Here is a 72,089-nt window from a genome sequence, read left to right as displayed (position 1 = left end):
TCATTAAGTTTTGTTCAGGTGCGAGCTATGAGAATAGGTCCTACATAACAGAGTAGTAGCTTCAAAGTAATGGGCTAGATAATTAATTCTGAATTTCAGTGGAAATTCTACTAAAGTTCTATCACAGCCATATTAACACCAAACGAGTCTATCGTCAGAATTAATATTCCTGCAATAAATATAAAGGAATTAAGAATGATTAAGCCATTATTGTTAAATGTTACATGATTAAAAGGCCAAAAAAAAGCCTTAAAGAAGCTGTGAAGATTTGTCTGGTCCTTACATCACACCTGGTGACATCTCAAGGTTCGCCTGTATGCAATAGTCAGAGTGCAGCTGGTTAGAGGAAATGTGAATTTATAGCATACTTGATAATCTGCAGTAACTCACTACATGCACAGAGCATAGCTGAAGTTAAGGTTCCTTGTTCTATTTTTGAATTAGAATAAGTTACTTCACATGAAGGCACTCTCAGTGACATATCCTCTGGCAAATCAAAGAGAAACGTACTGCTCAGCGCGAGTAATATTTGCTGATGAAAACCTTTTCCTTCACAGGACTTTTCAAAGCGTAGACAGCACTCAGTATGGGTCACAAACCTACAAACTTACATTGTTATAATTCACTATAATACTGCTTTGAAATAATAATTAAACTACTTATCTTCCTCCCTCATAACTTCGAATGGGTACTGAGAACTTATTATGGAAATTCACATTTTAGTTTATGAAGACCACATCTCTAGAGTAAGGAGGGAGAGTAGATCAGGAAATCAAGCTGCTACATTCAAAGCGCCTCCTCCATTTTCATCTGGTTGAAAGGCTACAATAGGCTGTACTTGAGTTAGATTTTGAGTGACCCATAAATGAGTGCATAGGCAAATCCAAGGTACTGTAACTATTTAGATTCCTGCTGACAATGTAAATCTGAGGATCTACTTCTGCGCTGCCTTCTAGTTCATGGGGCACTGCATACACCATGATACATACACAAGATGTAGGCATTAAACACTACTCACAAAAATGAGTTGTGATCTTTTTCCCTACAAAGCAGCTTGAATGATAGCCATGGACATAATAGGCCAGCGAAGATTTGACCCAGTTTAATTCTCTCTCAGTAAGCACATATTTCCAGACTATCAGTCTTCTCAATTAGATTAATGTATCTCATCTCACCCTATACTTAAAAATTTTCATTTTTAAATATATTTCTACAGTTCTAACTAAATGTAATGAAAATAATTATTTCTCAAGATTTTCCTTGTGACTGTTTCTTATTTCCTATCCTTTTCCTGTTTCTCTTTCATCCAGACAAAAGAATAAATCATATTATAGTCAAACTATAAAGCTACTAGTCAGTACTGGGCTTTCTTTAATCAAACCTGAATGCATTATCTCCCTATTGAATCTTGTCTATTTTCTGTTGATAAATTGTCCCTATGACTATCTCAGAGATACATGAGAGAGTCAATTTTAGAAAATTCTGGCCCATTGATTGTATATCATCAATCATTCCAGCTACTGAGTTTGGAATAGATATTAAAAATGTTTGATATTTTATGCATTTTGGCAGTATTATTAGCAAAACAAGAGTCACCTGCAAGCTAGAAAAGTGAAAGCTTGGCATGATCTCTGTAATATTCAAGCAAGAGAAATACCTTTTCTACATGGTTAAATTATCTATATTTACCACTAATCTAAAGCTTTTCTGTATGGCATCAAAACTCCCCTGTATAAACACAAAATCTATGTAAACACCCATCTGCAAAAACACTTAGCTTGGCCAGAAGAAAAATCATAAACAAAGATCCCAGAAAGAGAAAGCTAGAAGACTGGGAAACCCGAAAGAAAGGAAAAGAAACAGAAATGGCTGGAATAAAAATAAATAGGGGGAATTCGTGAGGAACATAAGAATGTACATTGGGCTGGTCTCCTGAAGGCCACAGGCATCATGACAAACAAAGGACATTATTAAAACAGGCAGCAGAGGTTGACTTAAGAATCATCACAACAATATGGGGTTAAACAAAAAGAAAGATGGACCATCAGCAGTGAGAAGTCCTTCCCCTCCAAATAGAGTAAAGAAACATACCTGCAGAATATACTCAGCTTGCTTGCCGGAAGTTCATTTTAATTATCGAGATGCGTTATGATGATGGATGGTAGAATGACCTAATTCTTTTGTTTTCACTTTGCTGCCTGAATACTGTGTGCCATAAGTCTTATTAAAAAGCAGAATTAAGCAGTGATGAGAAAGGTCATCTGCCCATTTCATCCTGGCAGTTGTACTCCAGAGATCTTGCTGGAGGCAGGAACTCTACCTCACCTGAAAACTACCAAGTCTGTTTAAATGGGAGAAACTTCTGGAAAGCATGTGAAACACAGGACAACCAGGAAACACTGGTCAGGAAAATACTTTTTCTGAAGACCCCCAGGAGATTCTGTGGAGTTTCATGCCTGTAAACCACTGGATAAGAAGCGCACACGCACGCGCACACACACACACACAAAAAGAAAAAAAAAAAAGGAAGAGGGTGATCTGCTTTCAGAACCTATTTAACCTTTTTTTCACCCAAAAGATTTCTGTTATATCTATCTTCCTTGCATGTTTGTATCTAGGAAAAAAAAAAAAAAAAGAAAATAAAGGAGAAACAGTACTCCTAGCTTCTAGCCAAAAATCACAAAAAGTTGATTAAGAACAGCCAGCATGCATCTACCACAGTGAGACTTGTCATGGAGATCATAAAGTATATTCCTATTCCCTCATTAGATAACTTCATTTATGAAACTTTAGACCCAAATACTTACACTTTAAATTAAAAATTATTTGTACAATAGGCGTGTGTAAGTACCTCATTTTCTGTATGTTCTTTTCCACAAATTCATTAACAGAATATTTGTGGAAAGTAATCACAGAAGCAGTGTGTACACAAATTAAACTAATTCCTTTAAAATCAAAAGAATATTCATAGAAATATGCTTGCTGTATTCATCCAATTCTAATTATTACTTACTTTTGACATCTGTGGAAATCAGATAAAGTATTAAAATAGGGAGTCTGAAGGAGTAAAACACCATTCTTCCAGTAGTATGAGATTAACATATTATCAATTTATACCCTTTAAGAAACAATGTAAAAATTTAACTAGAAATATTCAATTCAATTATCTTGCAGGAAGCCATTGGCCATCTTATTAGTATGATAAAAGTATGGAAATTATTGCAGTTTAAGAACACATGGGGGGGGTACCAATATGTTAATTGCAATTAAAGCCTGATATCAGTTCCATGTAGGAAGTCCAAGTTTGAGGTGATTTGAATGAGAGCAAAAATGATAATTGATTAAAAGGCTTTTACTCCATATTACTAAGTCTTGCTGATGAATCTGGCAAGTAAGATGACTATTGCTGACAAAAAGACATCTAGCAAGCGTACCACTTCATGACAACAAGCCCAGAGATCCAGCAGTAATGTGATGACTGCCCAACCAGGTGGGTGCTTTTGTGCCCCAGCCACTCAGGCTACTTCTTAAACCAGCATTGCCTTTCATTGCTTCCTCGTTGTGTCAATGAAGCACTGCTATATTAGGTAATTATGCAATTAGTGGCTTTTGGTACTTCCATCAGAGTCAAAAATAAAAATGTTTCACGATGAGAAGCGGTGAATATCGAGTAATGTTTGCTAACGTTACAGAAGTTGGTGTAGAATCACGCAGTTGCCTCCTCCCTACTCAAATAGACAAATCATGGAGAAAGGACGTTGTCCCTGGACCTTCATGCTCACCAGAATGTCCTCCCAGAAGCTGGTACTCTCCTGTTTTGAGCTGAGTCCTTACAAAATATGCATGAACTGCATTAGCTCTTTTTTATTATATATCCTTCATTCAAGTAGCTTGTACCTTACAATATAAATTATTAAACTTCTCCACATCAAACTGCCTGAAATTATATCACACTCAGCCTAAATATTGGTCAGCATGATTGATTATGCTTTATGCAAGCTGAAAACCATAACTACATGTTACAAGCAACAATAAAGAGAATATTGCAGGCAGCAGCTGCATCTGCCCAAAGCAAACACTTCATCCTTGCTGTGACAGCATCTGATGGAAAACTCTTTCCATTTTTTTCCTCATGTGGAACCAATATAATAAAGGGTTTTTTCCCCTCTTTCTCCCATTTGTTTGTATCTCTAATATAAAAGACATTAAAATACAGAAGAGACACATGCTAGAATTAAAACGCTTACGGTAAAGCACCATTCAAAAGATGCAGTAGCAAACAAAGTAATATAGAGAGATATTACTAGTGTATCCTTATTCTCCTTTGTATTCCTACAAGCTGGCTTTTAGCAATGAGCCATTAATGTGCTTTGAATATAGTTAGAAATGAACTTGAATATTCAGCGCTCTGGCATCTGCATAGAGGAGCTGGCAACCTTGGGTGAAAGTGGTGCTGTGCCTTCTCCTCCCTTTCAGCTGTCACCCTCCTCTCCACGGACAAACCAAGCTGCCACGTAGGTCACTGTCAGATGACCTGTGCCATACAACAACCAGATGGTTAATAATGCATTTTGTATCTGAGCTACCAACCAAGCTTTTGCAAATAGAGGTTCCCTCCTTTAAAAATGGTGTAGTCAGAAAGTCTCCTTTAGGGCTGGGGGGAAGGAGGAATGAGTCAGATATTAATTCTGTCTTCCTACTGTTTTATATGGCAAACCTCTCTTTCAGTTGTGCATGCTGATGTGTATGTGTGCTGCAAGTTCCAAACCTGCAAAAATAAAAGTGAATACTTTTTGTCATCTGCTTTACTTACAATGTTAGCAACTTTTCTTCCCGGGTCTTTCATTTTCCTCTTTAAAAGACACTCAAACATATATCAATAGATTTCTTTGTGACTCTAACTAACCGAGTTATATATTTTTTTTCAGCAGTAGTAGGTGTTGAAGAATTTGAATTGAAATTTGAAGGTTCCTGGCTCCCAAGCCAGCAGGAGATGAGGTTTAATTGCTTGGAAATACATTTTCACAGCTGATACTGGGTAACAGAAAAAGTCTGTATGTCAAGAGCCTCTAAACTAATCATTTAGCCATAACATGCACCACCCCATACCTGGGGACAATGTAACTCTTAACAGCTTGAAGCTGTTGAAAAAATACACCAATGAGAAGGTTTCCTCTATTTTTCTAATGCTATTCTTCACCCTGAACAAACTAATAGAAAAGAAATGTCTTATTTTCGGTTCCGTCAGTTCAAAGGAAAACAATTGTGTGTTCACCTAGTTTTAGCATTGGAATTTATTAGATCTGAGACTGTTCATTAAGGTAACAGTTTTGAAGTTGCTCAGTTGGTAATACACTGCCTGTATAAACTCAGGGGCTGCCTGTTATATCTGGTTACACTCTGGAGACTGAGATTTGGTTTCCAGCACAACAGATCAGGTCAAGAATTGCAATAACAATTAGCCATTAGTCACTAGATCTCAATTTACCATAATAGAAGGTCATTTCTTCTGACCGTTTTCTCCCTGGAAAGGAAGAAGAAACATAGGAAACTGTCAAGCTTTTGAAAACTGGGGTGTGGAAAAGCTGAGTATGGCTTCTAAGAAGATAACAGGGTTAAAGCTTTATATTTCTTTTTGAGCCTCCTGTTTTACCATGGGGCAGGATCTGCATATATTGACAGTGCCTAGTATAATAACAGTTAGTCTTTTTTTTTTTTCAAATCACAGTGAAATGGAAACTCTACCTATTCTCACACAGAATCAAACAGATTGTTCCTCACTTGATACAGACGTGTGAGAGAGACACTGAGAAATTTCCCCGGTGCAACATCCTACTTCTTGCTGCTATAATTATTCCTTTCCTATTACTTACATGAAGGACAGAGCAGAGGCACGGGTCCTGCCTTTTTCAGCGTACTTCGCTAACTAACCTTTTGCACCTACCGGCGAAGGAGCCAGCAGCCTCCCTCCCTCATTAACACTCCAGAGGAGCAGCAAAGCGCCTCTGTAAGCACAGGAGCTGCTGTGAGCCGGGGAGCCTGGCTTCCACGCCGCTGCTGGTTCGGGCTCTGAAGCAGACAAGGGAGTGAATGACGCTCAGGTAGAGGTGTGCTCTCCTGCCACACAGGAAACCCCATAACAACTCCCTGACACCAAAAGGGTGTCGGGACTCTGCAACCCCAGCTGGGCTTGAGCTTTGCTGCCCTGTGAAAGGAGCAAAGAGTGAGGTGTTTGGGTGCAAGAGTGTGCTTCCTGCTGTCTAGAAGAAATATTTCATTTTAGACTTGTAAGTGTCTATAAAACACATAAGCATGAAACATGACTGAGCTGTTGCTCGTTCATTTTCTAACTCAGGTGGTTCGAAGAGCAAGGAGGGTATAGATGAACATATAACCCACCGCCAGTTCCCACTTGAGAGTATCAACTTGGCAATGTTCCCTTAAAATAAAATTAAGAGAAATAAAAATATGCAATTGCTGTTGCATTTCATAAGGATTTAGCTATTTCCCTGTGAACTGATCAAATGCACAGGAAGAAAAAGGGTGGAGAAACTCAGTTTTGTTAAGGAAGTTCATGAATGATACAGAAAGTGGAAAGACACAGCTGGTGAAAGAATAGATAACATTTCAGATCAGATCCTTATTTTTAATGGACAGTAGCAGCTGAAAAAGGGATTATAAGGGAAGCTTCAGAATTTAGAGGGTGTATGCTGTGAACTGGTCGTACCTAAAACCAGTATTTGTAATTAATATAAACAGAGAAGGGATCTCCTGCCCATTGGTAGCCTGGCTAACAATCAGTTGACAGATAGTTAACTATAGAAAGGTCAAAGGTCAGGGCTTTTAATCTATAGGTTGATGATCCCTTGGGGACTGGGCGGTGTGAAAAAGAATTTGGTATGCTTGATGCTATTATAGGCATGATCAGTCTGTCAAAATCCATTAGCTCTCACTTTTCCTTCAAATAAGCATTAAGCTAGCTTTTGGTATGATTTTTTCAAAGCAGATTTCTTATCATTCTTAGTAATCCTTTATAAGCATGAAACGTTTCATTCCTTATATGATAAAAAGTGATTTTTCAGGAACTGGTAAAATGCATGCTATATTCTTCAATTAGGTCTCGTTACCGTATTGAGTACTTTTCTGATAGGTTTAAAGTTAAATTGAAGACTTTACAGAGGAAAAATAATTGTATTGAAAGTTCATCTTAATGTGTGGGGCACAGTGTTATCTTTTGTTTCTTGTTTATAGCATGACAAAGACCAAAACAAATCTGAATACCCTATTTAAAAGAAATTAAGAAATAATTTTAGTCCTACTTTATTGCTTTTAGACTCAAAACGTTTTAACTTGACATTTTCTCTGAATATTTTACGAGATGTTCTTTGACTTGGTGGATAGCTGTAAGGGAGAGAAACTTCTTTTTTAAGGTTTGTTCATTGCAGTTTCAAAAACTCTTCTTATAATGACCTTGAAAGTAAAGAAACTTGTAGAGTTCTTTTGCTATATGAAAATCATTAGTAAGTAGCGCATAAAGAACGGTAATACTATGTAGCTGACATATACGTAGAACTGTATTTTTTCATTATCTTAAAAAACAAGATGTGTAATTAAACGACAAAAAGGTGCAGCGCATGTACCTAGAATATTCTGAAAGCTTGTGTTAGAGTTAAGGTCAGTTAGGAAAATGGAATAAAAGTAAGTGAAAACAAATTTCTCAACAGATAATAACATATTTATAGCAGTTACATAATGCTGAGTTTAAGTATGATTTAAATCTCCTAAGTAAAAAAGCTATTACATGCAGCTTTGAATCTGACTTCTGTCAGCTTCAGAACATGCATCCTACCATACATTTCCATCCCATATGTCAACCTTTAAAAATAGGTTTGGAAAACAGAATGAAATCTTTTGATGTTCCCTGTCATAGCTTTGGCTGTTTATAAAAAAATCAAATCAATGCCTCCAAATACGTAATAAATCTTGACTTTACCTCCCCATAGATTACATCTGTATCTCCAGAAAGGCTCAGTCAGTCTGGTTCATTTGATGGGCAGATGCATGTCATGCCATACTTGATGAGAAACTTGTGAGCATATTTTGGCCATGTCTACTTTGAGCTGTCAGATGGATTTCTCTTGGGTATCTTTCCTTTTGCTGTGCATCAGAGCAAAATAATATTTTATTGTTGGTCATAATTAATAATTCATTGAAATGCACCAAATGAACACACAAAAAAATAATGTGGATATAAATCTTATTAGGTCCCTGGATAAAGTCACAGTATGCTTTTGCATTTTGAATTTCCAGGCATATATTATATCATCCAATATTGGAACGAGCTGAGAAATGTAATATAAAAATTTGATAAATTGCTTTCTGCCTGTAAATGAGAAAACAGACTTGTAAAATGTGAAATGAACCATTCTGGCAAAGTAGAATTTGAGCTTAGAGTGTAAACACTTGAGTTAATGGCTAGGGTATCTCTGAGTCTCAGAAGCTGTGGTACACAGGGAGGGTGAAAGTGAGGTTATGGAAGCTCTTCAATATTTTACTTTGAACATCCTTACAGGCCTTAATTAGACAGATTACCTGTTATGCATGGTGCAGTGTGCTGAACAGTTTTAAACTGGCTTGTCCTCGGGGCAAATGGAAGGCAAAGTCAAAAAGAATTACACTCTACACAAATAACAATGAATGTGCTATTAACGGTTATGCTAAAAAAATGAAACCTTCCCAGCCTATACAGTATTTAATTTTTAACTTTACCTAGTACAAAAGAGTTTGTTAAATATTTACTGACCATTTGAATTTATGTACCTAACCTGTCCACCTCTTCAGTGCCTCAATCTGTGCGAAACCATAATGACATTTAATATTGTAATTACTTGAATTTTTCTGATTTATGTTGCATTATATCTAAGAAAATGTGACAATATAATGGAAACTTTTCTGACACGAAATTAATAAATGCTTTCTTTATTTATAAGTGGATTTTTTTAAAATCTTAGTTCAGTTCCATACCTAGAGTTTAAAGCATAGAGGAACAGTAAGTATGTTTACTAATGGTTCCAGGATACAAGTGTTAACTTGCTGTATACATGCTAAATTCCTGGATCTATTTAATCGGTTTATTCAGCCAGCCACCTACAGGGAAGGTCACCATGTCAAGCAATCCTGAATGGTATTTTGTGTGAATTGGGAACAGAACTTTTTAAAGGCCAGAGGTTTAGGAACATAAACCAGATGTGCTCATTTGAAATAGTCTACTTATTAAAAAAAGGTCAAACACTTAGATCTTTTTTAAATCTTACTGTCAGACACACTCCATAGAACTAAGAATTTTACTGTTTTGAATGGTATGAATTTCACCGATTTCTTAGATAAAATGTCTTCTGATCATTGCCATATCACTTCCCTATTTATAGTCTAATATTGCATCTAAGAATTTTACTAATTCAATTAGATGAATATTTTTCAAGGTACTCATTTTTAAAATGCCTTTTCATATTTTTATTTTTATAGTTCAGAAATACTGCAAGCAATTAATTCATACATTGGTTTACAAAACTGTTTTTCCAGGCAATAGTTTGCATAGAATAAACTTGGATAATGATGTGGTTAGCGTGAAGAGGTTTGTTGTTTTGATGGGGGATTTTCTCTCCAGATATACATGTCTAAAGATTGATCTCTTGTCCATAAGAGTCAAATGAAATGTCATTTAGGAATTAATGCAATTTAACTCCATTGGTCTGCCTTCTAAACTGTCTTCCTAAACTGCCCGTTGACTAGCAGGATCTCCTTTATTGCTATGCTTAAATCTGTGAAATTTTAAAGACCTTTCAAGAAGAAAAATACCAAAGTGTGAATCAACCAACTTGCAAGATGTATGGGTGGAAGGAGTCAAAACTTTTTCCAACTTCCACCCAGGACACTGAATATTAAACTGAGCTCTATCCGTTCTGCTTGAACAATGAGTCAGCTGAACACTCAGAAGTAGCTCAGGTCAGTGGAGGCTGAAAGCTTCCCGTCTCCTCCCATTCTCAGCCCCACCCTTCTTGCCAGAGCCCCTCACAGGAACAAAGCAGAAAAAAGAAAAACAGATACCTGATATAGCAATCAAAAGTTAAAGCAGAACAGAGAAAATGAAACACCTGGCTTTGATAACATACAGCAAAGGATGTATTGATTGTAGCTCTGCTTTCACTGCTATGGATTATATAGCTGTGCACAATTTTCTTATTTCAACTGCTTCGTGTTGTTGAAGGTTGTAGGAGGCCTGGAGTTGTAATGAACAAAAAGCAAATCCACTGGTTGGAGATGATGTTTTGCCTTCTGCTTGAGCTACCTTAGTCTCTGTCCCTCACCAGTACTGAGTAACTACACACAACAAGAACAACCACAACAAGATAATGGGCTGCTACAAAAACAAACAAACAAAAATACAACCCCCCCCCCACCTTCCCCTCTCCCCCCCAGAAAAGAGTCAACCATAATTGAGAATAATTTTGCTTAGGTTATATTCAGGTGGTTTGTTCTGTTGTGCATTTGAATAACATTTTTTGCAGTGTTCTTTATTCATAGTGAACTGCAGATGACTTTCCATTTCTAGGTCAGAAACATTATTCACCCTTCAATGTACATCTCCATGTTTTAAATACTTCTATGAAATTCTGGGCTCTACCTATTTAAATTTCCACAGAAGAAAACCCTAAGCACTGGTACATATTCAATAAATGTTTTCCTGCAAAGGATTGTTGTTTTTTTTCTCCTAAGGGCACTGTAATTTGGTTTTGTACCTTTTGAAAGGTTCAGCAAGTGTTTTGGAAATATTTTTTTCTTTCTGATATAAGGTATGAGTAGAATATACCTAGCATAAGCCATTTCCCAAAAGAGTCTTCCTTGGATTCCTGGTGTTATTTCTGACAATAAGAATCACACAATTTGTCATATTTAGAACTTAGAGCTTTCTTCTAAATTGTCGAAAAAGAAGGCAAACTTTGAACAAATTTATTTACTGATTCAATATTTTTACAGAGATTTCATAGACCATAAGTACAAAAATATTTGAGAAAAAAAATGAAAATTCTGTCTACTGGTATTAATATTTTTTATAGATACATGTATACTTCCAAGAGAAAAAAATCACAAATAAATGAGGCAGATAGATAGTCTAAGAACCTCTAGAACCTCTTCTAGCAGTATTCATCTTTATTATTAATGTTATTATTTTTTTTAAAAGCAGATAGTTTAACTGACCTAGTTTCTTCTTCGGATAATGTATTGATCTAGCATATTTAAGTGTTACACACTCTCAGTGGTAAAGTTTAGAAATTTTTGGTTTATTTTAATCAATTTTATTAATTGGAACTGTGCGTACCCGACACATGAGTTTCAGAGGTTGAGTGCATGGAATTTTCTTTCTTTTTAAGCATGTAAATTATTAATTGGTTCATTATTACAGTAGTATTAGTTCAGTCTTCTATTTAAGAATTAAATATAAGGGCTATTTAAGATTAAATATTCTACTGAATATTTAGGAGAGTTTATTTTTTTAAATTACATTCTTTGTACTTGATTTTTTTTTTGTATTTGTGGAGTTAATAGTAAATGAGAGGCATTACCTTTTGGGAAGGCCTGTTCAGAAACAGTTTACAGAAAAAGATACATGACGTATCAAAATTTCAGGGCTGTAGTACTATAGTAACTGCAAAGAACAAAGTATTTCTGTTCCTTTTTAAATGTCCGCTTCAGTGTTTCCTACTTTTCCCAAATGGACACTATATTTTAATTTTATTTCAACCTAATTAAAATAGCAATATCAAAATTCATTATGGTGTATGAGACTGTGAATGAGATTCAAGCAATTAATGGAAGGTCATGAGAAAATGTAAATAAATATATTAAATTAGAACATATATCTTTAGTTTATTAATCTGTCATTATTTGCTGCTTTCTCTTCAAAAGCCTCTTTTGGTTCTCAGTCAAGAGAAAAAAATAATTGGCTTGGTCTGCAGAAGAGAGGTCATACTAGCATGAAGCTTAAAAAGACATCTGATGGAACATTGCTATTATATGGATATCCAAGGACAAGGCTTAAACACCCAGAGTAGTTTGGTGATGAACTGTGACTAGATAATGTGAAAAGTCTCCAAGGAAAATTTAAAAGTACGTGAAGCAAAATGACATATTAGAGGATATGCTGGAAAGCTGTAAGAGAAGCTGGATTCAGCAGACCCGTCTCAGTTGTATCTGCCTTTCTGTGAGGACTGCCCTGCAAATGGAAAAGGAAACGTTGCTGTAGCTTGGATTTTCTGACAACCCCACCTTAGCAGTGAAGATATGAACTGCTGTTTCATAATCTCTGACCCGTGAAACCTAATTATCTCTTTTTCTTGGTTAAATTGATATCAAATCAAGCACCTTCATATTCTCCAGTATTACTTCTGCATCTGTGCTTCATTCTTGTTCTTGAATAGGAAAAGTTGACCTTACTGATACGAATTTGGAATGACCCCAGTGAAGGTCAGAAATACTTGGAATAACATCCGTTCTATTGTAATTTACTTGGTGTTGGTTGTTCAGAGTTTTCCACCAGTATAGCGCTGGCCTCACTGGATCAAGGTCTTGATCTGAGTCGTTGGCAAAATGCTCACTGACTTGCCCAGAACAGGGATTTTGCTATGTAGTCGGTGGGATGCCATGGTTTTTGAACGCATTACATGTATAAAGTATTTCCTTAAAAAAACAATTTAAAGCATTTTCTGTAATTGTGTTCTTCAAATTTTTAGTTATTTTTCAATAAGCTCTCTGACTTCAATCATGATAATGATTTGCGAGACAGTAGAGCATTGCAGTCCAGGATTTTATCATGTTAGGTACTGTGCAAATGGGAAAAAGGTGTGTCTTCACCCAAAATAATGTTATTCTTTTCCACTTTCTCTGACAAAATGTTTTAGACTGTTCACAGTTATCTGCCACCTGTGCAGTTTAGCACTGCTTCCAATTACGGCAAAGTAAATGTATGCTGTAAAAACCTCTGCTGCTTTATATTCTGTGCCTCACCTAACGATCCTCTGCCCTGTTTGCCTTTTATACTGCTGTTATGCTCTGGACTGATGGTTTCAATGATTTTCCTCTTCCTGATCATTGTGCTGGATGATTGTTCTATTAAACTCAGAGTCCCTAGATTGGTTCGTTGCTTCAAGCCTAATTATCTTATATTTATCTCATGCTTATACAAACTTACCTGAACCTCTCTGGCTTTAAAAAAAAAAATAATAGTGGGGTTCACAAATAAGGAAACTGAGAAGCTTTTTTGGTTAGTGATTTATGAGTCTCAACAGGGTCCCTTAGCAGTTTTAGATGATTTTGCTGATACCAAAGTCATTCCATCAGTCAGTTGGAACGTTGCTGGATTCAGACACACTTCCCATTCTCCATCTCCTAACCGTTTGAAAAACATTGGCTTTTGCAGGAAGACAATACATATTGTGGAGCTGCTGTGTTTTCAGTAGCATACTGGCAAAGGCAGTTTTATACAATTTTTAATTTTTTCCGATTGAGCACAGAAGTGTGAAATAAAACTCTTTCAGAGAATAGAGAAGAAAAGTGCTTCTACAAAAGCATAGTTTTAGAAGTTCTGGTTGTTAATTTACATGACTGTTTTCATGACCTTTTTGGATATATGAGAGACATTTAATATTACATTATTTCTAAAGTTATTATAGGCCATATAATCCGCTGGACTCCACAGGTTTTATTTGTTTTTAGCTGAATTGTTCCATCTATTTTTATTTCTTGAGAATATTACTAATATTACATTCTAAAAACCTGGAAAGTATGAATGTTACCAGCTCCTAGGACAGTGCATTTTCTTTGCATTGGACGCAGTTACTTGTCCAGCTGAATTCCCAAAAATCCATAGCACCAGAAAAGGTCTGAGAAAAAGTATATGCAAAATTGAATCCGCCATCCAAGAAAGGAAACTCTCAATCCCACTCCCCAAAGCATTACTCATGAAAAGAATATTTTTTTCCTTAAGTACTGTTTAACACAACTGTTAAATGCTTTGTGCTACATTTCCTTCCAGTAGTTAAACTTATTCCCTCTCTTTGTCAATTTACAAAATACATCATCCTTGAGTTGCCTTTTGAAGGAAGTTTACTGCTCCAATATATGTATTTCAATAATTAATGGAATAATAAAGTAAGCCTAGATTTGACTATGTGCCCACTGAAAACACAAGAAAGAAATTTAACAGCTGTTTTTATTTTAATAATACAATGGAAACAATTTTTAAAATATAAATTTAGCATTTTAATTTTTTAAATTATTATTTTCCTTTAAATTGAGGTTAGGTACTTTAATCACCATTGTAAGGTACTGAAAAACAGACTCTATAAAAATGTCCTTGTGCACTAATATAAATTGTGTTCAAACTAAGGTTTTGTAAACTGTGAATCACTAGTTTGGATCAACCAATGATTACTTATAAAAGTAATCATTAAAACTCTTTATTTAGCAGTGATTTAGTCTTTACTGATTTCACTCATAAATCAAGTTTTCTGTTGAGCGGAGCTTAGACAGCTCATGTCCTGAGAGGCAACAAGGGAAAAACGTGGAAAGACGATCCGAACAGACAACAGAGACACTTAGAATTAGGAGAATTAAAGAGGGACATAAACTGCAGTGAAGATGGATTGTTGTTTTCCTGGTTTGGCTTGATCTGTTTTTCTTTGTAGCAAGATGCTCCTTTGGAGCCCTGCTGTTGCCAATGTCCTCACTACCTTGCTCTGGAGATTTACGACTGTTGAAACACTCTCTTTATTTATTTGTGGTGAGAAATTATGTTCCATTATATTTAGGGTTTTAGGATTTGATTCTGCTCAGCACAGTGCAGAACATGCAAATGGTTCTTCTATTGACTTCATAGTAAAATTACACTTGGACTTGAGTGCTTTACTGGATAGGGGCTTCCTGTGGAAAAAATTCATAAATCCTACTTGAGAACTGGTGAAATCATTCCGACCAGTAAAACTTATCTTACTCATCAAAATGAGTTCAGTTCATAGTAGTCCTTAACCTTTTGCCCCCCATATTCCTTGCTAATATCTAATTTGCTTGATTTTGTTTAACCCCTTGCAGGAGAAAAAATATAGCAGGTATACTTGCATTGCTCTTCAGAACATCTAGCATGATACATTTTGTATCCTAGCAAAATTGCAATTATAATGCTGTTAAGCATACCTAACATGCCCTGACATTCCATTTAGAAGAATGAACATGGCATTGAAGACTGTTTTCCCCCAAAATTTGTTCCTGCAGTATGCATAGGAAAAATAATTCAGCAATTCAATTTGTTTTTGAAAACAAACTTCAAAGTGTTTTAAGAATGTTTGTTACAGAAATAGAACATGCATTTAACAAAATAGAGATGCAGTTAGAATTTGCTAAACACTTTTTCCCTTACAGTGTTCAAAGAAATCTTTTGGAAAAAAAAAAAAGAATAACAAGTAAATGCTAATCAGAAATTTAAACTCTCCTTCATATACCAATAACCTATCTCACTCTAAATGCAGATATTTTGGAAGGTCAGTAACTTACGTGAACAAAAATATGTTAACACGAATATTTATCAAAACCAAGTAAGAATCACAATTACGACTAAATCTGAAGATGCATTTGAGTATACGTTTCTGCAGTCTTTCTATTTCTGCATGGCTGAATGAGACAAGAAGATTTAGTAGGGTAACCAATGACCGATGGCACAAAAGAGTAGAGTTTAACTCCAATCCCAGGCTTAGTCTTCCTTCAGGACACTTGACAAAATCCTAACTAAGCACCCGAAACCTTCTAGAGTTCAGTCATTTGTCTGTGACTTAGTTCCTGTTTGCAAAACAAATTTAATTGCACTTCCTTACTCTACAGGATTGTTGTGACAATATGTACATTAAAGATTGAGGACAATGGGGACCGTACGAGCACAGTCAACACCCAGCGGGCTGGCCATGCTGCATACTGATTAGGCTGTAAGCTTGTAGCTTGAAGCCTGCTAGCTCTGCCCTTCAGCCTGGAAAACTCCGTTGAACTCCAACGTAAGGAGGTACCACACATGCTTTCTTTCCCCTTCCTCAGCATGTTTGGCACTATCTGAGCATGCATATTTAGCATTTCTGCTTAGGACTCTTAACATGTCTTGACACTTGCAAGAAAGTCAAGAATAGTGCAGACTCTCATTCATGACATCTGGCCCTCGGTGTCACTCTTGCTCTACTATAGCTAAGGAGAAAATTTCTTAGAAAGCACCACAACTCCCCTCTAGGCCAGTTCTTTGACAGGTTGTGATATATTAATAAGAAGTACAAATGTAGATTACTTTGGTACAACCTCAAAGAAGTGATTAGAATGAAGATGTGTGGCTCACATTACTCAGGTTTGTTGAAGGGAGTCCTAACGTCAGCCCTAAACAGCAGCATAGATGTCGCCGACAACTATATTAGATATTGAAAATAGAACTCATCAGCTAGATGAGCAGACTGCCTCTCCGTTGTTCCTCCAGCATTGGTGAGTCAGCCTTGGAAGAGTATCTGAAAGCACGACCCAGCTTTCAGAGGTACAGAGAGGCTTCTGTATAGCAAGCAGCATCCTCAGTAGCACACAAATAGGTGTGTTTTTTTCTTAGTGCATTTCTCTTCACTGTCTGCTAAGATTGCTTTTGACATTGTATCTTATCAGCCCCAGGTTGCCCCAAACCCAAAGCCCTTTGGGTGCTAAAAATCTGTTATTGTGGTATTTATTCTGGAGCTGCAGACTGGGTGAACAAAGGAATAGGGTAAAATTTACTCCGGTAGGCTGAGGATTTTAAAGAAACTATGTTTCACTGAATATATGGATTTTAAATGACTTTATTAGAACTTTCATTTAAGTGTTTCCTAAAATCTTATCATGATATTATTAACAAAGTACAAAATTTGGAAATTGAAAATGCAGAGATAAACAAATTATTTTTTACAAAAAGGCCTCACAACTCTCTGGAGAAATGGAATATTCTAATGTCTGTTTATACCAGCAGAAATAAATTGTATTTGGTAAACATAATGTTAATCATTTGCAGACATGAAAAAATGTGGGGTTTTTTTGTTTATTTCAAAGACTTTGCATTGCACATCGAATTTATTTGAGTTAAACTGAATTGTAGTATAGTGAGACTTTGGCTGTAGACAGAAATTCCCTTCTATGTACACACAGATTTTTCTTCCCTGCATTTCTCTTCTTCTCTTCCCTCCCTCCATCCCTCCCTTCCTCCTGTCCTTCCTCCCTTCCTCTCGTCCTTCCTTCCTTCCTTCTTCCCTTCCTTGCTCTTCCCCTCTTCCTCTCCTTCACTCTTCTCTTTCCCTTCTTCCTTGTTTTGACTTGCCTTTCTTCTCTTTCCCTCTCTTTTGTTTTTCTTTTCTGTTTTTTGCAGCTTCACATTCACAAGCCCTGGTCCTCATGGAATACTTCAACTACTCTGATATCTGTTGGAGGGACAGTACAACAGGGCATAAGCAATCCAGGAGGTTCCTGGAATGTGTTGAGGATGATTTCCTTCTCCAAGTGATAGAGGAGCCAATGAGGAGAGGTGTTATGACGGACCTTGTTCTCACAAGGAGGGAATGGTGTGGAAAGTGAAGCTCAAGGGCAGCCTTGGCTGCAATGACCATGAAATGGCAGAGTTCAAGATCCTTACGGCAGTGAGGAGGGTGCATAGCAAGCTCACTACCCTGGCCAGCAGGTCAAGGAAGGTGCTTCTCCCCCTCTACTCCACTCTTGCAAGACCCCACCTGGAATATTTCATCCAGCCATGGGGCTCCCAACATAAGAATGACATGGACCATAAACATGTTGTTACAGAGGCGCTACCACCATTGCTGATGGGCTCAGCCTTGGCCAGCGGTGGGTCCGTCTTGGAGCTGGCTGGCATTGGCCCTATTGGACATAGAGGAAGCTCCTAGCAGCTTCTCACAGAAGCCACCCCTTTAGCCACCCCACTACCAAAACCTTGCCATGCAAACTCAATATACATTTGAAAAACCATCACAAATATTAAGTGCTTTAGGCTGTGAGGTATTTGCTTGTGCAGCTGTCAACAAGTTATAACATGCACTACATGCTGTGGTGTCCATCAGTCCCACCCTGTGTGCCCATCAAATTAAATAACAATATAAATTAAAAAGTCTTGCCATTACTGCAGACAGATAAGTTCTACAAATTCTTTAGGAATAACAAAGAAGATGGCTTCAGGAGAAAGGGAACTAAGACAAAAGATAAGTTCATCATGTATCTAGTTTTAGATACTTGTCCTTATCCTGTTATCTGCCAGATTTCATGCTTCACTTTTTGGCTCCATTGGCCATTATCATTCAGATTATATTTATCAAACCTACATGTCTCAGGTAATAGTACTCCAATTATACATAACAGAAGAAAATATGTAAATAAGTAAAGTTGGTTTGAAGAGTTACTAAGCTGTCATCTTCCTAATAAACCACCATAAGAAGTAGGTCACACCTTGAAAATACTAATCAGAAAAACATTTAAATTACTTTTTTTAATTTTCTGTTTATTGTGAAACAAATTATCAAATCGATATTTTAAATAAAATAATATTTTTCAGAAATCACGATTTGGTGGCCCATTCAGATTGAATTAGATCTTTGCTTCTAAATATGGAAAAGTGCATTTTCCCACACTCTCCTCTTAAAAAAAATAAAAATGTCCAATTCTATCCACCTGATTAATACAGTGCAGTTGCTGTACCATAGTGCAGCCAAGGGAGAGATGGATTAATATGTCAGCTAAAATTGACAGTAGGATGACTAGTAACCTGCTTGATATAATTCCATGGGGTTTCAGGCCTTCTAGGTGAATGCTTATAGCCAGAAAACTTGGTTTTAAGTAAAGATATGCAATTGCTGAAGTAGCTTTTATTCTGACACAGAATACTAAAATAAGGAGTTTTGTTAAAAAAAAAAAAAGAAAAAAAAGTTAAATGAATTCTTCTCTTAAATAGTTATTTGAGCAGTTTTTTTCTGTCTTATTCCAGGGACAGAATGGTCCTATGTGCTTGCTTAGAAAAGACGGAATTTTTAGAATTAGAGGACTGGTGATATAAGAAGTATTGATCACAATGTTAATGCACATAACAAGGAATTTAATTTTTAATCCCAGCTGATATATAGAGAAAATAAGGAAATCAAACTGAAAACAGATATAAAATGCCTATAGGAGTGGGTGTTTGGTAGCATTTAGTAAACATTCAGGCAGGTGACATTATAAATGTAGATGCTATCAATGGTAGTTATGTGCCAAGTGAAGTTTATGAAATATCTACTTTTCTTTCCAAATACAGCTGAATTCTGGCCCCTAGTGTCCTGTCCAGCCAGGTGTTAAATGTCTTGGGAAGCGGCTGGGGTCCAGCCCCTCAGGAGGAAGAGCTGGGTGAGTACATACCACATGAGAATCAATTCCCAGAGCAGTTGCTTTGCCCATCTTTGCTTTGTACTCCAGACTTGGGTCAGCCAGCTGGCCGTCTAGGAAAGAAAGCGAAGTACGAGTGGGAGCTGGTTCAAAGCCACGCTTTGCCCTTCAAGGCACTATGAAAGCACTGGTAAGCAAAGCCGGTGTAGTAGACATTGCATCAGGCTTTCCCTGCTGTGGTTATTTCATTCTAGTGTTTTACATGAAAATCACTTCCTATGAATAGAGCCTCATATCAATATGGTTTGCACTATTTTTGTTTAAAAATGCTATGTATAGTAGCTCATATGGAATAAAGAAAATTTTTTGGGATAATTATGTAAAACACACAAGAAAGGATGAAGTGGCTCCACCTCTCTCACACAAAGGAGTCCAAATGCAGCCCAAACAAGTTGCAAACAAACAAACAAACAAAAAATATGCTGCAGAGTAAGCTTCATGGTGCTAATTGTGCTAGCAATCTAATATCCAGAATTTAAACTAAGTTTTTGCAAGTACACTGATCAAAGCCTCCTGTTTATTGTGAAACATTAACTCTTCTATCAGTCAGTGCTCTCATTTGCACTGTCTGAACAAGTATGTGTCACCCTTCATTCGGAGAATGACCTTTTGTAACTAAGAAGAAAATTAGCAGCAAGAACTTCTTTTAAATTGCGTGAGATAAAAATTCTGTTTAATCAGCAGTAACAATTGCTTTCTTTCTATGAGTTTATTTTCTGAAAGGTATAAATTTGTCACCTGTGTTGCTCTGAAAGACTTATCATACTGGGCCATAACAATGCAGCTCTTCTGCTTAGATAATTGTATAATGAGAGATAGATCTCCAGTGAATTTAGCATCCACCCTCACGGAGGTGCCTAGAGTGCATTGTCAGTGTTGCAGTTGCTGCAATGAGGAGCTGCAGCTTGGCCAGCCAGGGTAAGGCACAAGGTACTTTGACATCCTGCCTCTCATCTGGGAGATTTGGAGTTTCTAACAAGAGGGAAGGCAATGAAGGGGTGGCACAAATGGCCATTGAGGAGCTGGTGGGCTCCTAGACCTCAGGGCAGGTAGCACCTTCCTCTCTGCCAGAAACTGCCTGGGAACATTGAGGCCACGCAACTCTTCTTTTAAAGAGGAGAAACATCGTTTAAAGATTGTAATGCTTATGTCCGATAGAGAGACAAAATGTTGAACATCTGCAAGCACAGGAAGATTTTATGAAGCCAGACGCTGCCCATTAATTACACTTGGCCTCTTTTCATATGATGTCCCAAGGCTCCTCATGTAACTATGAAGGCCAGAGCCTTGGTATGTCTCCAGCAATGACTGTAAACGAAACACAATTTGATTTGCTTTAGGTCGGTTATCAGTGTGGAGGGTGGTGGCTTTGGCTACTGGGATCTAAGGTGTTGAACCTGGGGAAATTGTAAAAGAGTCAGCTGGAATTAATCATTTGACTGAACCTAAATATGTGTAACGTCATTTTTTTCTTGGTTAAAACAGAAATATCCTAGCACACAGTGGAACACTAGTAATTTGGAGTGTTTGAGCAAAGGGAAAGCATTGGACAGTGCAGAGCATATTAATACATAAGATGCCTTATTTTTCTCACTTGAGAGTTTCCCTGGAACTCCAGCAAAAAGCCTTATAGCCAGTGATGAATGAATCCAAAAGGTTCCATGGAAAAATATTAGGCTTCTATGGAATTTACACCTAACTTTTAGAATTTCAAGGGGCACTATGCTTTTTTCATATTTGTTAGGGCTGATACAATAATCTATAGCACTGTTGTGCGTTGTTCTGTACTTAAATCCTTTGGGTGGTTGAAAACCTGGCTGGAATAGATATTTTCTATTACATTTTGTAGGGCTTTCCCATAGAATCTGACGGCATCTGTAGAGAATGTTAAGATGCACTAATCAGGGCCAAGACTTCAACTTAAGAAAATTTTTCTTGATTTCCCTTACACAGAGAGATGGCCAAGCTGAGAATATAGTTCAGATGTAGCAAGCTCTCAGCTCTCTTCCTTAGCCATTGGATAGACAAATGCTCCTTTATTAACAATATGCTAAAACATATAATACATTAATATCAATTTTCTAGAAGATATAAACAAAATTGGCAGGCATACCTAAACAGGAAAATTATTTCCTGATGGGAGGCCAGTGGGTTAGTCCATTTACTGCAACAAAATTTTGATTGTTCCTTAAACTTTTGAACCTAAGGAGAACTGAATTTTCCTCCCTTGAATATGGAAAGAATAGACAAAATTCTCTCCCTAATAGTTACCTGAATCACTGTAGTAAAACACCCCAAAGGCCTATGCGCTGTATATTGCCTAGAAAGGGGTAATACAGATCTCGCTGAAGCTGGTTGTATAGGTTTTGAAAATTATTGCAAACATTCATAAAATCTACTAGTTACGGTTTATTCTTCACTGGATCCTTAACAAGGTAATGCAAGGTTGACACTATGTGTCCTTTGCCTGTGCTTTGACTGTCTCCCAATGAACCTAAACCTCCTGCCTTCCCCCTTCCACCAGCAGCAGAGACCCAACAGACAGCTAGATTATGATAAATTAGAAGTAGTGGTTTGATCTGATTTTACTGTCTAAACCTCACCTGTAGAAAGCCTTCCATAGCGTGCTCTCAAATCCTTTGTCTCTCCAGCTCATACGGCATTTTCATGAGGGCAGGGAGGGGGTGAGGAGCTACCAGCATGTCTCAATGGTTCTTCCAAGGCAGTTGCTTTCTAGATCAGTTTTGGCTCATCCTTTCAGCCTGGCGATCACATGCATGCCATGGTGACGCATCCAAAAGGACCAGTCTCTATACTGGATGTAAATGCAATGGTAGAAGACATTCAGCAAATGGCAGTGGGAAAGGCTACCATTGGAGGGGGAGGCTGGTTTACCAAAAGTTTGATTACTCAGGCTCTAACATGAATGTCATAAAGATGCCGCCTGCCTGAAATATCCTGTCCAGTATGAAATATATGTTCATTTTGCTGTTTTAATTTTCAAACACAGTTCCATGGTGGTCTATCTTGTCATGTAACCTTTAAGGCTGAATTTCAATTTGTTTTCCCTAGAGAAATAAAAAAGTGACATTGTCATGACGGCACTTCCTGACGCACGTTGGCACATGCTATGCTCTTGTCCCTGCCTGCGCCTGAGCATCTGAACATTTGGAGGCAGTGTTGATGGGAATGAGGTGTTGACAGGGTAAATGGGGAAACATTTAATGCAGAATGGTAGTTTTTCTAATATATACTTTACTGTATCATAGAAATTACAGATTGAAGAAATCTTGTGTATGGTTTTGTGCATTCCTCAAAATTGTTCCTATTCCCTCAACTACACTGATACATCGCCTAATTTCATATTAAAAGAGTAAAGTAATAGTTACCCACATTTTCCCTTTTTTCGTTACTACTTATAAACTCTGCACACCTGGGATTGCTACAAGCTTCCCCTTGCTCCACTGAGGTGTTTATGAATGACTATCTTTTCCTCCTTATTACTGTTTTGGGGAAGAAAATGTGTATCTGGGGCCAATATGGTGATTATTCATAGCACTCCTTAGTTAAACAGCTTCAGTGGTGCAGTTCCTCTGGGTAAAAGTTTACAAGAGTGCCTTTTAACTTTCTCTTGAATAGGGTTTCCTTTACTTTTTTTTTTTTTTTACAGATAATTGTTTCCATTTTTCAGTCTCATCCTCATGTACTAGTCTACCTTCATGAGTATAATTAATAGAAAGCATTTTATTTTCTGCTGCTGATACTGAAGTATATAGTGTATAAGCATTAATAAAAATGTTCATCAAAATAGAAATCTATTCCTTAAATATAAACTTTTTGTAGTTTAGAAAATATTGGTTAGGTTTAATGTTGCTTTATGAAATTATAGTGCTGAATACCATACACATTTTATACATAAAATATTTTTATTTATTCAACTGTACTAATTGTCCCAAAGCACTAATTGATGAAAATCATTTCCATTACACTCCACTAGCAATTCCTTAAAAACTGCACTATACCATGCTTTAAAGAAATATGTGTTTTTCATGGTTCAATTATTGTCATGGCAAATATCCAGACCAGTGAATAAAGACAATAAAATACCTTATAAGAAGTTAGAGGCCCCTGAACACTTTTATTATACTGTACACACTGGAATCAGTGAAAGAGTTTTTAGGTACTATAGTCTGGGAAACCATCTGGTTTGTTCTCTTTTGAACAAAGCGAGCCATTTTTATATTCGTACTTTCCCCCGTATTGGAGGGGAGCACTTATGCTGCTGTAGCGAAGATTGTGTCAGCACTTCCTTTATTAAATCCATTATAAGAACCGAAAGAGAGGCTGGAGAGTCGTCAAGTATCTACAGGTGGGCGAGAGGGAGGCGTGAGATCGGAGCAGTCAGGGACCTTCTTGCTGGCCCAGCTGCGCATGTTAGCCCAGCTGAACTTCACAGGCTCCAGTGACGTCATCAGAGCATCCGCAAGTGAATTTCACAAACATAATTTAAAAAGTCGGTTAGCGCTTGGTGCAGAGATCACCAAAGGAGCAGGAATCTACCTATTGGTGTCAACTAGTCATGTTTCAGCATCTAGCGCCTGTCCCTGGGTGAGATCACCTCCCATGGGGGTGATTATTCAGGCAGAGTTGCTGGGCTGGGTTTAGGGACAGATGTGGGAGGAAGGTAGGGAGGTGGTTGTCTGTACAACGTCTGCTTGCAGCCTTTCCTGAAACAACGTCTGAGCCGGCGTGCCTCCTCTTCCTGCACCACGGCCTGGCAGCTAGCGGGCAGCAGCAAGGCAGGTCTTCTTGCCTTGCAGTCTCCCTGGCCGTATGGTGGGCAGCAAGTGGTGTCATCCACGCTATGTCACCCTGCAGGCAGGGGCTGCCTGCCTGTAGTGAAGGTCTGTGCTGGAGCCTAACAATTACTGGTACTTGGTGGTAACAGTACAAAATAACAAAAGACAAGGAGAGTGCCCACGGCATTTCAAAACTGTGAGGAGAAACACGCCAACACTCATATACAGGAGAAAAAGTTGCAGAAAATGTTGAGATTTATTTTTTAGTTCCACTTCAGAATGAGATAGATTTGGAACTATTTCCTGTGGGAATTTCTATCCCCATGAAGCAGATAATCATGTTGATTAGTTCTAGCTTTTGTTTCTTTGGAGAATTTTTTAACTATACTTTATGTTCAACACATTTTACAGGCAGATAAAGTCAGTATTTAGTATTAAAAACATGATGGGAACCTTGGTAAAGTGTTGTAAAAAGGGAACAGCATTTTTTTAAAATGTCCTGAAATTCTCAGGCATCATTATTGAAGTATAAAGTAATAAACGTAACAAAGGACTTTTCTGTGTTGTACACAGCTTAGAGTATTTGAGAGAACTGATTAGTTTCTTGTTGATTGTCAGGTCTTGACAACACATGAATAGCGTAGAGAGCTCACCTCCTTGATGTATAAGTTTTAGAAATTACTCCTTCAGAAGGCGTTTCCTCCACCATAAAGAGCTTGTATTGGAGCTTCTACATAACTTCTGGGCCAAGTCAGCTAGATCAGCTTGAATCACTATCAAAAGTGATTTAAAGTAACTAAGAACTTTTGTGCTGAAAGTGGCTTTCAATTAAATTATCTGTCAGAATTGCAGCAGTTTCCTTAATAAATAAAAATCTGGTGTGCTTAAACTCTAGAAATGGTTTATTTTGATTAATCAAGTCAGTAAGGAGTCTTCTCCAGTTTAATTCATGTGTGCCATTTTTGAACTATCTTCTGTGCCTGCACAGAAAATTAGGCACTTAACTAACTATATTAAAATCTTTCTATGCTTGCAGGTGGAAAATCCATCGCTATGGCACAGCTCTGCACGGGAAACAGCTTTTGCACGACATATATTTTTATACTACAAAAAAAAAATATCTGTTTCTCTTCAGAGCATTTTCACGAGAATTGGGAGGAATCACTGGTCAGAATACCCTCACATACTAACTTTAATGAATGCACTCCAAACACATGATTATATGAGGCCAGGAACTTGAATTTGACATTCCTTTAAGAGCCATGGGAGTGCCCCTACTCTTAAGGTTTTCCTCTCAGTTTCAAAAGGTTGCATCTTGCAACTGAAAAATCTTTCCAATAAAAGTCTCAAGGAAATACATTTTTTGGTGCTGTGAAAAAAAGTTCTTGATCACATCTTGCATCTTACAATAAGACATCTTTATATTTGTGCTTCATTTTCTCCCCTGTTGGTTTTTTTTTTTTTTTCTGTATATGATTTTAATATTCCTTGGTTTGTTCAGGTATTTCAAGCAACAACAAAAAAAAGTTTTCCTCTGTAAAGAAGACTGGCAGTTTGTGGCACTCCAGTTCCACATTCAGACGTTTAGTGATCTCATTTCTGCATCCCTGAATCTGGCAATAGACTCCCGTGAGCTTCCCATACTGATTATTCCTACTTTTGGATATGCACAGGACTGGTATCAAACCTCGTACTGATCACAAACTGAGCACTGCTCTGTGTGAAATTTGGCACAGCAGATTTATATTGTCTTTGCCATACTTGAATGCCTTGAGATATCATCAGCTCTGTCAGGATTTGATTAAAATCTTAACTTCAAAGCTTCTAGAGAACAACAAGGGGTGGAGACAGGAGTTACTGATATGAAGGATAGTTGACAAAGCTTTCCTGGGTTGCTGAGATCGCTGCACCACATTCCAGAGGTGTTCACAATTCAAAGTTTTTTTCTGTTTGCTCAGGACCTGGGAATATCATGGCACAGCTTTGTCACAGAGTAAATGAGTGACAGAGCAGAATTCTGTTCAGTGGGAAATGACTTACACAAAACGCTCTAAATCCTGAGCTTCTTTCTACCCATCAGTGTTGTCGTGGAGAAATAAATAAATGGTGTGATTTTCATTTTTCATAAACTGGGTTTGGAGATATCTAGTACCATTTACTTCAGCTAAAGTCACTGTAATTTAAGGCATGCTTTTGCCTTGATGAATCACTCTGAAATGTTATGATCTGTTTATCTGGGGTTTGGGAGAGAAGTCATTCTGGTCTGATCTTGCCAGGTTAGGTACTGAATGGTGAAGTCACCCACGTTTATGAAATTGCTTGCAGATGGCTAGTGTGGAAGTTGAGCTTAAACTCCACATTTCTCTAGCTTTTACGAAAGCTATTTTCAGTCGTGGGGATATTTTATTTTATTGGATTTGCTCATCTTGATTTCTCCTGTGACCAAAGAATTCTTTCCCCAGCTGCTTTGTTCTTAATTGTAAGTGAGCAATTACTTCAGGATGTGTTACTTCTGTAGCATAAGCTATTCCCAGAACAAGCGAAACATTGAGAAAGACGGGGTGTGCCCAGGATGTTTCCAAAACTCTACTCTCGCTATTTTTATCTTTTTTTTTCATGCTGCAGTTTCTTTTATGGTATTAGTCTTAGCAGGGTGGTTGCTATGCGATTTTCACAAATGAGATTTTCCTTTCCCAATTATGTTGTACTCTATTTATGGTTGTTCCACTAAAATTTAACTTCTAATGTTGTTTTTGTAGGCTTGACAATTCCCTCGTCTTTCTGTTTCTCATGAAAAATGCAGAAATTCAGCTGCATCTCTTTATAGTGTCCATTAAATTCTTTAAGAGATTCTTGTGAAGTCTTAGAAAGATACTCACTAATGAGGTATGATTGCCATATCTTGGCTAAGTACTTCAAGAAGCACTGACCTGTTCATTATAAAATCTAATTTGGAAAGATGTGGTGTTTGTATCTTATTTAGAAAACTCATAATTCAACCAAAAAAAGATCTTATATAAACCTGACATAGCACTGGTAAATACTTTATGAATGAGGATTCCATAAAAGGAAGAGGTTGTTTATAAAAACTATAAAATTTGCTATGCCTTCTCGGATATTTTTGGTCTCACAAAATTTGTGCAAAGTCATGCCATTCAGGAAGCTTCAATTAAGCAATTTATTTATGCAAATGGTGAATGTAGTAAGTTAATTAGAACAGCAATGGGTGTTTGCTAGAGATTCCAAGTTTGGCAGGCTAATCACTCCACTCTGGCATGCTGCATGCCATTTGTCCCTTAGGCTTCCCATAAAAATCAGTCAAAACTCCTCATAAAAATGACAGATTGCTTCAAACTCAGGAGCTGTGTCCTGAATATGTTCTAAATAGGATTTGGTGTTTTGGGGGGGAATGGATTTGTAATCAGATGCCGAGACCCAAGAGAGAGAGGACTAAAGCAGACAGGAAGAGAAAATGAAATGAATATATATGAAGCATCCAAAGAATATTTTCAAGTAGGGTATGACTCAGGATTCAAATTTCCCTATGCATGCACACAAGATCCAAACTTGTGCTTTTCAGTATCATACTGACTCTATTGACACCCTCACAAAAAGAGCAAGGTAAATGTTTAACTGAAAAAAAAATCCAAACCACAAGAAAAACCACCAAAAAAAAAAGGAAAGGAAACCCTCTATGTGTTTACCTGGCATTTCATTGCTTTCTGCTTCAGAAAGGAGATGATCCTAGATAAGGCTGGTAAAGAAAGTAAATCTCTCTAGTACTCCAGCCACAGAACATCAATGGTAATCAGTGCTTAAATATTTTTGAGCTTTTGGCTTCAAAAACTGGCTACCAACCCACTGTGTATGGGACAGTTTTAGTCCTTTTTGTTGTGCAGCAATGAGGTAGACTCATTTACATGTACTTGCTGGCACTTTAATTCAGCATCGTTCATTTTATTGTTCCACAAACGGTCAGTTTGTCCTTCTGATTATTATCTATGCAGTGATTTACTCAAAGTATGGAGATGTTGACTGTCTAGATTTTTTATTCTATAGCTCTGTCACCTCAAATTTATTTTTTTTCTCTGATTCGGTAAATTTGCTGCTTCTGGTGCTGCATTTACTAACTAAATTTTTCAATTTTTATTGGCTTCTGTTACACTTCAAAGGATGAAAGAAATTCCATTTAATTGCTCAATTTTGGCATACACTGTTGTGGACTAAGAACATACACTTCATGCTGTCCTTCCGATAATTCTGGCAGCATTCACTGAAATAGCAAAATCATGGGTCAGAGATTTGGGAGTAAGCCACAATCCACATGGCACAGTAGCTGGAAATTCAGGTTGCCCATAATGCATGTGTGCATGTCTGTGTGGTCCATTTAAAAATCATTAATTGATCCTGATGACATGTGGCACAGGAGTGGGAAAGGCACAGAACAGCCAGTGTCATATCCACAAAGCTGTAAGGGTGTTACAGTGAATTTAATGTGTTTTCGTTGCATCATCCATAACGTTAATGAAAATGTTATGTGGGTTTTCCTGAAGTATATTTAATGTTTATAACTGCATGGAAAGAACTGCATAGATGCACGTGCATGGGGAAGTAGTGATGCCTTTTAATTTTATTTTTTTTCATTCTAGATATTTCTCTCTTTTTTTTTTTTATTTCAGAAGAGTTCTCACAATTAGATCTTTTGGCACAATGAAAACTGCCTTGCCATTCTGATAAGATAATGGTCAAATGTCTCACATCACTATGCAGATAAATGCTGATTATTTTTTTTAAGAGAATTATTACATTGCCTCCTTTTGCTGAAATGGGCCTATTTCTTCAGTGTTTTCAGCCTTTAGGGTGTGCAATGTTTTAGTCCTTCCTTTCTTTCTCCAGCTTTTCAGTTCCAATCCATCTTTTAAATAAGAACAACATCATCCATTGTTCTCCCTTCTCACATTTTTTCCCATTAACGCTGATTTGTTTTAATGTCAAGAGATACTGAAGATTTTCTGTTTATTACTGGTGAAACGGCTAGTCGTCAGTCCATCCCAGGGGAGGAATCACATATCCAAGTGGAAGGGAAATATCGCCTTTTAAAAGGACTTGATGATAGAAATTTTGATTAAATGTAGTAACGAAAGTGAGGATTACACCTACAATGACCTTCCCAAGAAATATTGAAACTCCATATAAATCTCCTAATCCCACCTACAGCTCCTCTTTTATAACTACTACATGTTCTTATGTCACCTTCTCCTGTAACTTTGTCTGTGCTCTTGAAAAGTCTGTGTGATAGCCGAAAAAGAAGAGTCATCTCTTGTTGATGTGCAGTCTTTTCTCTAGCTGATAGTGAGTACTAGCACAGAAAAACTCTTCCAGAAGCGTTCATGGCTGGGCAGTACCCCACTGGCAAGTGACAGCAGAGCTGCACTGCAGGTGATAGAAAAGCCACCTAACTTAAGGTTTGCTGATGAACAGAAGTCTAAGAGCTTTGGATCCGCAGAAGCGGCTGTGGCCAATTTCTCTTTTGTGATTTTCCTTTTTTCATTATTTTTGACATTTCAGAGATGGGGCTTTGTTATATACCACAAACCTACGGCAGTGGACCAGGGAGATAAGAATTCAGTGAGATATAGAACATACAGACTAAGAAAATGTGTGAAAAATTGAAATGACAAGGGTGGGTTGATAGCTTGTTGCTATTGAGCTATAGTACCTTGGCTGGAGAATTAGGTAGTTGGAGACAGAGTAAAATAAAATATGTGCTGACTATGCCTAGAGAGAAAAAGCTGAAATATTTAAACCTCCCAAATCAGGACTTATAATAGATAAATAGACCAATTCAGCTTTAACATAGGAGTGCTACAGATAAAGTATGATATATGGTTGATGAAGTATCGTTTTCAACATGTTATACGGAGCTTGTATACTTCAGTAAATAAAACGAAATGTCAAAAGGATGTCCAAACAACTACCAAATAAAATACAGCAATGTCTAATCAAATATGATCATATACAAGAAAACAATAGGAAGGAGAAAATAAACTTATTAAGAACTGGAAAAAAGTTTGTAAATAAGAAACTTTAATACTGATCTCACTTAATCTGATTTTTTTTCTTCTAGTGTTAAACAATCCCATGTGAATTACTTCCACTTACCCAAGCTACTCCCACTTTTACATTGATTCATCCTCTCATCAACTAAAAAATTAAAAGGGTCGTCTTGGCACTTCCTTGGCAGTTCGAAGAGGGTTTTTTTCCTTATGCGTTAAAAACTTGAGCAAAGAATCTATATTTAGACCAGTATAATTTTCCCCATCTCACATAATCAGACTCTTGTACAGCCTCTTTGGAAGAGGTGGTGGTAGGGCCATCATTCCTCCTGCTTTTCCACCCTTTCGATCAAACTCCAGATATTAATAAAATCCCAGCTGTGCTCCCAAGCATTTATTTTCTTCTACAAGCACAGGGCCTACAATTAGAAATGACCCTGGTAAAGAAGGTTTCATCTGATGAGTTGAAAAAAGGCAAATTACAAGTCGAGTTATATCAATTGATTCTTAGGTATAATGAAATAAATTCAATCTAACTTCCATCAAATTTCTCTAACAGCCTTGTTCTTCCCATCAGACTATCGGCAAGGAATATGTCACATCAAAATGCCATACTGTCTGAAACAACCATATTCTAGCCTGCCAAACTCTGCACTTCCATTCGCAAATTAATTTCATTGGACTTCAAGTTACTATATAATAATCTTACAGCATAAATGTCATCACAATGTGTTGCTAATAGATTGGGTTTCACTGGAACCTGTGATCCAAATGAAAATCTGATCTTTTTTTCTTAGATGCATAGTATTGCACGGTGCTGAAACTGGATAAATATTTAATTAAATAATCCTTTCAAACATAGGAAGAATTGCATTGATTTTCCTCTGGAAAAAATATCCAACACAATGTGACTAACTTTTAAATGGGTTTTATAAAAAACGTTCAAGTCTTCTATGTAAATGTTATTCCCAAAATTCAGGAAATTTACTGTTGTGAAATTTGTAGCTAAAAAATTTTATGAGATAAAGTAGTTAATTTATCTAAGCTTTTGATTAACCAGTATCTAAAACAGAGTAAGATTTGTTACAAGTCTCTACAATTTAATTCTAAAAATGTCTGTTCTTATTTTACAGCCATTATGTACTTAGCTTGTTAGTAATACAAATGCTGTCACATTTCCTTGTGCTGGTGACTTAACGAAAACAACTTCTCTGGGGTGTCGGATGAGCATAAGACTTACAAATACCAATTTAAAAACAAAATGACAAGGTTTTATATATTGGATTTCAGTCTGTTCATTTAAGAGAGCAATCTCCCAACTGAACCTGAGAAAAGGCCCTCTCTTACATAAAGCTGTGAATAAAACAACAGGCAACCAACCCCCCCAACAACTTCAAAATTTAATAAAAATCTGATGGAATTGACAAATTCAAATATATTTTCTGGGGCCTATATGCTCTAGTATTAGAGCACAGAGAAACAAACACGTGAAGTCTTTCAATAAGGACTTGGTTAGCATGGCATAAGATAGTGCTCTGGATAAACACAGCGTGCCTGGCTTCCTATTCTACATGAGTGGGTGCATTTACATACACAAATATTTCTTAGAAGGGTCCTCAACTTTTTATTTATTTACAGCTAATATTTGCTGCATATGCCCTTTTCAGAAGCAACTTTCTCTTCCAAAATCCTTTCCGAGTGTAAAAATACAGATTAATATTCTGCTATATTAGCACAGCTGTGACCATTGGTAAGCCAAATATATGATACAGGTCCTTTTTTTTCCCCTATTTTTTTTTTCCTCTACAATATACTTGGTGGAACTCTAGAGAAGCACTTTGACTCAAACAAAAGAAATTTTTAAATAACTGTTTCTATTGCCAAAGAGAGGGAGTCCTGTGAGAATAATGCTGAGCGCTAAAACTTGTTTCGCATGACAAATATCACAAACAGTACAGAGATCTCTTAATGATGCAGTCATATTGTTGGTGCTGTCCAGAGGAAAAAAAAAAAAAAGAAGACAGAGTAATATTATTCTGATCCTTTTGAAACCACGCAGATTGAATGCATTGATTAGTAAGTGTGAGCAGTAATTCCTGAAAATGAGCATTGGGCCTCTGGCTATCTGAATGTTTGCTGCTATCTGATGGAGAAAAAAGGAAAGCCCAACAATATTCTTTACAGGGGAAATTAATGTATTCAGCAAATAGAAGTGGTTACACCAGAAGATTTGCATCGCGGTGCCTGATGTGCCAACTTAGTTTGCCATTCTATGCCATTGCTTTGCCTCTGCAACAGTTCCTCTGTTTCAGAGCTTATCCTACAAACTGAACAAATTTGAGGAAATTCGTTGCTAGACCATCAGATTAGCCAATACGCACCTGCCATCACTCCGGTTTTGCATAGGACTGAAACCAGAGGGGGCTGAATTAAATAATGTCCACGTGTCAGAAGGTAACTGGCAACTGGCGTGACCGTAATTATCATAATATATTCTTATCACATTAGCATGTTAGTGTGTTAAATAGACCTACAGAGATTGATATGAAAATCTTAACAAACATTATATAGCTGCCACATTCCAGTGTAGTATAGTGTAAAGATTTATCTGCTCTTAGTAATACAAAGATATATTGTCCTTTTTTCTTACCATAGTAAGGCACATTGATTGGATTAGTTGGAGATGCTACACAGTTTCCAGTATTGGAAATTTTTAAGACTAGAAAAATTAATCAGCCCATCAATATTGACATATTTATAGTTGATATCGCCTGAAAGAGTAAAAGGAGACTTAGTGAGATCACTTCCAGTCCTTTTTTAGTTTTTTTTATGATTCTAGGGCATTTGTTAATTAGTTTCCTGATTATCTGAAATGCAACACTGAAAAATATTTTAAATATATGATATGAGACTGTATAAGCAAAAAGTCTAAGAGATTAAGGAGCACATAGCTCAGTTTCAAAAGTGTTTTCTCATATCCAGGGACTACAGATTTTGAGCAGGACATGAGAAACTGAAATTTCCCCTGTATTAAAATAAAAAAAGGCATAAAAACCTTGCAGGGTTTCTGCTGCCTGTGTAGGTAATGTAAGTGCAAGAGGGCAAAAAGACCTAATATCACAAAAGGCAAAAAGAGTCTTTACGCCTCCCCCATATAATCCACTCTCAATAGCTAAGCAGAACATAACCCAAAGTAAGTTTATTGTAAGTAAAATTACATGAGACTTGTTTTGTCTGTCAAAGGAAGAAAACCTTTCTCGAAATGGTAAATTCTTTCTCTAAAGTCTTCTTTTGTTAAATCTTATACCCTCAAAAGCAGTTGTCTCTTAATATAAATTGTTGTCTTGGTTTATAAACAATATTGCTCAATAGTGAAGTATTTTTAAAACGTGATTTAAGAAACAGTACAAACTACAGTGGCACATAATTAATCACAATTTTCCAAAGCAGTCGAGCAGTCCCCTATGGGGAGGGAATCTTCCTGCAATAGAATTTCTTCACTTTTTAAAAAGTATTTTTTCTATGTCTCTTTCCTCATTTCTATGCTGCAAGGCCTGGCAGCGGTCCCTGTTGCTGTCTCCTTAACTTTGGAGTTTTGCATGCTGCCACAGGGAAATTCCATACCAGGTGGTGCCCCTTTGTGCGTAGTCCATGTTACTTGATATGCAGAAACTACATACTTTGTTCCTGTAGTTTCATTGCTGAAATAAAATCCCCACAAGGTTCTGCCTGCAGTATGGGTTTTTTCCCATCATGAGTAGCACAGAACCAATGTATCATCTATAGCTAGTGACACAATTCAAGGTTTGGTCACCACTGTGCTGCAATCAGCATGTTGTATTACATTTTCATGTAGAACAAGAACAGTAATTTGCCTGGAATATTTAATACAACCTAACCGTGCATCTCTTCACAAAGACTGAGCTTGGTCTTCATTTCTCTTTTCATTTAATTTTTGAAAATCCACCTAATAATCTGTGATGGCTACCTAAAGTAAATTTGACATCTAAACCACTCTGAGAATGCTTAGCAAATCCATTTCTTAGCTTTTCTGACAACATAACATCGAAAAAAACAGAACGAGGAATTGTGTACAAATGTTTCGGTGTCTTGATATGCCTTAAATATATACGCAAATGTTTAGCCAAGTAAAGCATCTTTCTTACTTCCTTTACATGCATCAGTCCACATTTTTCTCAATTAGTATTCCCCCTTCTGTAGATGTTTCTGTGCCTGAATGGTGCTTTCCCGGTATACACACACACGCTACCAAGAAACAACATTGTCCACTGCTGTCAACTTGCCTAGCTCCATTGATTTTAGTAGCATAAGGCTGATTTATGCCAGCTGATGAGCTGACCCGTAGATTCTTACCTTTTTTTACTGCTGCATGCCAGATAATTTTTCTTTGCACTGTTATTTTTTGACAGCAGAGTCTGACTGACTTAACAGAAAAATAAGAACTAATTGCTTCAGTTTCATGCCCGAGGAATCTTTAATATGAGAACATTTTTATTAAAACCGTTGAACACGTTAAGCACACCCTCTCCTTCTGTTAGTAGCTCACATTACCAAAATGGTAGTTGTTCCTCCCACTTTGGAACACAGGCTCTTAATTACTATTTCACCTGAAAAAGGAAAAACTGAATGTCCTGTCACGGTTACTTGTTAGTGACGTTAGAACTGGTAGAAATGTAAATCCTTGTTGGTTTTTGTTGTTTGTTTGTTTGTTTTTCCCAGATTGCAAAGAGTGACTGCTAATATTGTTACAATTCAAAGATGTTGCACTTCGTCCTGCTAATGTAGTAAAAACACAGTGTTGGTAAGATTCAGGATTCAAAACTGAGCCACAGCAGAACTAAAAGGAAAAAAACTGTACAAGGTCCAGTTGCACCACTTGTAACTCAAACCTCAATCCAGATGGCGAGGCAGACCGACTTAAAGTTTTCTCTACCTTTCCTCTTGCCTCACAGTCTTTTACTCCTGTTCCATCAAAATATATGGAGGAGGAACTGACTCAAAGTCAATGGATATTTAGATTGGACGCCTCCACAAGTATATTACTTTTGTGAATTAAATTATACAACTCCATGATTGATTTTTTTGGGCCACAATGAATATGGACAAATTGGAATCATAGAATAGTTTGGGTTGGAAGGCACTTTAAAGATCATGTATGGGACCTCAGTTCAGGTTAGGTCAAACATTAGGACCAATTCATTGTATGAGAAGAAAATGGATCCTAGTTTCATTATACGCAAAGAAAGGGTCTCATATTTATGTCTATTGTCCATTTCTTGTGAGAACAAGGTAGGAACTTTGTCCTTAATGAGGACTGGCAGTAACAATCACAGTCATGAAATGCTTTCTGGCCACTCAAAAGCATATAGAAAAGGACAGAAGTCTTTAGATACAAGTGCTCATTGTTAAAAACCACTGGGAGCGGAGCAGGAAAACAAACGTATCTTATTTAATGATGCTTTGGGAAAAAACTTACTCATATTAAGATTACATAAATCTCTTTTCTGGTTTCTTTACCTGATTCATTGGCACCTTAGGTATTTCACAACTCTTTTCCCATCAGCTTCTCAGAAGATGCAACAAATTCACCACGTAATTTGTCTCAGATCTGTAACTGGTTTGGAACTCGTCCCATTTGAAAATTAAAGGACAACGACCTCAATTTTTTTTCTCCTGACTTAATAGAATGCAGTCTTCAAATGTTGTGTTTATGCCTTTTTGACCAGACAAATTAGCCATTATATCTTCTTAAACAATTCATTAGTTACTAATGGCTGCAGTGACATCTGCTGATGACAGTGAAGCTGATCAAGTAATGCTTTCAGTGCTGCTAAATTAATCCACTCATAAATTCCTAGGTTTGCAAAGAGCATAGAGGAGCAGGCGTAGATTCACTCTTGAGCAATTATTTATTTATCCAGAGCTGAAACCTCTAACTGTTCTACCACAACTTGAATCCAGGAGCATATGTGCATGTGAGCTCTGTGGCCAGGAGCTAAAGGGGAAAGTTGTAGAGAATTTAGTTTGCATTGGCCACCTACCTTTATGGCCTCTGTCAATATTTAAGAAGTCACTCTTCCCATTAAAATACACGGACACTGAGAGACCAGAAAATGGGACAGTCTGTTTGGACAGTCAGCTCTTCTCCAGGTAGCAAGGACTCTGCTCAAGCATTGCAATCACCCAAAAGCCCAAATGACACTAGCCACATCTATGCAGCTTTGTTAGATTCCTCCCATGCTGATATTTTAACCTGCACATGCAAATCCCTAAACCACATCAGAACCCTAGGTGAGAAATGTTGCCTAATTCTTTAAAAGCTGACCAGCACTGAGCCTTCCCCTCTGGAGAGGAGAGTGAGCAACCTGCTTGCATGACACATGCTGTCCCCTCCTACAGCCCAAACTGAGCCTGGGCATATCTGGGAAATGGCTAGTAGCAAGGGGCTAGAAGTGTGCCGGGCAGAGTGCATCAAACCCTGAGGAAGAGTGCTCTGACCCTGTTTAATAGAGACACGAGTAACTCTGGGGACTGTGATTAACCATTCAAGGTGTACCTGCTCATAAAATAGCCCTACCATTATAGGCCTGGCCTCTGTTGTACTCACAGGGTAGAAGCCAAGAGCAGGTCTGGGTGGTAATGCTGTCTTACAGGGTTCATACAAGTTATTTCATTGCCACTGGTGACAGATCTGGTAAGAAATAGTTATTAACTTCTGTTGCTTCTTAGAGCTCCAAGCCACCATACCATCTTATCCTTAGGCACAGGACCTTCTGTGAGTGACGGAAAAACACGCTACTGAAAAAAATACTGGAAGGTGAGGGAAGATATTTCTCTTGTAAATGTAAGTGTATATTTGCATGTAAAAGCAATAGCTGCATATTCTTTCTTTGTTTCCCGAGTTTATGAGCATTCCCACTCCCACTCGTGTCCTGAGAGTACTTGACAGTGTCAAATATCTGACTGTAAAGGGTACTGGGAGAGAGTATGTTTAGTTTCTGTATGCTTCGAGCTACTTACGTTATGTTTCAGGGGAGAAATGAGACATACTGAAACCAGCCCTTTTGCTGCCGTTAACCAGCTGGCAGAAGGGCTATAGATAGATTACAGGCCCATGCGGAGATTTTCTGAGCGTCCTGAAAGGATAGCACATGATTTACCATGTCCAGCAAAGGCACAGTGGACCAAATATAGCTTTTAGGTATATCTAAGCAAACCAACCAATTCTGAGTTTATTTACACTAGGGTTACTTCATTCCTAACTAGTAAAACAGAATCATATGCCCTCAAATTATGAGAGGGATAAAGGGTCTTAGTGCCCTCTTTGAACAAGGAGCCTTTGCATTTTCAAGGAGATGATAATCCAGCATATGCTATTATGGGAACCTTTTATTTCAGCAACATCTTTTACTTATGTGAACAATTTAGTCTGTGTGCCTAACTCGAAGAATTTGTTCACATGCAAATAAAGGGATTGAAATGGAGCACGATTATAGGCCGAGGTCCTGAAACCTGTCTTGCACAAGCAGAACATGATGCTTGTACACTTCAGTTTGGTAAACCTGACTTCTTGTCTTCTATAAATTGAGCCTCATACCGAAGTGTCTGTGACTTCAATCATACAGTAGTCATCACGTCAGACTTCCATATTTTTTAAAAAATTTTACTAAAATGTTTAAAAAAAAACATTTCAATGGAAAAGGTGCTTTAAGGTGCTTTACTGAAATAAAAATGTCAGTGGTCAAGTCCAATAGCTACATCAGGAAAAACTTAGGTGAAAGATCTTGATAAAACCCTGCTTTAGAACTTCCATGAACTGAGGATTTTTTTTCCTTGAAAGCACTTTCAAGAAGGAATTTTTTTGTTTTCAGGTAGAAAATCATGAGCATTCTGGAATTTTCAATATTTTTAAACTTTTTTCAACTTATGTAAATTCTCATTAAATAGAAGACCATTTCCCATTCAGTTGAATTACAAAGTATTCATAGGATAATTCCACTAAGAAAATGATTGAAAACACAGCAAGTGACCTCAGAGAATCACTCAACATACTGAATTTCCTCTTGATATAGCAGAGAGCAATTAGATTTTTAGAAGAAGAAAGAAAATATCTATTACCTGTTCATGCTGCTAATGGTCACATCCACAATCGAATGCATTTAAACAGTTCCTAGTGATTTAATAATTGCCATTCTCTTACAAAAATAGCAATTTTCTCATACCCCTACAGTATGGAAGTAGCTTTCTAGTGTGAATGTCTGCATCTGCAATTATTCATATTCAGTGACTTGAATTTTTATAAAAGGATCTTCTGGCAAATCATTTTCACTCAGTTTGTAATCCTGCTTTGCAATTTGAAAGTTGAATGAATGTTTCTAGACTCCATTTAAAGCATGGGAACTATAATGGGAATGATTTCCCAGCCCACTGAATTTAGTAGTAGACTTTTCCTTTGCTTGTCTGCATCTAAACTCCTAGTCCACAATGCTGGATTAACCTTTCTTCATGAAAATAGCTCTTGTATGGAGATAGCTTTCACAAACAAGGGAGTGCCACCCATCCCTGCGGCAGCCTATTACGTGTACAATAGTGTTTCTAAACTCCCATTTCTTTGTGCCTTCTTTGAAGTTCGAGCAATACCATGACAGTTACTTTTGGATTTTCTTTCCATTTTCTGACAAAAAGAAACTGCGTTATTCTGTTTGCAGCTCAAGTACAGGCATAAGGGAAAATCTTTAATTGCAGACTTGGCTGTTGCATCACTCATAAAACACTTTTTCATGGAAATCTCTACTCATGTGGGATTTTACTGTGGCCACATAATACACTTCACTCTAAAGAAAGGTGGCAAAAATCTGCATTTTTTACATCTGGGTGAGAGTGGCAGAAAATCAGCTGTCTTTCTCAATGATGACGAAATAAATACATAATTTTATGTATTCTATTCACTTCGCTTTATCCAGTATACAAATAATCCTATTCTGAACCTATTTTTGTCCTGATTAATTCATTATTTTGAAATTCAATAGCATCATTTCGCCTAAAATCCCACTCCTCTTGCTCTCAGTTTTGGATTCCCAATCCCACATCCTATTCGTGAACTGGAATTACTATTATCATACATTCAGTCCTACAGACTCTGTGATGGTGGAAAACTGGGATCAGGAGGAGTTTCCGATCTCCCTCTCTCACAGACGGTGATGCTTGATTAACTTCTCTATATGCCTTGCTGAAATGTCACTTGGGATCAGATTGCCCACCGCTCTTTGCCCAAGTGCACTGCAAGGCCAGCGCCTGGCTCAGTAGCATTTCTGCACAGGAGGCGGCTCTTGGCTTGCCTACGCAGCAGTATTTGTGGCCGTTTAAGGGCAAAACCATTCTGTTAGATTTGTGCACTGATCTAGACAGATAGACAGAGCCAGTGGTACTGAGGCAGTCTCCATCTCAGTGCAGTCCCTAAGGCCCTGGGTAGCCGGGCAAGGTCAAACCAGCAAAACGCAAACTATGTCAGGACCAGGTTTAAAGCTATCCCTAAGGCACAAGCTACATCCATCTCTTCCATCCACTGGAAAAGTGGGTGAAACTCATACAGGATTTTGCTGAGGGATGCTTGGGAGAAAGGGAGCACACGTGAGAAAAGGATATTTGTTTTTGTATTGTTGAAGGTTGAAACATTTCACTATTTCCTGTGTTGTTGAAGAAGACAAGCAGAAATGCTTACTGTTACATTAATGCTAATCATATGTTTCCTTTCAGTTCTGTTGAGCTTTGTATGATTTTTGTAGTACCTGAAGTAACAGAGTATGGGATGTTTGATTATATTTTAAGATTATAGTGTTTACAATACTTCATACAAACACACAGCTGTTGTATTTATGTTTTAATGTCTAGATCTCATAACAAACTAGTTATGTCACAATACATGCAGTATTTGGGAACAGTTCTTTGTCCTGTGCCATTTAAGCAGGAAAAAAAAAAAAAAGAAAAAATGTTGCAAGTAGAGAGGAGAAAGCGTCACCGGTGCAGTGTGACCTGGATCACTTGCTAAGCTGAGCATGAGCAAACAATGTGCGTTTGAATGTGTGAAAACACAGCACTCAGGGGAGTGAAAAATTTGGAAATGCTTTGGAATCACACTGAGTAACTGGATGAACATCAGCTTATTGTCTGATCTCCTGACCACTGTCATCTTTAAGTAAGTAAACAATACAGCTAGAGTGAGACTATAATTAATATTCACATTTGATTAGAAGTGTATGAAAAAGCAAAAAAGATTAATTTTATGATAACCTGAAGGATCCGCATGGACAACAGAAACCTGGTAGATAATGACCTTCTCAGTCTACTTGGCAAAAGAACTGAAAGTTGAAGCAAAACAATTTTAGATGTTTATACGCATCTTTATTAGCAAGAGTAATTAGCTACTGTGATGTAGCTTCCTTAACAATTTGCAAGTAAGGACTGGTAGATTACTTTATAAAATTTGGGTTCTATTTCAGATATAAATTAAGAGAAGTCTTATAGCCTCAACTTTATAGGAAACCAGAACAAATTATTAGTCAGCTCTCCTGTTCTTATAGCATGAATTTCAGAATCTAAAGCTTCTCCCATTGAAAGCAACGGGAAGCCCTCCCTAGTCTCTAGTAGGCCCAAGATGAGGCACCATGGCTTGCTGATATTTGTGCTAGAATGTTTCTTTCAAAGGGAAGCTTTTATCAGTTTCCGTCTTCTTTTTTTCCTTTTTCTTTTTTTCTTTTTAATTGGGGAAAAACAAACCAAAATAAATGAGCTAAATTCTCAACTGGTATAAATTGGCCTGTTGACTTTATTGGAGCTCTACCAAATTATACCTACTGATGATTTGGCCCTTGAGCCTTAAACTGTGGGATAAAACAGGAACTCTCAAAAGGTAGAGGTAAACAGAATCAGTTTTAGTCAGTAATTAGTCTTCTAAACTTCAAGAACCTTAATGAGCTGCAAGCAACTGAACTTCCTTCATTTCAATGCATTGCTCCTCATGTTTCATGCTACTTTATTAGATTAGCTTGCAAATTAGCTTACATTAATGAAAAATGATTAAACTTAAACCAATGGAAATTAAATGGCTTAACTGTAAAGGCATTTGAAATTGCTTTTAAAATTAACAATGGGTTTATTCACTGATCTTTCCGTGCTTAAAGTTTAGCAACAACTTCTTTCTGTGGATGGATTGTGTCTACAAAGTAGCTAAGGGCGCCTTTGTGAAGCGACATCTCAAGTCTCTTGTCTTCAGGCTTTTCCCTGCAAACTCTTCATTGCTCAAAGCAGCCTCAGAGACGTTTAAGCAGCGCCGTATAGCAACACCAATGGCAAAAAGTACATTGCTACACTATGACTGACTTGGAACCAAGCAGCCGACAATCAATTTTCTTTGTATATATGATACATGTCTGCTTATAATAGCAACTCAGAAGATAATTTCAGAAGAAATTATGCATGTGTGTTTTATGTCTGTGTACTTCATGCAATTTGTTTGGTGATATGCTAGAAAAGGTAGAACTCTTGACTTTATTTGAAGGAGTGTGTGTTTGCATGCCTGTAGTAAATTACATTATTCTTACTTGGAAAAAATAAACAGTATAGAATAGTATGCTTTTAGTATGCGCTAGAAACACAGCTGAAACTGCTGGAGTTTGTTTTTCTTAGGTATTTCGAAATCTTTCAATTCTATATTAAGTACATCCACCTGTTACTAGTAAAACATCCCAGACAAATTGAAGCGTAACTTAATTTATGGCATGGAAGGACCACACATTCATTCTTCAGATGATTTATAGGACCCCAATATAAAACTTAAATATGAGACGTCTGCTGAAAACACTGAGCTTCCAAAAACAAGTAAACCAAAAAATGAAGTCCCTATATCCCACACAGGCATAGCAAACCCTAACCACCGTGCAGGGATGAAAAAGATGCAACACAAGCTGGGGCGAGTTCACAGACTCTTTGCAGTGAAGAAAATTTCACAGTGGCTCCCTGAACCCAGGTGTGCTTTGGATGAACAGGGTATTCAATGCCTGCAAGGAAAGAGCCTGCTGGAACAGCTGCAGAAGGACTGGGGAGGAAGGGGTTGGTACTCCCCTGTACCAGCACCCTTTTGACCCCGAGGAACCAGCACAGTCCTCTGATTTCAGCAGTCTCCTAAGGACTTCAGTGGATATTATATCAAATCATTCCTCTGTTGAAAGCTAGACCTTTCCGTTGCACGACACTCTAAAAAGAAAGCTTAAGTAAAATCTGAGCAATGCCTTATGGTGCTTTTCTGCAAGGGAGTGAATTTTATCCAGACTGAGACGTAAACCTATGAATACCAAGTCTTACATGAACAAGCATACAAAGAAAGAAAGGGTTTAGTATTTTGTATTGTAATTTACTATTATTTACTCATTGGAAATAAATGGTCTACAAAGAAACAATGTGTTTTGAAAACACAGTATTATAGGAAAAAAACGTACAAATTTTAAATAATGATTAAAGAAAGAATCATGCTTTTATTAAGTATCTTGGTTTCATAAGCCTTTAAAGATCAATTTCATTATCTCTGAGGTATAGAAGATTGTATTTTTGTTCCCTTGAATGGCCAAGAAAAGAAGATATGAACTATGAGAATTGTTAAAGCTACAAAAAGTCTCTTTGTATTTTCTTTTGAGGGTAAAGGTAATTTGTTAAGAAACCTCCTTGACAGGATGATGAAGCATAGTTCTTTTGTTTCTTCCCCACAGTGTATAGCCATGAGAGTCAAAAGAAAGCTAGGCTTACTGTAACACATTGACTGACAATTAGATTTAAAAAAAAAAAATATAACAAAACCAACAACCTAGGAAATCAGATCTTATAATGGTACCTAATGGGATTCTGAAATAAAGTCTACTGCACTCAGGTATCATCAGGTGGTGAAATTAAAAGAAAAGCACAGAAACTCAATTATTGCCAAAACTGGCTCTAAAAGGATGCTGTCACAAGCAGAAATTTCTTTGGCTCCACAGTTGTATTGAAAATTTTAGATTTCCTGTATCATTATAGATTATTATGCCTCATAAAATTAGTAAATGTGTTTCAAATGTTTGGCATGCTCTACACATCAAAGCCTTCAGAATTTTATTCCGTGCTTTTAAAATATACGTGATAATGAAATTAAGCAGCTGAACAGAAAGAATGTATTTCATTCAACCTTACGCTAGAAATTGTGAGGGGTATTGGCTTGATAACTGATACCGCATGGAGGCAAGAGCTTTCCAAAAGCCATGAGGCCATCACAGCTCTCACTATTTTCAATAGATTCAATTCTTCTACTTAAATTACTAGTCATGCTCTCACTTCGCCACTCGCCACCACTGACATCATGGGCTGTAGGTAAAGCGGAATGGTATTTTATAGTGCTTTTACTCCTTCAAGATGAGGTTAGGTGGCTATTTTAAGTGTTCCATACAAAAGTTATTTAATCTTTTTTTCTGAAATTATGCATTGCCTCCATTCTGCACAAAATTCCATTCATTGGAAGAATAGTGATGGCAAAGTTTCAACTACTTTTATCTTTTAAAAAACTAATTGGTAACTTGGTCCATAACTAATTGCTCCAAAATAAATATGAATTTAACCGCAGAACACAGAATAAAACCAAATTTCCTCTAATAGCTCTAATAGCAATTTTAATGCATAGAGACTGCTTTTCAGTGTTCAAAAAGTCATCTGAAGTTTTCAGAAATGCAAGGTACTAGTACCATGTTAAACAGTGTTACTTTGTGTAAAAATATTTAACTTAATTATGAGATGATGAAAACGTTTGGTTTTTCCTCTGACAAAAGAATAAATCTGTCATAAGAACCTCACAAGTTTTAATATTTTGAGTTTTAATATTTTAAATTTGGGGACAAAAATCAAAACTTGCTCTGTAAAGCAGACACTCTCAAAAATGACTCAGTTCAGTGAAACACTGTGCTTCCACTGGTGATGGAAAAACTTTCTGCCAGCCCTATTAAAAATGTAATCGGTACCTGGCTTCATGACTGAATGCTTTGAAATAAATCATTGGCTATGGACCAGAGTGTTCATTTGGGTGGCAGTTTCATACTTCATATTTTGAGAGCGTTTCATCTTTGTACAGCTCCTAGAGATAATGGAAGTTAATACTTCCCCCTCTACAGAACTGCTGGGAGTTAGGGAAATATTATCCCCATTATATGGAGAAACGCGGTAAAGGTAAGGATTACAGTTCGCAAAGGAGAAGAATAAGGTGCTTAACACCAGATGATGTTTAGGCAGCCAACTGCTGAGCAGCTGAGCATTTCTGTTTGCCCAGCATACAGTCCACGATTAGCCCTAGCAAGAGGTGCCCTATCGATATCAATTTCGCTTTGCACCCAACAACTTTGTGAGAGATTGCTCTCTTTGGAGACATAATTACCTATGCTTTTCTTTGGACAGTGCAGCCTCCCAAATATAGTTACAGGTTACTGCTAACTAATAGCTCTTATTAATGAGTGTGAGCTCTGTTTGCATTTGAATCTCTAGCTTAGATGGTTAAATTGGGAGTTAAGGCTTCCAAGGACACTTCAGAGCTGCCCAAAGCTTTCTATCAGCTATAAAAGTAGCTTGAAGTCTAGGCATCTAAAGAGAGATGGTTTAAATATGTTCTTGCATAATTTAGCCCTTCATCATAGAAGCACTCTGGAAAATTCTATTCAGTAAATTCAGTCCATTTAATTTTCAAGCCTTTATAAAATGCCTGAAAGATTTTATGAATGCACTTGCAGATTTATTTTTCTAGGTCCCTCTCCTTCACTTTGTTTCCCCTATAAATATCACTGGGCTTATATTTATCTACTATTTCACTCAATGTAAGCATATTAAAGATATGTCTGTGTTTACAACTAATCATAATGTTTACATGTTTTCCTAATAAGGATATAGTCTCTGTCCGTGAGCATAGCTTAAGTGAGGCAACAGTTACTAACGAATGTACATCTGCCTTGGTGAATGCATGGAGTAAAAGTTTCTAAAGAACACTAAATGTCTCCAGCTCCGGTTCACAGACTCTAGTCCTGAAACTCAAGGAAAGCTGCCAGAAAGAGTTCATTTATCAGACACCTGCAGTCCACAAGTGAACTGCAGTTAGTTGAGTCATGAAGAGGGAGCTGTACTCCCAGATGCTAAATTTCACTGGCTTAAGTTGTTATTTTATCCTGCTGCCTTACAAACTTTCTTCTGCCGCCTCTCATCAACACATACAATGATTCAGATTTTCCTATCATTCGCACTCCCTTAAATGAACATACACTTACCCACAGGGCTGGCACAAAGAAGAGACAGATCAAGGCTCTTTCTGCAGAGGACAGCAATCATATTATGTTCCTCTCCTTCAGTTTAGGAAAGCAAAGCAAAGGAGGATAAAGGACACTTAAATCTTCTTCAGGGGAGTCTCAGGTGGAGCGCAGCTGCCTTCATCAACCTTTCTCACAATACCTACGCAGCACCTGGCACAAAAGTCATTTCGCAGATGGAAATGAATCTCACTAAACGACGCTCTGTGTTTTGGCTCTCTTAGTGCATGGACTAAGCCTTAGTAGATACAGGCAATTAAATAAATTAGAGGAGCCACACAGTCAGGGAGAGACTTGCATGTTCTTTGTAAACATCCCTCCTGGCTGCACATGATAAATCTGGCTGGAACTGAGAACTCAGCCCATTAGTTTGAATCTAGATAGGCATTCCTTCCCTTTTTCTCTCATCTGAGCCATATATTTCTGAGGTGTCCGCATGGAAGGGATTTTACTCAAACTTCCTTCTCTTAATTTTCCAAAGGTGTTTGGAAAGCTAGCTATGAGCATGCCAATCGAGCGGCATGTGCTTGGAGGACAAAGCGGAGGAGAATCCCAATGTGACGCTGCCGGGGCATGCACACGGACAGCTTGAGCCGGCCAAAGGGAAGGGCTGTAAATCATACTCAGAAGGAGATTGATGATGTTTGTGGAACATGCTCTCAGGGTGCCAAAGAGGTGTTTGTTCCCGAGGCTTAAGAATTATTTTTGTGGAAGGCTTTTATCATTAAAGTTGATGATGTGCCTACAACCAAGAAAATAAAAGAGCGATGCTTGCAACAGTGGAGTGATTTGTATTCTTTTGCATGACAAAAACTTTCATCATCCATCCCTTTGACAGTTATGATTTGTTAAAGTTTTCTCCAGGGTGTTTGTAACAAAGATTTGAATTTATTGTTATGTGATTTGCATCTTATTTCCAGTATGTATGAAATCTGTAGTATTTAGCAGATCTAGCTCACAGTTCATATCTAATTTACATACTGTGGAGACCTCTTAAACATGTAGCCTTTGTGTATAATAAATTCATTCATTGTAAGAGGCTGCTTTGTTTTATGAGGTGTTAATTAAAGTTGTTCTCAACATAAGATAATGTAGGCAAAAAACCTAGTATGCAGTAGTCCTATTAATTGAACAACTTAATTTAGAGTTACTTATATACTGCACCATTAGTATTTTTATATTTGCTGAACAATTATTGAGAAATCATAAAGAGTGAATAAGCACGTAAACAGATAAAATTAGGCACCTGTTCATGATATATATGAACACTCAAGTACATGTTTTGCATGTACACATTGCTGATACCTCAGCAATGTATTTCTGAATAATGACAAGAAGAAAGGAGGATTAAGTAAATGCTTTTCTTCCTTTCTTACAGATTTTTTTGTATCTCATTTTATGTTTATTTTGTTATGCTAATGTACGGGAGCAGTAACATACGGCTAATCAATATCTTCTGCAACAACTACTGTCTAAATGTAGGCTAAGTGTGGGAAAGTCAGTCTTAGTATAAAAGACTGCTTTATTATACAATCAGATAGCCATTGTGGTGGGCCATGGTGTTGTTTCTTTTATGTGCACACTTACTAATGTGTTTGCAGGTCTGACTAAAAGTATACGGCATAATAAAACATCAAGAAGCATATGGCATGTTCCAGTGTAAGCAACTTCAATAGTTTTCACCCATACCCCAGAGTTTATAGGTGGGAACAGATTAATCATAGTCACTGTGATATTTAATAACTTGAAACTGTAAAAATCCAAAATAATTGGGCAAATCGTCACTTCATTATTGCCATTTACTAAACTCAAAATGTACAGAGAGCTCAACTGTACTTTTCAACGCTCAGAAACCTCATGCTGATTGAATGTTGGGTGGAGTGGCTGAGCTAAAGTTCATAGGAGACTTTCCTCTGACAAAGGCGTCAGCAGGATTTTAGCCTGTCATTTTGCCTGTAGTTGTCTAGGCTAACCTTACCCTCCACAATGTTCTCAATCCTGCAAGACTGAAAAGAAACTGAACTTCACAGAAATCTAGCTGCAGCTCTGAAGCATACTTATTCTCCTTACTGAAGTTTTGCTTCATATTTACAGATTTCTGTGAAACTGGGTTTTAGAGTATGGCAGGATGAATACCAGTAACACGGCAAGTACGTGTAAGATACCATTCGTCATCTTACACATACTAACTGACCGTGCCTGCACGTCTAGCAGTTGCACTGTGAAGTAAAACGAGCTTACTCAAATCACTCTGGCTGGGAGAGAAAGAAAGTGCTACTTTATTAAGCCAAGCCAGATGACTCCCTTGTGCAGCTTCATCTTCCCTTAACACATTTAACAATTCTCTGTCGATACCAGTGAAAACTGTCATTCAAAGCACAGAAAAAATTATTAGACATATATTAAAGTATTCACTCTATGCCAAATATTGGACTCCATCATGTTCAACATCGCTAAAATATAGCCTAAGCTTGATACTACAAGGAATTAGACACATACATAACGTAATGCATATAAAAGCACCGTGAGGTGATTACTCACCTATTATACATAGGTCTTTCTGTAAGATAAAGATCAAAATTGTTAAATGCTATGAAATAGTAATATTTTTCTGTGCATTAGAAAGCATCAAACTGATTCAGAAAATTGTTCCTTTCTAGAGCCTGCTGATACCTCTCAGCATTTTCACAATGTTTAAATATCTGGAGTAGTACAGATTCGAATTCAAAAAAACTTGGTGGGATGCATTACTGTGGTTCTTTCAATACATATCCATCTTCCTATCAGTCTATAGCACACTATAAAACAATTAAAATATTTAACATGGCGTGTCTTTGACATAATCTCAAAGATCCAGTAAAGCTTCTGTTCAGAGGACAGAAAGAGTCTTTGAATATGGATTGTGTTTGATTCCCTACAAATACTACACTACATAAGCACTACCAGCTGATTAAAAGGTTTTCCAGGGAAAATTGAAAGCACAGCAAAGAAGCACTTTTCTTTGTAAAATAGTTCAGATTGTCTCAAACACTTGAGAAAATGAAATTCAAGTTGTGAAAATACTTAAAGCTGCATTTCATCACAAGCAAAATCTTGAACTAGAGCAGTGATAAATATATGCGTATAATGATAAGCACAGTACTGTCTTTTTTGCCATGGCATTCAAGATTTTATATCCCAATAAACATAATTTTTCTCATATGTTCCTTTTCATTTCAGGTTCATTCCACAACTGTTTAGATATTACTAAATGACTTTCAGCCGCCACATAGTAACTGCAAATACTTAATCTTAAAGCTGTTAACTTCCTCTTTAAAAAAAATAAGGAACAACGATATGAAGTGCAATGGTAAAATAAGTTCAGTTTTGCTCACTCAAAGAAATGCTGTCGTTTCACTTTCCATTTTCTGTTCAAATCAAATATTTTCCTGGTCCAAGGGAATCATATTCCTTGGATTCTTAAGAATCTGGGTAACTACTGTTTATCTCAAATATTAGTTGAATATTGGTTGAATACTGTACTTTAGTCATGCCAAATCTTTCTTCCCTGGAAAATCTTCTTTTATAAGATGTTTGCAGAAATTACTTTACCAACTGCTGAATTCCATGTATGTCTGCAGAAGATTACACTATTCTTACCCCCTTGGTGCAATTGAGGACCACAGGAAGAGCATCACGACAGTCCTCTAGGGCACTATTTTTACAGGGACCTGTTTCAGCTCCAGGATCACAAGTTCCTGGATGGGAAAGAGAGCCGGATGTCATCCACCTCTTCAGTCACCCATTTTGTCAAACAGAAGCATTTGGCTTGTTTCTCTGTTCTCTCCTCATCTCATTTCCAACATCCTTTCCCTTCTAGTGTCTTCAGCCTGGCTTTTAAAAGGGTAGATATATAACAGGTAACAGTTTATGCATTTAAATATAAATTACATACAAAATAAGAAGATGGTCTGTGAAACTATGTTTCAGAAGCTTTCTGCTAAATATTGGTATTTTCCCACAAGTGCAAAAAAATGTTTGAAGTATGTCCATAGTCACCCCTGCTACGAATGTTTTCTGTTTTTAACTGCTCATGAACCTGTTGATTTCATAGGTAACTTGAAAAAACTGACCAGTTGTTAAGAATTTCTAAAATATATTCTCTTTTAGTATGAGTCATATTTTCATCTATGAAAATAAGAAGTTATTCCAACCAGGTGTCAAATTGTTCATAGAATGTTTGATTCAAAGTTATAGATTACTTGGACATCCCATAATTCTTTATTTCAAGCCACAGTTTTAATATTTAACTTCTGCTCTCAAAATACTTACTAATAATTAATTTGTCTGGGGTGAAACTTTTCCCCAATTCATCTCCTCCATCTGCTTGCACATACTGTGAAATTATAATCAGCTGTAATTTGTGACAGAGACGTGCCAAACATTTCTAAAACAATTTGGAAAGTGGCAGACTGAAATTCTTGCCAACTTGCACTCCATGCAGATGCTACTTGTTCTTCTCGCTTTCCTCACCAAAGCTGAGTTTAAAAAAGAAGTCTTGAAGTTCTGTTAAAGCAATATTTGTGGAAACCACTTCATACTGTTTTGCTCTCCCCCTGAGTTGTAAGAATTTAGGAACTGAGTCCAAAGCTGATGGGAATCAGTGGAAAAATTCCCATTGACTTGGCTGGAGTTAGCTTAGATGTTAGATAGTTCTTCCCAGCTTCCAGCTGAATCCACTCATTACAGACACAAAATAGGCAGTATATCTCCTCCGAGCTTGCTTATTTATTTATTTACTTCAGACTCACAGGGGTAAAGATGGATTTACAAATATTGATGACTATTACTCATAAGGTAAATAACTAGAATTAGTTTGGTAGTAAAATGAGTGCAATGGGTGTTTGCAACAGGGCAACTAGCAATTATTTCCTATTCCTACTCCTAATTTGTCTTGAATTTCAAAACATAATACACACCTTCATTAAGGGAGGTAGATTATGAAAAGATTAAACAAGTGATTAAACAAGATCATCAAACAGCAATGAGACTTGTGGATTACAGAAACTATGTTAAATTCCTCTCATGTGATCACATGATTTTGAAGTTTCCAGTTCAGAAAAATGTAGATCACTTGAGGTCACCCGTTTCAAATTACTTTAAACTATAAAGTTGTGAAGGGTGAGCAACATCAGTAGTTAACCAGCCTGTTTCAGAGCCCAGAGCTTGCAAACTCTGTCGGGTACCTTGATTATTGCGAGACTGGAACTCATGTCTTCTAAGAGATCAGCATAACAAACCATTCACATGTTTGAGGTGGTTACACTCTTTGTAGCACAACATGGGACACAGAAGTTCCACCTTATGACAGCCTTGGAGGCAGTATAACATAGACCCTAAAAGCCATGATTTAGAACGAGTCCTGACATTTTTTCTACAAGCAGAATTTCTGAAATTGTTTTCTTATTTGGAAAATAAAATGCATTTTAAGTTTTTTTGGAGGGTTATGTATGTATAAAATAGGAAAAATCCAAACATAGTTTCAAACATAGTTTCAAAATGAAAAAAGAACAACCAACCAAACCAAAAACTTTATTTAGCATTTCTCTTTGTCTAGAACTATTGTTTTACCAATCTTTCACATTAAATTGGACTTTATACTTTCTCTTTCCAAGCAAAATTCGTATCTAAGATTACCAAAGGAAAAACATCCCGAGCCCTAGATGGAAAGGAAACTGCTGGATGCTGTAAATAGACCTTTTCCTTCACAGCCTCCCTCAGCCGCAGGAGGCTGTGCTGGCCGGGAGCAGGCTCGGGGTGCAGGAGGAGCTTCTGCTCGGTCACCTCTGCACAGCTCTGGTGGCAATAGCCCCAGTTTGTGCGCATCTTTGCCCTGCCCGCCTCTCCTGGCTGGCCACGCTGCTTCTCCCATCTCAGGTTGGTTTTTTTTCTGCAGCAGATGAGGGCAGAGCTGCATCTTCAGGGCCCGATATTTATTGGGTTTTACCTCGGCTGTTGAGAAGGCTTATCGCAGCTCCCTGATGCGTTAAAAGCAACAGGGAACTCAGTCTCTCTCATTACTATTGTCACTTCTGTTTGCTTTTAGGGTAACAAACTGCATGCATTTCAAGTCATTAATTGTATGTGGAGCAAATTGTTTCTGCTATATTGGGAAACTTTATTTATTCAAGATGTGCATAGTCTTTTCAAGGTAAAGCTCCCATCTATGGAAAAAACGATCTCAGACTTTGATGTGTGCTTAAGGACCCTTCTAAAATGAGGATTTAACGTACTAACAATGCATTTAGATATGACATTTACTTCCATTTTATAAGGCTGTACAGTTATTTGAACTAGAGGCACACATATAAGAAACGAATAAATGGAGATTATAGAAGGAAAGCTGGTATATGAGGTTCTTTCTGCCAAGCCGTTTGGCTATAGGACAGCACAAGCTTGCCGACATTCTTCGGAATTATTTTCCCACTAAACCCCATGGACTATGTGGTAGAGTCGATAAGGGAAAAGTAGCGTTAATACCATATAGCATGCCTTTCAGTTGCCAGCAATCAGATGTGACAATTTTTTCACCATACATATAAAACCAAAGATTGTACAAGGAGTACAAGGATGCCATGTTCGTCAGCAGAGATGACAAATAAAGCTGAAGCATATATTTGGGAAAAATTATGTGCCTATAAAAGCAGCATGAGAGGTGAAGCAAGTGAAACCAGTACCATTTCTTTGTTTAATTAAGTGTTTGTAACATATATCTCAAATATTTTATTTGCTTATTTATTTTTTCTAGTTTGTTTACTCTTCCTTTCACAATTTTAAGCTCAGGTCACCTTTGCCTTGTGAAGACTAAATCTTTATGTGTAAGTAAAAATGGATGTCCTTAAGAATCATGTTTATCATGCCTCTCATTTCTAAAGCTATAATATTTTTTTATTTTCTTAAAACAAGTTGAAAATTCTTATCTGAGTCAAAAATAGTCATTGCTTTATCACTGGACATCAGAGGATTTAACTGGATACAAACCCAATCAAACTGAAACCCAGGTTCTTTAAGATCTTGAGATAGATATATATTAAAATGAATAATCGAGTTTATATTAAGGACTGGAGTTTTATCTTCCAGTTTCTGAAACTTCAGTTTTATATTTGCAGGGGTTTTTTCCACAATACTGCAAGAGTTAGACTGTACTTCATGTTGGTAAATGGAAGATGCTTCTCACATGACTCCAGGATGTGGAGCTGTTAAATTCAGAAATGTACTGCAAGGCTTAAACTGCATTAAGTTAACTGGACTGCAAAAGCCAACTGTCTAACAGGAAAAATGATTGTTACACCAGCAACATCAATCAGCCTGTTCCTGACTCTAATTCTTTTAGAATACATTTGTATTTCTTATCAAAAGTTTTTCTTATAGTTTTCCAAATAAAAAATACCAACCGCATCTATACATTCAGTCTAGTATTAGTTTTATTAGACTAAATAAAGCAAGAAAACAAGAATAATGTCTTGTTGAGACAGCTCTTGTCCTTTAACAACTTCACCAGATCAGAAAACAAAATGAATATGACTTTCAGGCATAGAAAACAAAGGCCTCATACTTCCATAGCCTTACGCATCACATTCGCTGATGTTCCGGGGCCACCAAATAACCCCTTTTTTGTATTTGACTTGCATAAATGTATCAGCTGTTTTTAAAATAACTGCTATTTTACTAAACATTTTCACAGGTTTTTTAATAATTATATAGTCAAAGAAAAGAAAAGAAGTAATGTTTTATGGCGTGACCTAGTGCCTGTCTTCTGGTGCAAGCTAATACTCCAGTTTTCAAAATGTTGGCTGCTATTCTACCAATACTGCTCTGTTGTCCATACAGTTAATGAAATTTAAGAAATTCCCCTTTAAAATTTCTGTCAAAGAATAACTTCCAAGAGTGCCAGCACGGCGTTAAGGGCTCTGCAGGAGGGAAGGGCCAGCCGTTTTGCCCATACCTGCTCTGCGGTAGTTCTGTGCTGGGCAGCAGCAGAACATTTAGTTCAGTGTAAGAAAGAGAACTGTGACTTCCTTGTGACATGACAGAGTGGGAGATTGGGAAGGAAAAGAAACCAGAATAAGCACAGCATTTAAATTCATTATTAGAAGCAACCTTTCTATGATGCGTGAGTAAAAATACTGAGACAAATTCCAATCTTGCATGACCTGGCGTAAACCCAGAGGAAATCCATTATATTCAATTTATATTAAGATAAAACTCTCAATGCTAAAACTTTCAAACACAAGTTTATAACTGGTGAAAATATTCTCACCTCATCAGTCAAAAGTCACAAGGTTTACTTTCTCTAGTGGATTTTCTGCCATTACAATCAGCTTTGTCATTCCTATCACACTGCCTATAAACTCTGTTTATATTCATAAACAAAAAAGACCATCTGGGCACCTATCCAACATTTTCTCAGCAAAGCATAAAATGCCGGCGGAGCTTGGGCATCTCCCTGTAGCAGGGGGAGACTGGGCAAACTGGGTATCACATGTGGCTGGGGACTCATGCACAGAGTTCAGAGAAACAGTTTGTGGAAGGAATAAAAAGTCCGGCTGAGACACCTGACGAGAGAGAAACTCTCTTAGCTGATGTACAATATGGCTACACGAGCAAGTTAGCGCGAAGTAACTGAGAGACTTAATTTAGGGTTTGACACATGAATGGAGAGGTGAAGCTTTAAACATAAATCTGGTGCAAATCACACGCTGAAAGCTTCATACAAACAAGCAGACTGTACATTTGAAAGTGTGAGAGGCACTGAGAGACAGGCATTTGAAAACGTGATAAATGGAGTCTGGATTCATCCAAGGTGAGAATGACTATTATAGGGCTAAATCAAAGGAGCTGTGAGAGTTTTCCCAGTTCTTGAAGACAGAGTGGGTTTGGTTTGGTATGGCCAATCTATTCTGGAGTTTATAACCTTACCGTAATAGATTTTTAAATATGAGATATTTCCAAAGTAACTGCCCATATAAACCCTTTTGCTCCGTGTAAATATAAAGTATCTTGACACACTTTCGTTAAGGGACTGGCTTTCTCAAACTATGTAAATATAAAGTTTCTCGAAGGCTATCTCCAATGTACTGTGATGTAAATGCAGAACTGCGCAGTTATTTAGCTATAGTAGTATCTAACAGTCTTAAAATATACATCTATTTTAATCTCTTTGTAAGTTATCTATGTAATCATACACTTTGCTATTAACTGGATTTGTACATTTTTTTATATCAGTATAAATACATTTAAAGAGTTGGCATTCCAATATATGTTTGGGTTTGTTTTAGCTCAGGGAAACCCTCACAGGGCAGATCAGCACCGGAGCTGAATGTTGCCTACACAGAGTAAATTTAGTCTGTGCACGTATGGAGGAAAATGACAGTTCATGAAGACTATGCTTCATCATTTTGCATTTTATTTATTGAGAGGTTAATAAGAATATATAATCAAGATTAGAAATGTCTACAAAACCAGAAGAATACTTCTTCCTTTTCAATTCTAAGATACAAAATACAAACCTGTGGGCTTGGCAATAACACATGCCCTGTTGTCAGGTGTTAAGCTAAAAATAATTTGTAATGCAAGGTCTTGTATTTGACTAAGCTAAACATATTGATTTTCCTTTTACGAAAAGGAAAAGAGCAAGTCACTCTTTTTCGTTTTTCTGATTCATATAACTTGTAAGTTGGCTCAAAGTTGGTAATGTCTTCAGTCACTCACGGAAGTTTGAATACTCCAGTTCTATATTACACTCACATCATTATCATACTTTATAAGATATGCTAACAGGAAACTGAACAAGGCAGAACGTATCCCAAGGGTACCTCACACAGTATCTCACCAAATGCTATTAAGGAAACTAAGCTACCAAGGGCACAGTCTCGGACAGGTAAATAACTGGTTAAAATTTAAGTTTTCATAGGGCGTGAGAGAGGTAGTGCCAAGCAGAAGTTTGTGCTGTTCAGCATGTTCATAAATGATCTGTAAAAGAGGTAAATAGAGGGGTAACAACTTTGCTGATGACACCAAAGATATTCAAGACAGAAAAGGCAAGTTTTAGCTGTGAAACACTTCAGAAGGCTCTTACATTATGAAGGGTCAGGAGATTAAAAACAATTAAATAAAACTAAAGTAGACAAATGTAAATTAATGCATAGAGTGAAAATCCCTAATTTTGCTTATGCAATAGCTATTTCTGAAATGACAGTTACTCTCAGGAATAAGAATATGTATTACAATGGAAAATTATTTTTTAAAATCAGATTAATTCTTTTAAAAGGTAGTGAAAAACTCAAATCAAATGTAAAGGATTATTAGAAAAGAATAGAGAAGAAAACATAAAACAGCATCCACATCTTAAGCATGTACGGTTCCTTTCTGTCTTCCTCCTCCACATTCAGAAATTATACAGTGGAACTCAATACAGAGAAAGGTGAGAAGGATGATCAAAGGTGTGGAACAGCTTCTGTACAGGGAAGAGCCATGATTAAATAGACTAGAAACCCTTAGCCTGAAAGGATGTAGAAAGATCAGTGAAATCATGAGTAGCATGAAGAAGGTGAATTAGCAAATGATTGCTCACTCTGCCTTCAAAAAAAAAAAAAAAAAAAAAAAGAGTTACAATAGATAAAATTAGCAGGTGGCAGGCCCAGAACAAACAAGAGGTGCTTCTGCAAAGAATGCACAATTAAGCTGTGACACTACTTGCTATAAGATATTGCAGATGGAAAAGTTCGCATGACTTCAGACTAATATGTGACAGGAAAATCCGCTTAGGACAATTAAATGCAGACACCATTTCTGCAGTTCAGGGACTACCTGAACCACAGATGGCTGGAAAGTATTCTGCAGAATATCCCAGCATATAATATTCCTATCTACTTGTCCTGCTTTCTTGTACTTTGATTAGGCATCTGGTACTGGCAAGTGCTGAAGAGAGAATCCTAGCCTTGACAGAGGTGTGGTGTGACTCCATATGGACATTCTTATGTTCTTATATCAATCTGCATATGATTTGGTAAATGGGAAATATATGTGCTCCTTTATTTAATTTCTTTAATTATTAACTCGTTCAGGATGCACAAAAGTTGAGAGCTCAGAATGGCAGCTCCTTTGGAAGACCTACCCGATGAAATCAGCACAGAGATCTGATAAGGCATTAATAATATGTAGTAATCATATACTTTATTTCCTTCAGTTTTTGCAATAGTAAATAAAATCTCATTAGTTTTGCTCATTTTTCATATATAAAGACTTCCAGTGATTTTGTTGGTAGCAGTGGATCCTGTTTGAACAAGTCCAGGTCAAAAATATTGGCTACAGTAACATATATAGACTTCTATGGAAACAAATTAGGTCTTGTTCATGGTTGTATTTACAAAATTAGCTGATCAGATAGTTACTTCATTTCTTTTTGTCCAAATTGGCTTCTATGCCATTTTTTTCATTCATGCTCTCACAAAGAGGAAATTTTAGATGGAATGCATGCAAAGTTCTAAATCGGATTTATTTTGCAAGTGTAATTTTTATATGTATCAAAGTTTTGGCATTCATCATTTGCAACGGAAAATGAAATTATACACAGCTTGAGTTTAAGCATATAAGAACATAAAGACAAACATACATTGTCCATAAACAGGATTTCCTATTGAAATCCACAGGATTAGGCTGGACTTCCTTAGGTGGTTTTGTAAATCCTAATAAACCTATATACATCTTTAATAGCATAAATATTTGTAAATCTGTGAATAGTAAACTTGCAAACCTTTAAATCTGGCCAATCAGTATAATGTCAGAGTCCAGGCTAGAACTGCTGCTTATTTGTACCTATCTGCATATTCCTATATTTATTTCTTTTACTTTATTTCTTATTTGTTTCAATTTCATCAAGAATTGTGAATAAAATACTTCACTGAAAAGGCAGCTTTCACCTGAAAATTGAAATTTCATTACATTTCAATGATGTTTATGCAGATATATTGATAAAACTTTATAATTTGATGGAATTGCATAAATTTGCCTCCACATAGCCAGTTAGAGACACTATGTCTTATCTAATTTACTTGAAGTCAGCAAAAACTAATTTGTATAGACAAATGGTTCACTTTGATTGTATTGTCTCGTCGAGAAAATCAGATAAGAAGGAAGGTAAAAATTTTGATTTTAATGGAAAGAAGCCTCATTTTACTTTTTTTGCTATCCTTTGGAATACTTTCAAAGAAAATTCTGAACATAAAAACTTGTCGACAGATAGTCACTGAGGTTTTTAAAGCTTATCATGAAATTAGATAAAAATTAATTTTGCTAACCAAAACCTGCAAGGTCTTTAAATACAATTTTATTGAAGCCAAAACAAAGCACTGAGCTTTTTTTTGAGGCAATAGTTTGGCTCTCAGGTGGATAAACTATGAGGGTGATGGATAGTTAGACTACTACAAAGAGGGAATCAGACATCTGTCAGGTAAAGCAGTTCACTACTCGTTGTATTGGTATTGTGATAGAGGGCTTTTGGAATCTGTTTCCTTAAATGGTAAAACACAAGTAAATGGTTGCATACAAAGAGAAAAAGTACCCAAATGGTGCACAGTTGAAAAGGCCTGGGAGCCAAAAGTGAGCAAATGAAAAAAGCCATCTTGATTTTGCCTAGCCTAGCAAGCTAATGTAGGTGACATCAATTTCTGTGCCAGAAATATGTGAGAAAGAATTCTGGTGATATCTAATTGAAATTATATCAACCCAATGACTCCCTAACCCTATGACCAGGTTTATGGTTACAGCTTTCACCTCCAGACTGGGGTGATTTGAAGTCTGATTCCACTGCCAAGAAGCTTTAGCCGTCTGATCACCATGCCCCATGCCATAGTGAAAATACCTCCAGGACTGCAGGTCTACATCACACAAGTTTAGACGGTTTTGCATGACTTAGAGCATTTTTGCTGTGATACACAGTATTTATTCTGCTGGCCTATATTTGATGGGGTATAACTTATACTGGTCTTTTAAGTCCCCAGAGCGTCACTGCTGTTTAAGAAGTTTCAATCCCTGGAGCCTTCCAGAGACTGAAGATTTTTCATAAAATATTAAGTTAATTTCAAAGCACAAAAAGCTTGTAAAATGCCCAGTGCACAAATTAAAAGCAAGAGACAAAAGTCTAGCTTCTATCTATAAATAGTTTTCTGGTCTTTCTTTAACCTTGTCTATTAGGAAACCTCTACTAAACATGAAAAGCTCCTTGAGGAGAAAAATGCAATTTTCTTGTTTCTGGACTGCCACTTAGTGCATGGCTATGTGAGATGATGAAGTGTCAGGGAGAGATGTGTGAGCCATCTCCAAATGAGTGGAGTTAGCAATAGATCTGCATTAGTGTTGGTTATCCAAGAAAAGTGTCCTTGACCAGACAATTGTATGGGCTAATACAGCCATGAGATTTCTGATACTCAAACTTACTCATTTATTGTGACAGGTAGATCACCTTGTGTCATTCAGGAATAACACAGGGAAGTTCTCATTTTTAATGAATGGACATTAACTTTGACAAGTGGACAGTCTACAAAATCCGGCGTGTTTTCTCCATTCATTGGTATGATTCACAATCCTCAAGACTCTTCATAATTAGGTAGTAGCTTAGTAGTTTTCATAGCAGCCAGGCCGCAGGTGAAAGCTTATGGCATTACAACAGCATTTTATCATCTTTGAAAGGCCATGGTGACTGGGGGAGGTTCCTGCTGACTGGAAAAAAGCAAACCATACCTATCTTCAAGATCAGTCAGCTTAACCTAAGTGCCTGGTAAGGTTATGGAGCAGAGTCCTCCTGGAAGGTATTTGCAAGCAGATGAAGGACAAAAATATAATTGGAAACAGCCAGAATGGATTTGCAAAGGTCAAATTGTTCCTGACCAGCCTAAATCCCTTCCATGGTGGCCAATTCAGTAAATGAGAGCAGTAGATGCTGTGTACCTGGACTTTAGAAAAGTCTTCAATACAGTCTCCCACAAGTATCTTTACAGCTAAATTGATGAGATACTGACTAAGTGAACTTTAAAGCAGGTAGAAAATTGGCTGAACAGACAACCAGCTACTAGTGGCATCCTTCAGTGATCAATACTGGGACCAACAACTTTTAGCGTCTCTGTCAATGACCTGGGCAATGGAGTGGGTTGCATTCTCAGTGAGTTTACAGATGATGTCAAACTGGGGAAGCAGCTGGTATGTTCTGCTCTTCAACTCTCTTCGGCATTTGTGAGGTTGCTGAGAGAGTATTATGACCAGTTTTGGTCTTTCCTGTACTGTTTAGGTATTGATGTACTTGTTTTACCATAAAGGCAACCAGATCTCCATCCTGGCAGACACTCAAAACTAGACTGGACAGTGCCCTAAGCAACCTGGTCTACTTTAAGGAGAATTTTGGACAAGACCTCTGGAGATCCCTTCCAACACAGTTTACTCCATGACTCCATGACCTCTTCCAGATCCTTTCCCACCCCATCCCCTGTCCCCCAAAAAAAGAATTTTTAAAAAAATCATATAGACCATAATGATCCACATGATTTATTTTTTTTTAATACTGATTTGGGGTTCTATGACATCTTGAATTTTGGTCCACTGGTGAATTAGTATGGCAATGTATTGTCCTAGCTGATCAAAGGGGCTAAAGAAAGGTATTTTTGACTCTGGCTGATTAGATTAAACAGTACATTGAACTGAAGAATCTGAACAGAAAGAACGTTTTTTTCCACCAAGGCTTATATATGCCCTGAAGTATTTTTGCAAAGCCTGTTTTATGCAGAGTGGCTTTTTATTTAATGTCGTGTGAAATTTAAATATATGATTAATACATTATAATGATTAATAAACTCTGTTATTATCTGGGACTGTTCATTGACAATGATTTGATCATATGAACTCCTGAAAGAAAGTTGGCAAACCAGGAAATAACTGTTCAGAACTGTCTGCTTGCTCCGCGTCTTTTCAAAAAAAGCCTTCTTTACAGTACAGTGGAAATTGCATAATGACCAGCAAAGTGAGCAAGTTTCTAAGTCTGCTCTGGCTTGCTCACTGGAGAACAAGAGGCAAGTCATTCACATGTAAGGGTAGGCTGCAGCCATGGAACCCAGCAAAGCATCCAAGCACAATAAAGGTGACGTGCCCTACAGTCACATTACAGCTTGGATAAAAATGACAAGAAGTATGCTTGATAGCTGCACTTAGAAGTCAAGGAAAGCTCAGCAGCCACTAATGCCAGCTTCTGACGGGGATGTTGTTGAAAGTAAAAGCTCACTTCCAAGTGGTCCCTGCTTTGTGAGCTATGCTGGTGCAGCATTCTTGCCACTGCTGCCTACCTGTTTCCACTTCACCTCCCAGAGCTGTGTATTAAAGTGTTGTGCACGCTGTCATTGGTTTGAACTTACATATAATGTGTGCCTTTATTGTAGAGTATCTGGTAACATCTCCTTTCTAATCTTTTTATATGGGTCTATAGAAACTGTATTCATCAGCAAGTACCTGCCAATTTACACATAAATGACACACACAGAGAAAGTGTATATGACTTGTATTAAAACTATAATCATATAAAGTCATATTTAAAGTATAAACTCTTAGCATTTTAAACATAGTTCAATGTAGCAATATATTCTGACTATTATTGGGCTTTGTAGTCCTTGCTCAGTATCACTGCTAGCGCTCACCTCTGCCTTTCCAGACTTCATTCCTCAGCACTGCTGTCCCTCCAGCTCTCGGTTCCCCACTGCTATGCTGAAAGGTCAGAGGTTAAAGAAAAGGATTTCTGTTGAAGTCGAATGTTTTTATTGCACTACAAAATATGTGGGTCCCAGGACCAGGGGTTTCTGTGACAGCCCCGACCCAAACAGTGCATCACTGCTTAGCAGGGGATAAGCATGAAGGCCATTTCTGCTGGTCTTCAAGCTGCTTCAGGTGAGTGGGACATTCCCATACGTCTGACCACTTCTCATAACTGCCTGGCTGAGTAACCTAGATGGGCAAGGACAAGGGGAATTCATGGAGCTGCATGTTCCAGGTATTTCCATTAAGGCATTTCCATTAAGGGGAGACATTGCAAGACCGCACAACTTAGAGGAGTCCCTGGGCTAATTCAGACTAGACAATCAGAAAACAATAGTGGATTAAAGAGACTTTTGTCCCTTTCACACATTTGTCTTGGATATACCCAGCTCAGCTTTGTTACAACTGTGGGTTTAGTCCATTGAATTTGTATCAGAACAAAAAATGATTGCCAACTAATCATTTAAAGACTAGGCAGACTCTGGGGGTGAGGCAGACAAAAGCTCTCTAGTGATCTTTATATACTTAGGTACCAGAATCGAACTGCTCATTAATCTTTCTCTAGAACAACCCTGTAGCGTGACCTACATCTTACTTGTGCTAATAAGGTTTCTGTATATTTCACTTCATTTCATGAATCCCACACTACAGGCTTCGGTGTTAATAAATTGCAAAGTTATATTCCTTTTGACTGTATCATCCATGGTGCATTGTTTTAGAGGCGTTACACAAGAGAGAATCGTTTCATTACTGATAAAAGTGTTTTGACCTCATTAGCTGGGCAAACAGGAGAGTGTTTGAGCCACAGGCCCCTGGGTATAGCAAAACCTTGTCTCAGCCTAAAACTATCTACTGTGAGAATGGAGTCTGCACTGCAGAGGTGTTCTTGAGACCTTGGGTGTCCTTTTAAGCCTCTGGCTGAATAGCAAGTGCTGAATGGACATAGCACCGAAATACCTGAAATGAATGCAAGCCATGTTAACATATAAAAGTAAAAATGCTGTAAATGAAATTAGGTCTCTCCTTGAACCGCAACCGATTTGCAAACAAATGGAGAAAAATGTCCACCTAATTTTGGTGCAGAGGACTCATTGCATGAATTTCTTTGAAAGCAAGTTTTGCGGGGATGAATTTGTGAAATGAAATTGCAAATGTTTTTCAAAAGTCTTTACAATTTTGCTCAACCCTGCATATTACATGATCTGTAAACCGGAAAATTAACAAATCAAATCATAATGTTTATACATAAAATTAGTCTCTATTAAAATTTTGTAGACTATTTAAATTCATATCACTTTTTGCAAGTTGTTGGAATCTTTCCTCCTATGGTACTAAATAACTTCTTGTCTATTTTGTGTCTTTGACAGATGAGACACATTTACAGTTACCCATTTCTCTTAGACTCAAAATATTATATTTAAATCTAAGCACAGTTTGGAACTTGGTCTCTTCAGACATTACTAAAAACATTTAGTGCTATTATAACTTCACTCAGGAAACAGGTTCAGTAAGCAAACTGTGGTGCATGGGGTTTTACATCCCACTGAGCTATTAAGTTGTAAGATTGCCTACACATAGATTTTATTTTATTCATAATATATGACAACAACACTTTTTAAAAGGTTTTGGGGATTAAAATAAATAATGTTATGGTAGCACTGGAGGAAGCCATGTTATATTCACTGTTAGGGTCCTATTCTGCAGGGTACTCACAGCCTCAACTCCCACGATGTACCGTACAAAAGGCATTCAACTCTGTGACGGGTCTGACCCTCCATTAGAGGAAAGGAGTTACTCTCTTTTCCCACTGAAGTCAATTGGTCTTTGTCTGTTGACTGTAGGGGGATCAGGAATTTTATCAACAGCTTTTCAAATGTACTTTTAAGATCCTATGTATTTTAAACAGTTGTTCATATATGTAGGAGTTAGTCAAACAGTTAGGAATACAATGACTACCATAATCATATCAATTAGCAATTTGTATCATTACATATTTTTATGATGGCCACTGCTCAATTAATTTATAAAGGTAAAGCTATAGTGAAAGAATATGGAGTTATTTATCTATAAAGGACTTTTTTTCATTAACCTCATCAGTTAAGGAGTGCATTATGACCTGAAACCAAGCCACTTTCCATCATTTACCAGCAGTCCTGGCAAACCAGGGAGGTCCCAGTTGACTGGAGGCCAGCAAATGTGACGCAAGAAGGGCTGGAAGGAGGATCTGGGGAACTACAGGGTTGTCAGTCTGACCTCTGCCTGGGAAGCTTATGGAACAGATCATCCTGAGTGCCATTATGCGGCACATGAGGGACAATCAGGTGACCAGGCCCAGTCAACATGGGTTCATGAAAGGCAGGTCCTGCTTGACAAACCTGATCTCCTTCTATGACAAGGTGACCCCCAAAAGAAATATGTCAAGCATAGATTTTCTGAGGAGGGTTAGGGTGGATGTACTGCCTAATGCATCATAACTGCTCCAGCTCACGAGATCTGCACTCTCTGTGGTGTAATAGCACTCTTCAGAGTGCCTGAATCTGGCCGTAATGGACTGTGCTTTCCTAGTATACCTACTGCACCGCCACTGTGTTACAGACATAGATAAACAACAAGAGATGAATGATGTGGTATAACTGGGTCATAAACATGGCACACTTGGGACTAATCTGTCAGTGGGCATCATAGTGGGCAGGTGCCTTCTCTGCTAACCTCTATCCACTGCCTGGGGCTGCCAGTAACCCCTCTTCCAAATCCAGTGCTGGCTCTTTTAGTACTTTTCTTTCAAAGGAAGACGAAAGAAGTAGAAAAAATACTCTTGACTCTTGTCTTTATCAAATTGAAGAAACTCTAAATCCTTTCCCCAGCCTTTTCAGAAAAAAGATGTCAACGAGCACTCTCAGCTTCATCTGATGCATCAGACAGGTATCAACCAACAATCTGAACGTAATTTGTACATCTGTGGCCTCTGTTAGGGGAAAGACAAAATAATCATCTCAATCTGGCCTGAGGTTATGTGGGAAAAGAGGATTTTCAATCCAGCTAGATGATGGCTAGCAACATACCAACAGCAGAGCACAACGAACTCATTCCTAGAATGAGAGAAGATTCTGCCGAATGGGATAAGGCAAGTATGATCCGGCACTGATTTTCAGGGAGCCAAAATCCTACCAGACCCCTTTTTGCTTAAATATTTCCTCACTCACCATGCCTCCCAAATGAAAGAAAGGAGTCCTTGTAGGTAATTATGCTTGACTAGACACAGCACACCAGCCCCGCAGTTATGGGACTGCATTCTGTAAATGGCGCATTCTGATTTCTAGTAAATGTCTGAGCCACATACAAGCAGGTTAAATTGCAGCAGAAAACTGACCAAGAATTGCAGGCCAGCTGTGAAGAGTAAATGGAGTGATAAGATTATTACTGTATTGAGGAAGCAGAACAGAAAATCGAAATAAGAATTTGTCTGTGACCAGAAGCTGTAGAGACCCTGGTGTCTGGCCATTGACTAATATTATGTTTCCTCATAAGCTTCATTTATTTCCGCTGTTCATTGAGTTGGTTCTTACTAAGATTTTGAAATAGAAACTTTTTGTAGCGTGGTGCTGCAGCACCTGAAACGGTGACAGTCAGAGTGCAGCTGCCCTTCGCTTTGCCAGAGACGCACTAGAGGACGGTAATATTTTTTTTCTGTTACTATTACTGCTATCATCTCATATACTGTTGTTTTAAAACATTTTTAAAAATCCTTTCAGAAGGTGTTTATCTATCCCATTTTAATTGATACTTTCCTTTGATAATATTTGAATGGGGTTAGGAAAACAAAGATGTTTGTGATCTGCCCAAGTGGGGAAGACAAAGGAAGACAAAAAATACTATAGACATCATATTTTCATTTTTGCTACTTAGTCTTGTTTATACTCTCAAAATCTTACAGACAGGATCACAAAGACAAGTTGCTTAGAAGAAATCCAGGACATCACGAACTCAGCTTGGCTTTTTTCATGGTAATTCATTCATGTGTCAGTGACCTGTAAAAATGTTAACGATTAATTCACTGTTACTGATTAAAATGGCAATTTCTTGGTGCACTGTGCAGCAAACCAAGTCTACTTCTCAACACCATGTGTTTTCCTGCCTTTCTCTCAAGATCTCAACAAGTACATCTTTTAAGCACATATTTTACCATTCCTTTCATGTTTTGTAAACATTTGCAATGATACCACTTGTGAACATCTTTGATGGTGCTTTTTAGTTTTGCTGCAAAATGCTTAAGAATTGGAAACCATGCTGTCTGCTGAACTCGATTCACAACTTACATCTCCATGTGTTATTGTTAGTGCTTAGTAGCAAGTAGAATTATCCCCATCTAGTAGGTGTAACATGGCATCTGTTGAGTCCGTTGCCCTCAAAGAGAAGCTAGCATGGGGAGTCTCATAGCCAGAAAATTTGTAATTAAGTAAGGCAAAGCATTAATTCTCTCTTAAATCTATGCACATGCTTTTTGTGGAAATGAACAAGATGTGTGGAGAGACAGGTTTTCTCAATTACCAGGGTTAATATTCATGTGCAAATACAGACTCAGCTAAACCCCACACATATGTCGTAATGTCTACATTCGTCATCCTTTTTTTCAATAGGGTATACAATATTCATCCAAAATACCCATAAAAGACTGACTGCAAAAATCACATTTTATAGCCTGCCCCAGGAATGTTTGCATTAAATTGCTTCAGACTGAGAAAGTTTCATTGTGATCAGGACCCAAGAGATATAAAAGGACCATAAAGTAAGGGTCATAGTGTGAGTTTATAAGCTAGGCTTCTACTTAATTTAAATTATAGTGGCAATGTAAGAAGTTGTGGTTTACCAATAGTACTGTTATGCCTTGAGTTAAATACTTTCTTTCTGCTGGCAGCTTCAAGTACCTGCCTCTCGTGGATGAGTTAAATACTTTATGTGTATGTGTCCTGTAATTCATCATTTGAGAAAAATAAAACTTCATTATCAGACGTAAGAACAAGTGCTGCTGACATCTCATCTGAAGAAGCTGTGCGTGTATTTCAGTAGCAGCTCCATTTCAAGTTCCTCTTTGTTCCTGGATCAGTGCCAGTGTTCAAATCTCTGCCTGAAGCTGGCACATGCTGCTTCTAAGAGGAGCAAGAGTTTAACATCTCTATTGAAAATTAAAGTATGCTTTGTGATTGGATCAGATTGGCTAAGTATAATTATATGATTTATAATTTCTTTAGTTGGACATCACAAGTCACAATTAGAAATACCATAAGATTAATCTTTTTAAAGTTCTGAGATGTATCTGCTCAACTTTTGAAGCGTAAGGATATCTTAACAAAAGAGGATATACTATAACAGATAAACTAGGTTCCATAATCTTTTGCCGTATTTGTTTGGTCGTGTTTTTAAAAGATTAAAATGACAGAAAAAGCCTTGATCAAATCCAGTAAGCTCTAGAGTTTAACCCAGATGTCTAATACCACAGTACGCTATCCTGGCAGGAATATCAAGGGGAAAATCAAAGCAAAAAACATTTTATTTTACCCGTTTGTATGTCAAACTCAAGTAGTTCTGATTTTACTGATGCTTACAATATTTGCTTTCTTACGTTTTCTTTAGCTTTGAGTATTGATTTACATGGTATCTCAATCTACATTTCTCTGTCAGTGGATTAGAGTTTCTCAAATAAAACACCTATCACAAATATGTTGAATTTGACAGTGGATAATTTTGAACACATATGCTTAATATGGTTGAAAATTTCTGATCAGGACTTTCTTGAGAGAACATTTCTATTTTCCAATTTCAGTATGTGGTATCAGAAAACACAAGGTGTCAAAGCCTGGATGAATGGTTTTGAATAAAATAAAAAATTTTCATGAGTCTTTTGTTTTTCCTTTTTATTGTGTTTTGCAAATGTCTTGAAGAATACATGCAAATCACAGAATTCAGTTACCGTTTACCCCCAGTTCCTAGAGAAGTTAAAGTAATTTTATGAACAATGACCCTTTCTGGCACGATCTGCTATCTTTTTCTGGCTAAGAACTCTTTTCTGTCCAAGTGCACAAGCTAGGTGGCAGTTTCAGCTGATTAAAATGCACAGAGGTGGTAAGCGTGGCTGTTCGTTTACACAAATTAGAGCTCTGTATTGCCCTCTGTGGAAGTTGTGAACATGAACCGTATGGGGTTGGGGAATCAGGGCTGAGGCCATGCCTCCGTATTACCAATTTGAAGGTGGACTGTGGTTCAGTTATGCTTTTTGGAGTAGGATAAATTTCATCTATCTTGGAATTAATTGTAGTTATGTCACTTCTTATATACCATACATCGATATTTAATTCCAAACACTATGGAAATTAGTCTTTCATGTGGATTAGGTGTTCTTAAGTGTTTTCTTTGGAGTTTTCATAAAAGACTTTATAAAAAGTCTTTACATTCAGGTAACATTTGTGTAACTGTCCTTTCCTCCACACTGCTTTTTTGTCTGTACAACTCTGCTGAATTTGGTGTGATAATCCCGATTTGAGTTACAGCTAAGCCTCTCCTAGCACTTTCAATTCTAACTGCTCAGAAGTCGAAGGATCTGACAGACTGTGTCCAGCCTCCTCTTGCTGATAACACAGTTCCCTTCCTTCTCTTCCCTCTTCCCCTTCTCCTTAAAAAAAAAAAAAGATACAGGGTAAGGTGACCCTGGCGTAATAGGTGTTACAGATCTGAAAGTACTTTTACAAGGTGCTGCCCATTTACAAAAGTAAACCATAAGCATCAATAGGAGATGAAGAGTCTTACATTATAGCAACAGCTTTTCCTACACTAGTGTTAACATGTGGTTTCTGAAACGCCCACTGCAGCATTCCAGCATTCTCAGCGTTGTACAGGCTTTGACACTGCACTGTTGTACTTCCTGGAAGAAAAAAGAGAGGTTATAGAAAATAAAGGGAATGTAACACAGAAATGACCTGACAAAAACTGAATGTACAGCTCACATCATTCTCAAACAAACAGATTTTGTACTTGTTTCCCATCTGTGGCAGGTTTCCTTGCCTGTGAGATCACGTTAGAGATAAACCTGGAAATGAAATTTCATGCCTAAATGCCTGGAAACACTGAAAATAAGGGCCTTAAATTTGTCCCCAGTTGATCCAGGTACAGCCACACTGCATACTTCATCAGGATCATTATCCTACCCTACCCTTCACAGGTGCCTAATAAAATATTGTCCTTGCTTGGCTACACAATCCACACACAATGATCTCACTGCATCATGCTGAAAAGTGCGTCGTCTGATTTTGTGTCTTAATCATAGAATCAAAGAACAACAGAATAGTTTGAGTTGGAAGGGGCCTTTAAAGGTCATCTAGTACAAGCCCCTGCAATGAGCAGGGACATCTTCAACTAGATCACGTTGCTCAGAGCCCTGCCCAGCCAGACCTTGAATGTTTCTAAGGATGGGGCATCTACCACCTCTCTGGGCAACCTGTGCCAGTGTTTCACCACCCTTCTGTAAAATATTTCTTCCTTATATCTAGTCTAAATCTACTCTTTTTTTGTTTAAAACCATTATCCCTTGTCCTATCACAACAGGCCCTGCTAAAAAGTTTGTCTCCATCTTTCCTGTAGGCCCCCTTTAAGTACTTAAAGGCCACAATAAGGTGTCCCCAGAGCCTTCTCTTCTCCAGGCTGAACAATCCCAACTCTCCTAGCTTGTCCTCGTAGGAGAGGTGTTCCACCCCTCTGATCATTTCTGTGGCCCTCCTCTGGACCCGCTACAACAGGTCCATGTCTTTCCTGTGCTGAGGGCTCCAGAGCTGGACGCAGTACTATAGGTGGGGTCTCACAAGAGAGGAGTATAGGGGCAGAATCACCTCCCTCAACCTGCTGGCCACACTTCTTTTGATGCAGACCAGGATATGGTTGGCCTTCTGGGTTGCAAATGCCCATTGCTGGCTCATGTCCAGCTTTTCATCCATCAGTACCCGCTAGTTTATACTCCCAAAATCATATGGAGAAGATCAGGAAGACACATTGCTTGGGCACTATACCTGGAGGGCACCTACATGCAGGAGAACCCTCCACTGATTTGTTCATGTGAGGGTGTGAGAGGGGAAGTGATTTTTAAACATAAAGGAAACATTTCAGGAGCCAAGTAGCAAACTTTTTGTGTAGTAAAGACCAAAGTTTTACTAATGTCAGAGACAAAACTACTTTATATAAGTAAAGGTGAAAGCAAATGTCTGATTCCCCAGGCAGTCCTTTGATTTCAGGTGTTACCGTCTTCTCATCTTGGAGCAATCCAAGACGTGTGGTTTCTCTCTTGGGCCGTTCGGACATTGTGGGAATGGGGCACCTAATGGAGAGCTGGGAAACACCTATTAAGGACTCTTGAGGCAAAAATTTAGGAGACCCAACTCAACCTGCCATAGCCCTCCATGAAGGCCTGCAAAGCAACATCCGTTTTTGCCTGAAACACCATAAACCACAGCACAGCAAGACTCAAAATATTACTACTGTGTTAGATTTCTATAGGATGCATTCCTCGCTTCCCAAAGTTCTATTACTAATCTCTGCCAAGGTCCATATAAATTCCCATGAAATATGTAGCAAATAGGCTGGTTACCACATTCAGGCTGGCCTGCCAAGTCGTGTGCTGTCCCAGAACAATTCTTACCTCTTTGAAGCGTACTTCTGAGACATTCCCACAGACCAGGTTACTAGTACTTGCCCCTCTTCTCCATCACAGGCATCCTATCCTCTCCTCTCCTCTCCTCTCCTCTCCTCTCCTCTCCTCTCCTCTCCTCTCCTCTCCTCTCCTCTCCTCTCCTCTCCTCTCCTCTCCTCTCCTCTCCTCTCCTCTCCTCTCCTCTCCTCTCCTCTCCTCTCCTCCCCTCCCCTTCCCTTCCCTTCCCTTCCCTTCCCTTTTTTGTAAGCTATAATCAGCATACGATGACATGGTCACCTTGGATATGGAAAGATTGATTAAAAGCATTTAATCAGAGCCATTTCCTTTTAGTATTTAAAAAAGTGGGATAAAACTGTTTCCTGGATGCATAAAAAGTCAGATGAAAGCCAGTTTTCGTATTATTTCTGTACTGTGAACACATATTCGAAGTATTCAGGTCACTACAGTAGCTTGACTCTGAAGCTAACACAACACCCACCGGTCTTTAAGGCAGAAAAGAAGTATTTTTATGTGCTGCAACATTTTTAATCTTGTACAACATCGCAAATGTAGGTGTTAGTTTTCACAGTCTGGTGTATTTTTAGAAATCTACAAATTTTGGGTTCAGGAATTGCCTTCTTTCAACATCTTGCCATGTCATGGCCTCTTCTCTGTAACTGCAAATGTTTAAAAAAAAATTTTATTGTCTCTGATTTCTTCTTCCTGATATTTCCATTGAAAAGATAAAATGAAAAGTAATAAAGAGAGGAAAAAGACCAAGAAGGGACATTTAGAAATTGATAAATACAGGTAAAAACCCCACAAGTTCATTTTCATTTACCTTGATCAAAATTTGTTCCTGAATTTCTGCTAGCAGTTCTAAGTTAAACTATGACTTTCTGTGACCTGCAATACTAGCAAGGCTGCAGACCACTCAGACTGTGAATTACTTTTCAATCCAGTGACGAGACTTTACATTTACACTGAAATAAAATTGCTATGTAGTTGGATTTTCCAAATGAAATTATGAAAGTTGCATAAATTTGTTTTGTGTGTAAACATCCAGGACATATTTCTTGCCCTATTAGAATTTCAGTAACCTGTTCAAATAGCTAGAGAAATGCATTGTCCCCAGCATATTTTGAGAAAGCAACAGAAAAGCAAAAAATTTTAGAATTTTAGATTAATATATTTTTAATGTTCTAAGTCACTATTTATGGTAAACATTTTCAGATGGTTTCCATTCACTTTAATAGCTAGTTAAAAGAAAGTCTCCAACTGAGCCTTTATTAAGCATGTTTTTGTTTGTAGTAAGATTTCTTCTGATTTAATACTGCAACTGAAATTGCTTTATTTCCTTCAGTGTCTGTGATTGAATATAATTTTGAAGACAGGCTTTCGTATCTGTTTTAAAAGAAAGGAGGGATACCAGTGATAGTCTGGGGACTGGAGGGTGCAAGAAGATGAAAGAAGGAAGAGGGGAGGGACATGAGGGAAGATTTTATTTTCAGAATTTATTTTTAATGTCTCCGGCATGGTTAGTTTGATTTTTCCTCTTGTGTTCCAGACCACAGGTGTTTCCCATTAAGACAAGTGAACTGACTTTAACGGTATCCTGCAGAGCTGTGGGCACAGAATACCTTCTGTGAACTGCCAATAATTATTTGTCCTGGCTTTGTTTCTGGAGATTCTACTTAAATTGGTTCAAAAGCTGGTAATCTGTTTCATCCCTGAAGATTAACCCCCTTGGAAAAAAAAAAGTAGGAAAAAAAAAGTTAGTGTGCTTCCACATAATTGAACAGAGAAAGAGAACTGGTAGTATCTTTGTTAA

The sequence above is a fragment of the Larus michahellis genome, chromosome 8 (genome assembly GCF_964199755.1).
Source record: "Larus michahellis chromosome 8, bLarMic1.1, whole genome shotgun sequence".
Lineage (NCBI taxonomy): Eukaryota > Metazoa > Chordata > Aves > Charadriiformes > Laridae > Larus > Larus michahellis.
Note: the sequence above shows the minus strand (reverse complement) of the source record.